General features: G+C 37.8%; 1 protein-coding gene and 1 long non-coding RNA gene across 2 annotated transcripts; both read right to left on the bottom strand.

Annotated features, from left to right (window-relative positions):
* Window positions 1-2,261: 2,261 nt before the first annotated feature.
* Window positions 2,262-6,577, bottom strand: LOC145978303 (uncharacterized). Its single transcript, XR_014440671.1, has 2 exons — window positions 5,813-6,577; window positions 2,262-2,535 (listed from the first exon to the last, which is right to left on the bottom strand). It is a non-coding gene; the product is annotated as an uncharacterized LOC145978303 (long non-coding RNA).
* A 33,214-nt stretch (window positions 6,578-39,791) lies between these two features.
* Window positions 39,792-58,159, bottom strand: LOC145978298 (uncharacterized). Its single transcript, XM_083110837.1, has 3 exons — window positions 58,021-58,159; window positions 41,710-41,854; window positions 39,792-40,087 (listed from the first exon to the last, which is right to left on the bottom strand). Exons 1-3 carry the CDS (start codon window positions 58,021-58,023, stop codon window positions 39,924-39,926), a joined length of 312 nt encoding a protein of 103 aa, XP_082966963.1. The 5' UTR covers window positions 58,024-58,159; the 3' UTR covers window positions 39,792-39,923.
* Window positions 58,160-72,089: the final 13,930 nt, after the last annotated feature.

Genomic DNA, 72,089 nt, shown 5'->3' with positions numbered 1-72,089 from the left:
AAATAGCCTAGTTATCGCTACCGCACCAGACGTCTAGAAAGCCAGGCATGAATATACAATTGTGTTTGTTCCTTCACCCATTCATTCATCCTCATCGTCTTTTTAACCGAATACGTAGGAAAAAGACGTAAATATTTTATAAATATGTAAGTAGACACTAGGCTTATACTGAAGAACTAACAGCAAAGGATTATGAATATGAAAATGGAACTAGTATAATCTTTAATACATATAATCTGTTCCAATATTGAGCCTGATGGTTTCATATTTCCATGTAATTTTTGTATCTTTCATGGAATTCCCTTTTTAGTTTAAATTCGGTCCGAATTTCCCTGCAAAAATGAAATTTTCCTTCATGTGGCAACACTGCTGTAGATGAGACTGTGCCAAGTTTCGTTTCGTCTCGGTGTCATCTCTAGATCTGTACAGGGCGATGGTATAGTCGTCGTCTTGCAATGAGGGAGTCTCGTGTTCGACACCCGGTGGAGACACATGTTGGTTCGACACCCGGTGGAGACACACGTTGGTTCGACACCCGTTGGAGACACATGTTGGTTCGGATCCTCCTCGAACTGTAGTTCCAGTCCCAATTAACCTCTTTGTGCACAAAGTGGACTTAAAAACAAAAAATCAAAACTCTAGATTTGAACCTTAGAAATACCGACACTCAAAATTATATTTCAGTGCACTGGTAGGTAAGAAGAGTTAAAAATTCAGTCGTCAGGTGATGACTATAGTGAATTTTCATCGCCCTACATTCTGAGCTAGTGTCCAGCCCGTTATCTTCTTTCAATCAGCCCCACCACACAGTATAGTGGTTAGCGACACACCGCCAAACAATATGTTCGAATTCTGAGCGTGCCAGTTGGATTCGCTTACGATGGTAGTGTTGTTAGTATTTATTTATCCTTTTCATCAGTTTAATTAACCTAAGAAACATAGAAAAGTCAAGAAAATTAATTAAAATATCGAACATTACACGTTATTGTTTACCTTTATTGATAGATTAGTTCATCTCTTGTAAGACATTACATTTTAATATGATTCTTTTGTGTAGACAAAAATGATTGCCTGTTACATGATACTGGATGATGTCCTGGGAAGTAGCGTACGTTTATAAATAAGCACAATAAACACCTCTTAAACAAGTAAACAAATACATTATCTTGAACTTCGAATAATCGAATTTTTCATTCGAAGTAATTTTTTCCCCTCTATAGATATTTAGCACCATTGTTTTCATTTGTGATGAGATTAGGTCAACACCAATTTAACGAAATACATGTTCGTAATTTATTTCTTATTTATATATATATACCTTTATATATATATAATTTAACAACTCTAACATCAAATAGATATTCGTTAGTAAGCACCACTGGCATACGCCGTGGGGCTGATGGGGCTACACCTTCTCCCGAATTTTTTAGAAAATAGAGTTCAAATGGCAGTTGTGAAGAACTCGTGAAAATCAGAGTGGTAAATGCACCTCCCCTTCTTAATATAACCCCCGATTATCATTTTTGCCTTTGAACCACTTTTAAAACTAAGGTTGGAAATGGTAATTATGAACTGTTTTGTAGTGTATCCCATCCTCCTCCTAGAACGCAGCTACATAATATCCAATTCCAATTCCCTCCTCCCAGTAAAAATCCTGCCTACGCCATTGGTGTGCACTTTAATCTGTTGGAAAAAATTACATCTGGAGTTATGAATTCTGGAACTTACGTACAGTCACCGGCAATAAGAAGAGGACGCCTAGATCCTGAAATAATCTCTTCCCTGCAAGGCGCTATGTGTGTTGCCTAAATCTGCGGTTGTTGTAGAAGTTACCATTGAAAATTTGCTATTGAAATCCACTTATCGCCCTAGAGTTGGGCAACAAAGTTGCAGGGAAGCGAGCATTTGTGGATCTAGGCGTCCCATTTTTATTGATGGTGACTGTACGTGTATCGATGTTGCTTTTTGGTGTATAACAATTATTTTATTACCAAAAAAGTGCTCTTTAAAAGAAATCACTTGGTGTAATTGTGTGAGAAAGAGTCCAGGGGAAATTATATACCTATGTCTCAATTATGATAAAATTAACTATTATGTGAAACTGTGAAACAAAATAGATTGGGCGGTGTTTTGAAACTTTTTGCATGCATTTTTCATTTCTTAGAAAGAAAGTAAATTAAAAATGTCTGGGACAAGGTGCTTCTTCCTGTGAAGCTTGAATTCAGTAGAAATAGCATAATTTCTTCATATTATCACAACCATTAGATTGAAAATTTATTGTCAAGTGTTAAATACATTGATGCATTGTAGACGATATTTGGTAGAAAATTGAGTTGTTTGTAAATGTGTGAGTATGTTGATACGAAGATATTCATAAGCAGGCTCCAACGAGGTCCGCGTGGGAGCATCCGTCGACACAGCATCTGTGGAAGAGTTGGGCAGCGTTTGTAGGGGGATTTGTTTTTTTGACTTGTTTCAATTTCTGCTCCATTTCGAGAAATGGCCGCAAGGGATCCCACACAGGAAATACTTTCACTAGAAAAAAGGAAAAAAAAACTAATTACATTTCCAAATATGGAAACAACAATGTGAACTAAAATCAAATGGAGAGTGGCCAGCAATAACAGCAAAGATGTTACATTAATAACCGAATAATGATTCAAATTCTAGGTCATGGCTGTTTTATTTGTCATACTGACGTGAGCAAAGTAAAGTGATAAATACGAAACAGAAAAATGGTTAATTGTCTCAACGCAAGTGCGAAAGGTGCGGATTTCGATCCTCGGTAGGTAACCCCAAAGTCTTGATATTGAGTCAACATCAATGCATAATATATAGCGTTAAAGTTATATATCACCAGGGATAAGTACACACGCGGGATTTACGAAAAGGTCCTACTTAAACTTATACTGAATATTAATATTAAAAATATGTCTTCCAAGAAATGGTCTAAAGATAATATTGGATAAGCATAGTTTACACCGTAGCTACACCACATGCCATCATTTTCCTAAGTAGATTAAGTCTAATTTAACATGTACTTACTTTTTACTCAAGCTTTCGTCACATTATATGGCTTCATCTTAATTTACCCTCAGCTCCAACTTACCTTACCTTTCCCATGTTTTAACTTGACTATTCTTGTCTTATCTCTTGATGAAGCTACATGATGTGGTGAAAGCTTGTGTGAAAAGTAAGTACATGTTAAATTGGACTTAACATACTTAGGAAACATAATGTATCAAGTGAACTAAGATAAACATATTTAGTTTTAAATCCTATGTATTTGGAGTCCCTCTAAACATTCAAAATTGCACGGATTACGAAAAGATCCCATCAAACCTTCGACTTCACAGGGTTTATATTGAATTTACATTCCTATAATTTTTTAACGGACATTGAGAGAGTGCAACATGTCGCTTTCTACATTTTTGACAACGCCGCATTCGGTGGAACCGATTAAAACTTAAACTGCCCTATTAATATATAATTTTTTCACTATAAATGAACATGGACGAAAGTAATGTATTAGGTGGACCAAGATAAGCATATTTAGTATCAAATCCTATGCATTTGAGCTCCCTCTAAGCAGCCAGAATAGTGGCGGACATATGGTTGTCAACGGCCGTCATGGGCATCCAATGTATCGTGTTGTCTACAGTTGCGCGTTCGTAGAATCAGTTATAATAAAACCCAAGAAATCAGCCGGACCGGACAAGATACCTCCCTATGTAGTTAAAGGTTGTAGTGATGTGTTGAAATACCCATTGTATCTAATTTTCAATTTAATTCTTGCAAAGCACAAATTCCCTGAAAAATGGAAAGCCACGGCAATTTGTCCACTTCCCAAAACCAATAACACTAATGACGTACAAGACTACCGACCAATAAGTATACTATCAGCCCCAGCAAAAATATTCGAAAAAATCATGCACTGTTACATATTTACTCACGTAAAACCTGTAATATCATCGTTTCAGCATGGCTTTGCACCACGTAGATCAGTGTTGACCAATCTCTCCGATATTACCAATTTTATAAGTTCAACCTTGGACGAAGGAGGTCAAGTTGACGCAATATATACAGACTTCTGCAAAGCATTCGACTTGGTTAACCACGATATCTTATTAAGTAAATTAGCATGCTTCAATATTTCTGAACCACTGCGCCAATTGTTCGCTTCCTATTTGCAGAACCGTAAGCAGTACGTGACGTATAAAGGCCACACATCTTCAAAGATAAGAGTCACCTCTGGAGTACCCCAGGGGTCTAACCTTGGGCCACTTCTTTTCACGTTACTTATTAACGATTTGCCTGATTCATTTGAAAATTCACACAAATTGCTTTTCGCAGATGACCTGAAATTCTACAGGAAAATAAGCAAACAAGATGATAGTGTTCAACTTCAAAATGATATTACAAATTTAGAAACGTGGACAATAAACAATGATTTAACACTAAATATCAATAAATGCCATTTTGTATCATATACTCGAAAGAAAAACCCAGTTGAATTTCAGTATCAAATATACAACCATACTCTAGCAAGAAATTTCTTAGTCAAGGATTTAGGGGTTATTTTTTATTCAAATCTTACTTTTAATAAACACGTAGAACAAATAATTAGTGAAGCGTTCAAGAGCCTTGGGTTCATTCTTAGAATGGGGAGGGATTTCAAGAGTATAGACACACTAAAAGTTTTGTATTATTCGTATGTAAGACCAAAACTCGAATATGCATCTGTTATATGGAATACAGACACAGCAAAGTACAGTGAAGCAATTGAAAGAGTCCAATCACGATTTCTAAGATTTTTAAAATACAAATTTCAGAAAGTTTACCCCACATTTGAACACTACGACAACCTAATATATGAAAGTCGGTTTACAAAGCTGTGCCATAGAAGAACGTTACAGGAAATAGTATTCTTGTGGAAGTTGTTAAATAACGAAGTAGATGCTGAACATCTACTCTGCCAGATAAATGTTCGAATCCCGTCGTCGAAAACTAGACTCAAGAACGAAGTTTTTCTTATAAAGAAGGCTAGATCGGAAATTAAAAAGAAATCTCCATTGTGGAGAATGTGCACCAGTTACAATAAATTGCTATTCAAGAATAACACCATTGACATCTTTTCTATGAACCTAAGGGACCTCAGTAAAGCCACTATTAACACAATAACCTAAGCTTAAACACATAATTTCCTAATGAAATAATATGTGATCAAGTGTATGTGTGTATATATATATATATAGGAAATAATTTTAATGTATTTTATGTAGTTGTGTGTGTGTGTGTGTGTGTGTGTGTGTGTATATGTACCTGTTGAGTTCGATAAATAAATAAATAACATTCATATTTAACTTTAAAATGAATACTTTGAAAATATTTCCATCCCCCCAAATATTAATCATGTGGACTGAGATAAGAATAACTAAAATAAAATCCTATGTATTTTGAGAGCTCCGTGATCAAGAAAGCTGACAAAATGGCAAGAACGCAAGACACAGCTAATTTGAGATATTCAATATGGCCGACAAATATGACTGTTAATATTTACACAAGGAATTGCCTTTTCAGTTTACATAGGCAAGTTTATTGCAAACCCTATGCTTCAGGTGGATAATATAAAATAGTGTATCACTATTTTGGAACATAGAGGACATAAAGAGCTGAATGGAGGATAAAATTGCATTTGAAAAGACATTTAGCTTTCTTTTTGTAGGAAGTTTAATTGACCAGGGTGAGGAAAGAAAGGTAATATGCCCTAGATCAAAGTTGTAGTATATATCTAATCTAGATAGGTTTTTACCTATTTCATTTATATCAACTTTAGGCCCTGCGGAACTGCATGCACCCTTGACGGCCTCTCGGAATTCTCTCGCCGTACAGGTCTTCGTTAGAGATATGCTTGGTTTCAGGAGCGCCACACATAACACCAGTAGAACAAGTTTCTTCTGAAACAAGGAAACAGAAGACAAAAATTGAGACAGCAATTTATAAAATTAATATTATATGTACTAACACATTTTTTCAAAATTCTAGAACATATAGACTAGCTATTAGTTCTGAATATTAGTGGCAATGGTTCTACATAAGCAAGCTTAATTAATTGGACATTATGCATTATCGAGCCCTAGTGCTCTAAACTATACTTATTCTAACACTATATTTCGAGAGAGTTCAAAGTTTAAAGCACTAGACAATAGATAATGCCCAATCAACATTGCATGCTATCATATAGCAATGCTGATTAACCGTTAGAAGATCATATGCAGAGGCTTCATGGGTGCGCAGATATTGAAAGATACATTTTTATCTTTTGTTTTACCTCAGTCTTTCTTGGTTAATGTCGGGAGGGTACATTCAACGTAACCTTCGTCTAATTCCTTCTATCCTGCATCCTGCTTTAGTCTGCACCGTCATAGTTAACTCAAGAGTGCGAAAATGTGGATGTCAGTGTAGGAACCGAGCACTTCGATGTTTCTCGAAATTTTGAGGGAGCGGCCTTTCCACCCCTTGCAGGTCATCAACAGGCAGGGTTGGGTATCGCCGTCGCGTCAAAACAATGCTTCCAGCTCGAGTAGTTTGTGACCAGATTGAAGAATGACCGCTTGTGCGGCGGTAAACCGCATATGTGCAAACAGTTACAAGTGGTCCCGAATCAGAGCGCAATACACGCTAAAATAAGTACGTATAATGCTGGCGTGATGCCTATGTAGATTATCATATCTCAGGGCAAGTAGTATTATTCGCAGCAAATAACTATTCTACTATACTATTGAGACAACCTAAAACACGCAACGTGTTAGAAGTAATTATCTTCACAAACTGTACGATTTCGAATCGCCCATTATCTTTCTCGATTTCGTGAAGACCGATTTTGAGAATCCTCCTTAGCAAACGATGCCTCCGCGATGGCGCAGTGGTAGCGTCGTTGCCTTGTAAATAAGGGGTCCTGGGTTCGATACCCGGTGGAGGCACATAGCGGTTCGGATCCCACTTTAATCAGTAGATCTAGTCCCGATTAGCCTTACTGTGCATAAAGTAGATTTAACTGTCTCAACTCCTTAACAAACCTTTCAAAGGATCAAAGCTTTTAAACAAGTAAACATCTAAGGAATAATTATATTCTCCTTGTGGTAAGGAGTCGTTGTCATCTAACAAATTTTATTGGTTTATTATATTGGTATTATTGAAAATATTGTGCCATACTAAACCTAACAACTTAACAAAGGCACATTGATTTCTTAATGAGGCACTTTTCTTGTGTTTCAGAGCAGGTTCAGTTTTGGAAGTATTACAATGCTTTACGGAGTCCGTTCGAAGAATTTTAAGAATATTGATGTTTTATCAGAGGGACCACCCCAGAATAAATATCTGTGGATGTTTTACAGGTTTCATCGCATTTAAGATGGTTATTTTCCGGTGCAACATGTCTGTTGCCACTCAGGCTGAAGAGCCTAATGACGCTGACAAAGTTCCGATTCATACGTGGCAGGAACGAACTCTGATTGGCACCATGTTGAAGCCCCAAGACCGACAGAACTCGAAGTGCTCGGATCCTATTGACATAAACTTTATTTTTAGACAACAACAATGCAGAAAGCATGATTTTGTTTAGTTTACATATTGCCACTTATTTGTGTTATTACGTTAACAGAGACGGGAAGGGTGGAGGATGATGGAAGAAAAGGACAAGAAAGTGATATGAAAAAGTCAGTGTTGTGTGTACTGTACAAGGTGCCTTCCCAGTATTTGCCTACGGTAGAGACACTTGCGAAAAACTCAGTCAGGTCGGCTAAATTTATTTAGTAGGAAATGCTGTTATTTCTTTGTAGTTTTGAGCACACCATCTCTAAAAATGTCCTTGACATACACGTGTATATAACTACTCGTAACTAAGCAATGTTATAGGCTTGAGTGTCCCACCCTCAAAAAATACCCTGACCTTCAGAAATATCACAGTTAAATTTCCATTTTTTATTTTCGAAATAACTTTTGAAGGCATATTTTTGAAACATGTATTTACATTTATATCACAAATGGAACCACTAACAAGTGCGAAGATAATCCCTATTAATGCAAACGTGTTATTGAAATGAGAGTACATACGTGTTAACGGCGTACCTTTGTAATCAACGAGTCCCGGGTACGATACCCGGTACAGGTACATAGTGGTTCATATCGCACTTTAAATTCTAGATCCAGTCCCGATTACCCTTTCTGTGCAAAAATCGGACTTAAGCACAAACTCAACAAATAAAAATATGAGAATACGGCAAACCTCACAATGTTTTAGTTCCAGAAGTGAACTGACCAATCCCACAGGCCACAGTTTTTTCAAACTTTCATTTCTTCATCTGCACGAAGGATTTCCCAGTAATTTTACCACTCTCATATTATAGCTAGGCATCTCAACAATTTCCCAAGGAATTCAGAGGTGGCTAACATCAAATAGCTTAGGCAGCAAACGAGACACCTTTCTCACGAAGGAAAAAAAAAAAAAAAAAAAACTGCAGCCACTCAGATGTGTGAGAGAAGAAATGCTGTCGTTACGTCTTTTACTGTTCCTTCAAATCCAAATCCATTGAAATGAAACATTTATTCATTCAGGATGGATCACCAAATGAGCAAATATTCAATTGATGGCTGCTTGAAATTTTTTTCGTGTCTCTCTACCGAGTAACGTAATGGTGGAGGGTTGATAGTTTAGTTTATCAGTTTCTCTTTGCCAGTATCACCAGAAAGTGGAAACCAAATATTCCTTAGTGCTGTAGGAAAGTGTTGATCTTCATTTTCAGATGGGGCATGGTTTCCAAGAAGACGAACGTCAGAAATTGAACCGTGGTTTTTGTTTCACCCAGTTTTTTCAGCATCAAACCTGTATAATCCCACAAATATTTTATCCATTTTCTCCGTTCTGTTTCGCATTGTAACACGAATTATCCGAATTATTTCACTATTTATAACAAAACAACCAGTAGTACCGACTAGACATGTTGACAAACTATACAATGTGCGTCAGGGGTGCCCACGAGGGGGACTACGGCGCAGACTCCGCCATCGAGATTTTTTGGGGGCGTCTGTTCCCTTTCAAATAACATTCAATTCAACATTTTTATACATTTCTAAAATATATATAAAAATGTTACACCTTAAATGCACCATATTTAATCCATTAGATGAAGAAAAGAAAGTACTTAGGGGCAGGGGTACTCACAGGTGAGTTTGTGGACGCCCGTTGCGTACAGCCAATTGGGAGGGGGGGGGTTATGATGAAAATTTGACGTGAACAATATAGCATTGGACACAAGTTACCATTGCTGCTTTATAATAGCAATTTCTGGACTTCCAAGGGAATTGTAAAGGATAATAAGGGGATATCCAACTCTTACCTATTGACACGTAGATTCTGGGGGGATTGAGACTTAAACGTCTGGGGGGGGGCAATATACATTTCTTGAATATCAGTGTTAAGTCTTAGATTACAGAGGGTATTTTAGTTAGGGGGGATTGAGCGTCAAATTGAGGGGGTATCCAATTTTTGTATATTACTATTGTCTAGACTCTAAACTGTTGCGAAAATTCTGGTGACTGAGAATTATTTGTTTTGGAGAAGGCAACATCCACTCTTCAACATAAACAATAAGTCTAAATTGGCACGGAAATTTTGGTGAGTATTAAATTTAAGGGGGGGAGCTAAAGTGTTAATTAAATCTTAGATTGTCGATGGATTTCTGTAGTGGGGGAAAGTTCGAATATTATAATTACGGGATTATATTTAGCGGTATGGTTTCCACACGTTTTTGGCGCCGAACGTGCGAAAGGAGGAGCTAGGGAAGAGTAAATATCGCAGGGTTATAAGAAAGTATTGACATCCAATTGAATTAATTTTCTTGAAAGACTTCAAAGAAATGGATACAAAAATTTTCTTTCTCGGTTCGCTCGCAATATTGTATTACGATAATGCGGGTTTCGAATTTAGTAAAGTTTTATACTATATATATATATATACTATATATATATACTGCAATACAAGACATGAACTACTTTCTCGGTGTTGATTCATAACATCACTTCATACAATATATTGCTTATAATGTTAGTATTGTGCTCAATTTAAAGCAGGTGCATCATTTGGATGATGCACTTCTATTTGTCGTATTATTGTAGTATTAATTTCCTTTATGCTGTAATAATTGTACTAAGTGTACTACATATTGTACAGTAACACCTTGCACGTTACCCGATAAAACAGAAAAAAAATAATATCAAATTCCTTCGCATTTCTAACACCTTGTCGCAGGACAATTTTACTATAACAAGTGGCATTTGCACTGAAGATAGAATACACGTAATTATTGCTATGAATTACTAAAATAATTATATTTATCCCAAGCAGAGGGAGCGAATTCTTTGAAGGAGGAACCGTATTAAATTCTCGCAATTAGCTTGGGAAGGAATTAATAGCCAAGGTTCTGTAATGTCCCATGAAACAATAATTGAATCGGTCACACGGCTGCAGCATGTTATTTGGTTTGCCCAGGTTGAATTTTCTATCTTAAGTTGTGTAACAATTTCTGCTAAATACTCAAATTGTGAGTTATATAAATCTCATAAATCTATTCTCCATTCGCACTGTTTAAAGGCATATTTATATAATTTTACTTATTACCCATAACCAATCAATGTGCCAGCTTTCCATAATTTCGAATACTGAACTATTAAAAATATATGGACATTTTAACATGGTATTGTATTCAAACAAACAAGAATTAAAACTATCGGGGGGGGGGATATGATGAACGATTTTGGGGAGGTAATGAATCCACGGTCTTGGGGTGATATTCGATTATAGGTTTTTAAAAGTAGGTTGCGTTCCAGTTTGGGGGATTCATGATTGTCAAGTTTGCTTGTTTTGTGTAGTGGGAGTGACATTCTTGCACAAATTCCAAATGATGAAATAATAGATAAATGATAAATTTGCAAGGTCCAGTATTCAGAAACAAAAACTTCCTTCAATATCTTCATACTAAAGTTTGTTTTAGCATATATTTGTCTTGTAAATAAACATTAATTTGAAAACGATACAAGCGTTCTACTTCTGATATTCTTTTTCAATGAGTAATCAAAAAACAGAGCAAAAAGAGTAACATGGCTTACCATTCACGTGATTGTCTGAGAACTTAAGATTTCTTATTTCGTCATAAAAATGTACTGTGTAAGCTGTGGTTCAATAAATAGGCTACTATTAATTATTTTCTTTCTACAAAATATTAAGTTTTCTTAGTGGAAAACAATTGTACATTTTGTTCATATACATGTTACAATAAATGAGAATAAGAAATAAATAGTAAAAGTCAATACGTGTCTTTACTTAAATTCATATAATTATCTATTGTATTTCCAAATATGCAGTGTATTTGCTCTTAACAGAACTCGAACATTGTTATTTCATATAAATTTAAGCAGATTATAAATGATAATTCATCTTATGACGTTAAATATGTTAAGAGTTATCTTTATATCCATACCATGTAGTTTGATGTGGCAATTCATCTCTTATCCCCTGATTAATGGTAAACCTTGCTCATACTAGACGCAAAACAGATCATCGAGTTTCCACTTTGCACTACAGAGTATTTGATGCGATAGTGACATGTTAGATGTAGAAAAGGAATAACTCAAGTGAAGTGTTCATTAAAGCTAAAAATATATATATCCGGAAACACTGTCCTAATTAAATACTTTACGTGGATTATGACATGAACATGGGTGAGGGGTGCTTCATTTTCTTTTGGGTGGATGTTACATTGGCTTTTGGGATCTGGCGGACACAGAACCTAAAAGGACCTTATATTTCATTTTACAGATTTTGATAAATAATTTCCACGGTTGAAATGAAATAAAGTAACTATTATGGCATTTTGCGACGCTCCATAGGGCGGTAGTTTTGGAGGAGCAGGAGGGACTACAATGGAAACTGAACGGTGAAAGCAAATAAAGATAAGAGGTGACAAAAATAGGAGACGACGAAAGATAGGAGGCGGTGAGTGATAACCTTATTTTGCTTTTCAGATGTTTACACAGTTGGGACAAATTTTAAAAATATATTAGGGTATTTTTCATCACGCATGGCAAAGCAGTGACAACAACGGTGAGCTGTGGGGGATGGGAATGATGGGCTAACAACCACCCCAGTCTTGACTCTTTCCCCCCCACCAGTAAATAATAATAGACAAATACATACTATTTGTTCTCAAATGGGCATTTTGTATAGTATTTCGGTCTATATTAAATATGACTCTCATTCCAGATTATTCCCACCATTACTTCAGCCTCCTCACTTTTTCATTTTTTCATATGATTTCACTGTGGAAAGATCGTAGGTGGGAGGGCAGCAGGTGGCATGTGCCCTGGACGCTGAAACTTGGTGGCGAAAATTATTTACGTGAACTACAACTACCAATCTTAGTAGCTTGCAAGGGCGGGTTAAATGGGAGGATCTTGTAGGGGACTCAGGAGACTATCGAATTCTCAAGTGCCTTATTTTATTTTCTTAGTTATTGATAAATTTGCATAAATGCATTTTGGTATTTTATGGCACTTGCTAAGGCCGCAGTAGATTGGAGAGAGGGGCCAGTGAACATTTTCATTTTCTTCTTGAGGATCTTGGGGGTGCGGGGTGTGCGATTGTCTTCCTTCGAAATGCCTTATTTAATATTTTTCAGTTATTAATACATAATTTGCGTAATTCATATACTGTGTGTGTCCTATAAATATCGGTATCGGAATCGAAAAGTATCGGTTGAAATTCATCTAACGATACCAGCCGATACTTTTTCGTCATGTTGGTCTTTCATGGGGTCCACAAAAATGCTGCGGGATAATTTCGCGAAATCTGGAAATTATGCAAGATTCAAACAAACTTTATTTTTCTTCTGTGCCAATTTTCCACGAAAAACTGTATTTTGTGATTACATAACATCTATTTTCATATCCTTAATTTAATTCTTGAATATTCTAAAGTAAATTTCTTGGTAAATTGATGCATGCAATTGGAGAAGAATATTTACACACTAATATTGATTAATATTTTGAACAAACTTTAAATACCGTAAAACCTAGTTAATCCGAATAACGATATGCCGGACATCGCTTAATCCGGACAGGCAAAAGGCAAAAGGCAAAGAAAAAGAAAAAAAAAGAAAATGAAAGCAGAATGCAAGGTTTTAAATGTGGCTATAGATAAGTCAAAAAGAGAACTTCCCAAATAAAAGGCAGTCAACCACTGATGAAATTCTCTTTCCCTAAGAATTTGTAATGTACTGTATAGTGTATTTAGTATTTAGGCCTATGCCCGTTAAATACACAATAATAAACGTGTTTTGTTGCTATAAACGGAGTTTTAATGCACTTTCTACTGTTCTTTTAGGTTATTTCAATTAATGCGGACTTTCGTTAAACCGGTCAACTTATCCCCCCATTAGTCCGGATTAATGAGGTTTTACTGTATTACAACTTTCAAATATCGGTATCGGTTGGAATCGGTAAGAGTAGCGGCATCGGTATCGGTATTGGTTCATAGTGCTATCTGTTGCTTGAGTTTGTGTTTAATCAAATAACAAAGCCCACTTTGTGCACAGACAGGCTAATCGGGACTGAACCTACAGTTTAAAGTGATCCGAACCACTATGTGCCTCCACGGATTGAATTATTATATAGAAATACTGATGATTACAAAACTAACACAGAGCGTTGCAAGAACATATAACTTCAAACTGAAACAGTGTTTTGGAGGGAAATGCTCCAAGCACTAAATAATTTTCAAACAGGGAAGAGAGAAGAAACAGCATCCAGAGGGGACAATTCGCTCCGTTTTCCTACAAATACCATTCGGTTTTAACTTTGGCTCAAGCTTTAGTTCAGTATGATTTTAAACGAACTTCTCTGCATTCGCTCCGAAATTTTCCTATGAAGTAGTGCTTCGAATCTGTTTTGTTTACAGGAGAGTAAGATATCATCATCACTCGGTCACAAAGTTGTGATTCTGTCAATAGATATCATAATATACATACACAGTTTGAAAGCCCTATACGTGTCACTTATAGCGACATTTGAAAAATAGTTTGAATCCTGAGGATTTGAAGTGAAAGCATTTTGTATGGGGGAACTCACTTTTTGTTCGTTGCTTTGTAAACAACGGGTCACGGCTTCGATACAAGGTGGAGAAATATAGGGGTTAGTTTTACGGATCATACTTTCAACTGTAGGTTCAGTCCCGATTAGTCTATCTGTACATAAAATGTACTTAAATGAAAAATTCTAACTCAAGTCACGTCTGTTGAACTTAAATATCAAATTTTTTTTGCTTTATGAGAAATGTATTTCTGGTAATATAATTTGAAGTAACATAGGTACTGTTTTGTGGTTCACGAAATTTAAAATGAGTGGTGTGTGCACAATAAACGTGGCAGCATTTTATGACAGGACCGTTGATAGGTGGGTGTGAGAGGGAGGTGGGTGTTGGACGCCAAAAGTTGGGGAGGGGACGTCATATAGACATCCGCCCCCTCCGAGTGAACGTCTTTTATCCGCCAGTGACCTCGTAACGTGAGTTGATGAAAGTGATGTAGGGACACTTACTTTTTCTTTGCCCATTCAAACAAATGTTTACTTGCCAGAATATAAATATAAACTAATAAATGGTCTCGTTATGGAAATATAGATAAATATGTACTAACGTGTGATTATGTACCAATATCGCAATGTTTTCTTTTAGAAACGCCTATCATTAATATTGCATCAACATCATTTCCACTATATATATATAGTGAGCTGGAACATGAAGATTGTATGCTATGTGTGCACGCGCTTGCGGATGGTGAGTCAACCTGTCCACTCCCCACCCTACCAAATACTAAAAACTAGATAAATAAATGCTCTTTAAACCCATGTGCAGATTTTTGTGTGATGTGTTTTGGGATATATATTAATTGTGACTGCCCCCCTCCAGAAAATACTTCACTCCTTTATCTGATTCCCCACTATTTTATTTCTGGGTCCGTTGCTGGACGCGTTGCTTGAATATATTCGATGCAAAGTTCAACTTCATTGTGGAGTTATGGAAAGAAGCAGAACATTTACATTTTTATCAACACCATTGCAGTGTTCTCTTTCTAACACAACTCGCTGACCCGTTTCCTCATCGTGTCGCCTCGGCCTGTTGGTCGCGCATGCGTAGTGAATACTTTTTTCTTATTTTTTAAACAGACTGAAAGGGACCTTGTCGCTTGTCACTTCGGTGTGAAACTCCCGTGTCGGGCGTCACTCCGGTCTGAAAGCTGCCGCTCGTCACAAATATTCAGCAGTGCTTGGAGCGAGCAGCGCCATCTTGAGGGAAATGTGCCTGCCTTCAACCTTACGGACATCTACTGCTAGCTGAGTCAAGCTAGGAACCAGTGTGCAATCACTACCCAGAACGGTTATTTTGACAAAATCCTGTTTCCCTAATGGCTGCTTTGGGGAGGGGGAATTTTAACGTTGTCGGCTCTTCCCGAAGATTGGCAATTTGACCGCGAGTTCCTTGGCAGGTAAACGCGGCAACAGAGGGTCATTGCCATAAAGGCGGCCTCCACGCCGGTAGATACCGCGATATCACTTCTAATATTACATTCCGATGATGATGATGATGATAATAATAATAAATAATAAAGCCATTGCTGTACCCGAGTGGTTTAGTGGTTCACTCAAGGTCTTCCTACAGAGCTTCGAGACCCTACCTGAACAGAGATATTTCTTTCTTTTGGAGTGTCCCATCACCAGTTCATCTAATCACCATTCCGTCCTCTGTTGCAATTACACAAAAGTAACAAAAATGCAAATTAAAACATTAAAAAAATAAAAATAATAATACAGTACTCACCATTGCATAAATAGAAATCGTATTTGCATATTCCTAGTTCAAACTCCTGGCCATAAAAACCACAAAATACACTCAAACTCCAAACTGCACATTGATTGGTTCCATTCCGTGTCTCTTTTTTATCTTGCAAGATTCACACTTATGCAACACTGGCGAACCAACCCCCTCGGGAAATTTGAAGAGAGGCTTGTATCTGCCACGGAGTGCTGAGGAGCACTGCTTTTTAAACTTCCGTCCTACCACACTCTCCATGTTGCATTGCCATGTGGAAGTTCATTCACTCCTCACCATGACTAGAACTATTACAAGCATTCGTCCTTCCGGAGTTGCATTTCGTTGAGGTAAGCATATTTTGTTATATGTTTTCTGTTTTGTGCTAGATTTGCTCCATTCGGTAGTCTGTTCTTTCAACAGCAGTGGATCAGAAGAATTCATAACACCAGTCAAGTATGTCGGATTCACCTGCCCGGTTTCACAATTGGCATCCAGGACAAGTCGCTTTCCTAACTATAATTGCAACAATGTTTTCTTTTTGCAATTATATTTAAATTGAAATTCATAAACTTTGGAGCCAAATATAGTTCAGGTCACTAATGACGTAAGCACCTACACTAACAGGGACAGTTTTCACTGGCGTATGGAGGATTTTTTTTTCGGGAGGGTCTGGAATTGCTTTACTTGGAGGGAGTGAAATACTCGACAAGATATTTCATAATTTTAAAACATTTCACTGTCAAAAATGGCAATCAGCGTCATTTTACGGGGGGTTTTTACTTGCCACTTTGTTTTTTCCTTGAGTTCTTCACCGCATTTATTCGGAAATGTTGATTTTTCTCAAAATTTCGGAGAGGGCTGTAGCCCCATCAACCTCACTGTGCGTACGCCAGTGACAGTTTTGTATGGAGGGTCACTGCACTAGTTCAGTCACTGTACTACTTCAGTCACTGTGCAAATTAACGAGTGGGATGCCGGAGCCCCCCCCCACACACACACAATTATCACCGACAAAATAAAAAAAAATAGTTTATCCCTGCCAGGCATGTTTTTATCCCCCTCATATAAACGAAATTGAAAGCATATAGTACACTATTTCGTAACTGTGTTACAAACCCAATTCACAAATCATTCGTGTCCATTAACGATCCCAGTCATCAAAGATTTCCCTGCCAAAAAGTATGCAGCCTTGTGGATTAAAGAAGGACATACTTCTGCAACTGACCAACCTTACCGAGCCGAGGCAACAGCAGGCTGTTTTCCACTTACGTTTTCGTGGAATATTCTGATATTTTAAACGTATTAATTAAAGTGTTCACAAGAAAGTTTTACGTGGGTTACATGAACATTGTGTTTTGAACTTGGCAACAGAAATTTGGACAAGTTGGACAGCATGATGAAATTGATGAAGGGACACTTACGAAGAACAGCAAGTATGTAAGAAACTACGTAAGTTACGTCTTAAAGTCACTAGACCAAATTCTTAGACAATGATTTCCTCCATGGAATGGTTTTTGTTTCGTGCCTTTAGAGTCAAGGATTAAGGAGATGTGTAGTTTAATACAGAGTCATGTGATTCTCTGTATTTTACGTGTTCCATTAATTCTTATGATATTGATGAGAACGTAATACTGCGGTGTTCGTTCACTTGCGTTTGTTACATGTTGTTTTTGTTGTTTAAAAATGTATGCACAAAGAAGTGGCGATTACTTATCTAAACTGGTGTGGGGGGACTAACATGAACAGTTTACCTACTGCAATAAGAGAGAATCGTATTGAAAATGGAATTCGAGCAGATGATTCTTGATTAAAATTCTTGAAGATTTAATACTTTGATTGTCTGTCTGCACAAGCATTCAATTGAATTGAATTATTGTTTTTAGCCCGTTTATGCACATATAGGCTACTCGGAACTGGACCTACTCCTTAAGGTAGGATCCAAACCACTGTGCAATGTGCCTCCATCGGGTACCGAACCGGGACCCCTTGATTACAGTGACATTTTGCTTGCACAAGCTTCGATTACTTTCATAAAATTGATCATTTGGCTCTGTGATTTTCAGATGAAAGTAAAGTCATACCACTAAAGCGTTTGTCTCATGGAACTGAGCAAATAGTCGAAGTTGTTAGCACAACGTGCTACGCCTTACGCCAGGGATCCCGGATTCAAATTTTGGTCTGGACATGGGTGTTCTTAGTGAATGTCCCTTCATCAATCCCATCATATCATCACTCATTCTCATCTTCGCTTCGCAATTAGCCAAACGTGGCAGAAAGGTGACTCTAAATAACAAAACTTTTAAATAGGTTTATATAATTTTCAATTCAGAAAACCATCTGTCTGCTTTTGCTAATGTGAAAGCGGCAGAAAGCAGGCACGTATCTACAAATATGTTTCGTGGGGGGTCCGAACCAAGTGTCTCAGGAATAATAATAATAATAATAATAATAGTATAATAGTAGTAATAAGAATAATATTTAATTTAAAATTATTATATTAAATCTAATTAATACTAATTACAATACATAAATTGATATTATATTATTGTTACACGAATAGGTAAAAAGACTGTATAAGAATAGAGATATAACAGCGCATATTCATTACGTAGCTTACCTGTAGTTAAGATCGGAATAATTTGCATAAAAACAAGTGACCTGGCAATGAAATTAATGTCAAATAGATTAATAATTGAATATTTATCGAATTACATGAAGGATGTTACATGTAGTAATATTTTATGTATATTATTTTGAGTAGTAGTGTACATAAATCTTCTTTGCAATGTCATTCAAAGCCGTTTGATCCCAATATAATCCTTGCCTTCTAAAAAGTTCAGAGGAAATTATTAACCATCAAATTTTAGTACTTGGTAAGTCGTTTTTGTTCTTCAAAGCCGTATGATTCTTATATAATCTTTGTCTTCCTATAAGTTCAGAGGAAATTATACAACAAAGACTAAACGAATATATTTTTCATTATTTAATTTTAGTATTTGGTAAGTCTATGGGGAGAGGGGACGGGGGTCCGGACCCCTTGGATTCCCCCACTAAATACATTTTGGTAGCAAGGGACATGAAAGAGGCAGAGTATTCTTCAGTATAACGAAGCAAATGAACTATATCTTTAGTTTGGTTTGAGTTTTGGTTTAAAGTCCATGTTATACATATTAAGGATAACCGCGACTGGACCTACAGTCTAATGGGGGATCCTAACCACTTGTTCCTCCACCGGGTATCGAACACGGGACTCAATGAACTATGTTGTATCATAAGGAGATCAACATGCTTTTCACGTAATTCACGTCCATCATCTTGTACTTGAAAGAACTAGCTGATAATATTTGTGAATGAATTAAGAGTTTGAAATGTTTTTACATTTCTTTCAAGTTCAGTGTCTGTAGAACTTCACAAGAAGAAGGTTGCATCACTTTGTATGTGTCTACAACTGCTTTCATGCGTTTAAAGGAATTGCCCTGTTGTGAGGAAATTTTGTTTACCATCGGATAAAATATTGATACTGTGAACTAGCTCTCTCGGTTATTAAGACTTTGGTCAGAACCAGAGTTCGTCAAAATGGTGCTTCATTTATATATATATATATATATATATTTATCATGACAAGACTTTCAAAATATCTCTAAACTTCTCTTTAAGAGTATGGCATCGTCTGATCTTCCTGTTTAAATTATGAATATCGCAATGTACTTCATAAGTTTGAGTCACTGGCGTATGCAGGGGATGCTGATGAGCTACAGATCCTCTTGAAATTTTAAACCAAAATTTGAAAAGATAGGAGTAAAGAACTGAATTACTAAATTTTAACCCCCTAAAATGATTCCAGATTACCATTTTTGTCTTTGAACAACTTTTAGAACGAAGGTTAAAAGTAGTAATTATGAAATATTTGACAGCTTTTCACCAACGTAGGTATGTAATATGCACTTATACAATACCAGCCCCACCGAAAAAAGATCCTGCGTACGCTTGCGGCTTGAGATGCAAGTTGCTGCGTTCTTTCATGAATGTACACAGATTTACCAGCGAGCGTTTTAATATTAGCTTAATTGTGTTAAACCTTGCATAATTCACCCCACCTGTATTCCTTGCTTAGTATAGTGTGAAATCGTGGCATAATCTCTGAAGACGTACATCTATACGGAACACCAACTTTGGGTCTCTGCCTGCAACGGGCCAGTGGAACAAAAACGTAAGTCAGGAAAATTCATTACAGGCTTCAGTACATTCGGGACTCAAGTTACCCCGGGTGCCCCGGGACACTGCCCCCCTTTCCACAGCCTACTTTCGTATGTGGTATAAATAAGATTGATTGATTTAAGTTTTTTGAGTGCGTCGGTACATCAGGCCATTTTGCACCCTTCAGTGAATGTGATGAAATCCCCTTATATAAAACCCTTACGTCAAGTTTAAACATTTAAACATAGTGGTGTGAATTTGTCCACTTGCTTTTAGGAGAAATAACTGTCGGTTGCCTCACTTTGCAACCACAAACTTCAACTGTGAATGTGATGTTGCAAGTAAATTAATTGGAAAAAGTCTTAACGTTTTTAGTTTCTTACTTACTTATCAATTTGTACACAATGATAAACATTGTGATTTATATGAAGAATATGTTTGAAAATATTTTAGAATTTTTCATCAATCGGAAGAGCCGTGATGGTCTACACCGCAGAACAGCTCGATTCGATTTTCAAGGTCGGCGATTTAATGTGGTAATTTTCCCCGCCTTGTCCCCGCATAAACTTGCTCTGGGGCTCACCCAGCCTCAAATCAAATCAATACCTGGGAGGAAGGTAAATTCGGCTGGAGTGTGGTGCTGATCACATCACCTCCAAAATGACCTCGATCGAGAATGTGTGGGGCGTACCCACAGATCTTCTATATGTGCCTGCGAAACATTGTCCTGTATGCAAGGGAATTTTATCTTATTATCAACCCATACCGGTGAGAGTTTTTCATAAGTAAAACTTTACGTGCTTTATGGGCTTGAGTAATGTCTATACCCTATCTCGGGTATCTCTGGAGCAAAGTTACAGTTAATGTTATAGAAGGGTTGAAAGCGAATGGGCGGAGCGAATCAGTACACGTTGATGTAAAATACTGGTAGCGGTAGTCTATTTTCCCCTCCATGCAATTCCGTTCACTCTCACGTGATTATTGGTCGAGACCTCTTTAGACTCTACCTGCGCAGAGATTTGGTTTCATTTCATTTCACAAACTATTGCCATTTCGTACATTTCTGGATAGAAAGTAAACTTCAAAATATTTTCTCGAGTTTTAAAATATTTCCATGGGATAAAATGCAAACAACCACACCCCTCTCAAAAAAAATCATCTCCCGTAACCCATCATTTTAACAAAGAATATGCTAAACATGTATTATCCGGAATAGAAGTTTAAAATAAACATTCCTTTTGCCAAAATGTAATTTTCTATAATATCTTTCATTGAAATAAGTACCGGTAATTGTGTTATATTATCTGTCTCTAAATCCCATTATAAACATAAAGTTCCAATCTGCTCCATATCATACTTCATATCAACAATCCCCTACGTAACTGAAAATGAAATCCCGCTATAGATACATTAAAAAAAATCCAAATTTTTGCAATTTGCTACAATCGCGAAACGTTAAATCACAAATACAGTTGTCTTCAATTGGGCAACCAGCTTGAGGTATGGATCATTGTATTAAGAAGATAAGATTTGTTATTTGACCGTGAAACGATAACGAATTTTATGTGATTTCTTTTATTTTCTATACTAGAAATGGAACTAACAGCGTTATCTGTCGTTATTTTTACGAAGACACGTGAGCGTCTTCTACTTGAACTGAGCATGATACCCAATTTATTTATCGATAAACATTTCTTTGTCCAATTTACAAGGTCACGAAAACTCCCAGTTCAGCACTTAGGAAAATACTTCCGGCAAAACCATGGTCGTATATATAGTTCACGTAAGGGGGGTTGAACTTTTGGTATTATTGGGCTTGTTATATTTCATAAGTGAAAATTCGGGACACTGCTGACCTGAAGCTGGTTGGGGAGCGCGGGTTGTGGGGGGTGGGGGTGGGGTTGTGCTGGACCCGACAATATTGTGTGTATGTACATATCCATTCTCATATTCTTCACACTGCTTGCAGAGATACAAATCTTTTTTCTAAGTATATCATTGACATAGGTGTGTGCAGACTGTGTGATTAGCGGGGACAAGAGACTTGATGAAAGTTCAGTCAGGAAAGAAGAAACTAATTTTATCTCACTCTTTTAGTTTTATTGCATTGAGGGTATGTGCGTATCTAATAATATACTCGTGTATGTATATATATGTATATATATATATATATATATATATATATATATATATATATATATATATATATATATATGTGTGTGTGTGTGTGTGTGTGTGTGTGTGCGTATATATTTTGCAAATTACTTAAATACATTACATAATCAATTCATCCTCCCCATAACAAATCAAGAGCAAAACTTATATAAATTGTCTCTGAAATATAAGCGTACCTTTTTCTTCGAACCATTGTTCCTGCATTTAAGTAAAACTGTTTAGCAGCAACAGTCTCTCTCTCGTAATTTACAATGCAGTAGAGAAAAGAAGTAAATTGGGAGCGAAGTGCCCAAGAAAGAATTCTGATCCAAAATTTAGGAAACTGAAAACACTATTGATTTAATAGTGCACAAAAAATCATAGACCGCCATAGCATTCTCTTTACTTTTTTTCATTTAGATTGTTTGGCGCCGAGGGCAAATTCTCGATAAAATTTTAAATCGGGGGGGCAATTACCCCTCTGTGCCCCACTGCAGATTCTCTTGGCCGTCTGGAAGAAATCATTCAAGAAAGACGTAAAAACTAACAACTTGTTGAGTATTTTTTGTCCTGTAACTCTTAGATTCTGCTAGCCTTGCCTTCTTTTAATTAAATGTATGCCCTCCTTGCCCCCCCCAATTGATTTCTGCACAATGCACCCTTTACTCCGTAGCTGCATTCAACTTTCGTCAGCTTGAATGTACTTCATTTTCTTTGAGAATATTATAGTGTTTAATAACGGCAATAAGAATCCTCTATAGTAAATTTCTAGATAAAAGTTTAATATAGGAGGATGGACATCTGGAAGGGAGTTACAGCAATTTACATTAATTGAGGACTAAAAGTGGTAAACGTTGTAAATGCCAAAAGCGAAAGTGTTGGGAATTCGCATCGTTCAGCACATCAGTCCGTAAGAACGTTCACACTAGTGACCTCTTTACACGCTATTTGAACTACTTAAAAGGCTACCAGCCACTTTTCACGTTTACAACATTATAAAGCATGACACATTTCACAGTTTAAAGTGGAAATCTGTGTTTGAATAATTTGGCACTTACATCGTTTACCAATTTTAGTCCCCAATTATTATAATGGGGATGCGGAATGCGATAATTTCAAATTCAAGTAGTGTTTTCTTGAGCGAGCAACACTATTATCGTAATAATATGACCCATGGAAAAGTACCTTGCTTGTCCCTGCGTGGAAAATCTCTGGGGACTTGCATGATTTCGGGGGGGAAGGGGCACTTTTTTAATATCTCTTTTATAATACTGTAATGTTCACAGTACCGAACAGTACACCTTTTGAGGTGTTCAACATTATCTTGCACTGCATGAAATCTATTTGGTTAGAACAAGTGAAGATGTTTCAAACTCCCCACAGGATACACAGTGAAGAAACTGAAGAGTTTGCTGAAATATTTCTCTTCTACTAATATATTGTAATCAGTGGCATGCTCAGAATTTTCGAGAGGAGTGGGTTAAGTGTTCATTTTTGGTGGTCATCTTTCATTTTGCCATCTATTCTTGCATCTTCGTTTTAGGAATACTGGGCTAAAGGGGGGGGGTAAAAACCTCCACCAACCCCCCTCGGGCACGCCACTGATTGTAAGGTCCGTAAAGTTTCTACAAATTGTGAATTAAATTCCACAAGTCACACTACTTAGTATTGTCACTTTTCTGTTCATGTTGTGTCAAACAGCTGAGAATGTTACGTCTTTTCCCTGGTTTTCTTGCACTGCCTTTTTTAAAAAAACAAATTCCTTTAAGAAAACTCGGAGGAAAGAAATTATAACTGATTTGACAGTCCCAATGCAGTTTCTTAACGCAGAAATTCCGAAACTATCAGTCCCATCTATAGTGTGTGAAATTACGTAATGTTCTTCCCATAGGTATCCCGTACTGTACATCTCGAATTTAGGAGAATAATATAAGTGCGAAGTAATGTTTATGAGAAGCGGATAGAGCAGGTATTCTGGTAATTTTATTGAACCATAAGGGGGTTTGGACCGTTGAATCCCCCCTTAAATACGCCCATGGGCACAATCATTTACAGTTACCTCAAATTGGAAAGTGAAGAAGCCCTGCGTAATGTCCTTAAGAAAGGAGATCTGCAATGGGTATCTTGGTTTTCTAGTATGTATGCAGTAAACCTACTCGGCAGTTTCATTGGGTTTGAATTGGGCTAATATCGAGACCACACTTCAAGAATCGTGACCAGATCCTTCAAGACTTGTCCGACGATTCCAAGAGGCACGAATTGAGAAGATTTAATTTTCTTATTTTCCTTTTTTAAATATTTGCGTCGCTTTTCTTCCACGTTTGGATAATCGCGACGATGAAGATGAATGATGATAATATTATGAAATCAATGACACACACTGATTAAAAGGACACTCACAGAGAACACCCATGCCCTGGCCGGCATTCGACCCCGGGACCCCTGGCGTTATAACGCGATGTGCTAACCACTCCCTCACTTAAACCGGAACGTATCGAGAAGGGAATGAAATATAATGTCCTATTTCGAGACTTGTGTGAATGAGATTTCAAATTATGAACATTTCGTTTAGAACAAAATTGCAATACTATTCGACTTATAGGAGTACGAATTATACCGAAGAGGCGGCTGACCTAGAAAAGATAGTTTGTTGCTAGTGACTAAAGCTTGTGTTTTTCACTGCGATGCCTACCTAAGTAAGCCATTATTTTGCCACCTATTTTCACTCACTTTATGCTCAGAATTTACAAATTTAACATTATTGACAATGACGATTGTACTGGTGGGGATCGGAGGGCTAGTTCCTCTGCCAGCAATTCCTACTACTCCCCGTTACGAGCAAAGCATACACACCTTGTCAATGATACTTCCATTATTAAAAGAAAACACTAAATTACTTTCGCATTATTAGTAAAACTATAATTATTGCAACTGAGATAAGCTGGTCTATGTGGAAGGGAATGAGGAGGCAAAGATATAAAACATACAATATGCATTCCTTCTCAAATATCAAACCTAGTACTCAGAAAACCTTACTAATAGTATCATTCTGATTTGGTTGTACCTTACTCAAACTGCTCTGACACGGATACCTGATATTATTTTATCAGAAATAGTAGAAAATATCATGTTGATGATTGATTTATATATTTGTCTTATTTTACTCGCTTTTCTGTCACTTTTGGCTAGTCATATATCACTCATTAGAACAATTTTCATATTGTTTTCACTACGAGAGATGACATTTCATTTACATTTACGATAAAATAGTGGTTTGGGTGTAATAACAGTTTTCATTAATTAATTTACAGATGCATTTTTATTTGTTGAGTTAGTGATTAGGTTAATTCGTAATTTTTCGCGGAAAGAGGGAAACACAGCTGAAAAAAATACACAAATTGCATTATTGAGGCCAGGAGTTCGTTTTAACATCGCTTTTTGCACACATAGGCTAATCACGACTCTGGATACATTTAAATTGGAATCTGAAACATTATGCGACCTGAATGGAAGTCGGAAAAGGACACACTGATTACAAGACGTCCATACATTACCACTATGGTCTGACGAACGCCAATAATAATGAGGGGTTGTGGGAGGGGGAATGGGGTGACGGAAAGTAGAAAATAAATTGTATTTTGGGGGTATTTAATGTTATATTTATTTTGATACATGTGTGTGGGGGTGGGGGAGGGGGAAAAGAGAGGAACAGAAAGATATTGGGAGAGAGAGGACGAAGAGGTGATTGTAGAAAAGGTTTTATTTGACGTTCAGTAATAAAAGCAATCATATCAATAATTATTATTTTATAAATACCATATTTCATGTAAATTTGTTTTAGAAATGGAGGCGGGGAGCTGTTTGTTTAAGTTCAGTGCAGGATAACATGTGGAGACACATACTGGTTCGTATCTCACGTTAGAGTGACACCCAGTGCGATAACCACTAGCTCACGAGTTCGATACTTCATACGGCATGATTATAAGTTAAGACCAATGCGTTCAATGTAAATTAGAAATATAATCCCCACCCGTCTCTTTATAAACAACACATCCAAACGCTTCTCTGTAGCTAATGAAATAAAGTTGTATGAATGTCCAAAATATTTAAGCGAAATCTAATGAAAAACTAAATATGCTGACCAAGGCAGTAATTTATTTTATTAAAAACATAAACTAAACGTAACGTTTCAACCTTCTAGCAAGGTCTTCATCAGACTCTGTATCAAGTACAAAAGTAACAACATACACAAAAAGGGCATTATATATACACAAACATTACTCCCTCCAGACTATTAGAAAGTTGTCAGGAACTTTCTAGCAGGTGGCTTTCACTTGCCAACTGTACTTTCACCTAAAAGGCTAAACATAATTACTTTGATATAGAATGTGGTTGGACTTTTTTATCTCACGCTCTCTTTCCTTTATTTTTCTCCCTTCTCCTCTCCTCTTTCTCTCTTGTTCTTTCCACTCTTTCTAACACCTTCTTCCATTCTTTGTTTAACTTCAGTCCCCCAATCCAGTTCATTATGTCTTCTTCACCTTTCTTCTCTATTTCTTTGGCTTCCTTCCATTTCCTCACTAGCATTCTCTTCTCCCTTCCTATCTGCTTAGCCTCATCCCACTGTATGTCATGTCCTGTTTCTCTCGTGTGTTTAAATATAGCATTTCTCTCTCTCTTAAGTCGTACATCATCCATATGTTGTTTCATCCTGTCTTTCAGCCTCTGACACTCTGACATTCTTTACATTTCACTTCGTAGATAATCCCTTCCTTTTCCTCTTCTCTGTTCTCCTTTTTCTTGCTTGCATTCTTCGCTATTCCTAAGATGCTTCTCCCTCCCTTCCTGTAAGTTTTAATTCCCTCTTTCCTAAGCACTTTGCATATTTTTTCTGTGGTCTTCCCCATACTCCTTATTCCAAACCTTCTCTCCTCTTTCTGTTTCTCTTCCAATCGTCCCCTGCCCGTTTTCTTACTTCTTCTGTTTATGTCCAGGCTATCCTGCTTCTCATAGCCATTCTTTTCCAGATGTTTCCATAGGCTATTTATTTTGCCTTCTTTTTCATATTCTTTCATTTGTGTATATATAATGCCCTTTTTGTGTATCTTGTTACTTTTGTACTTGATACAGAGTCTGATGAAGACCTTGCTAGAAGGTTGAAACGTTACATTTAGTTTATGTTTTTAATAAAATAAATTACTTCCTTGGTCAGCATATTTAGTTTTTCATAATCATGGAAACAAGGCTTAATGGTGTTATAATCGAAATCTAATATATTTAAGACGCAATCGCTTTACATGGAGAGGCTACAGCTTCGAAAATTGAGGCTGTGACGTGGTTTCTTTTAGTGGTAGGGTAGATATTGGTATGGCAAGCTTCTAACGTGCACTGCCAGTAATTTCCGAGAAAGAAACTTCATTTTATTTTAATATTGTAAGGTGGTTCGGTGATAGGCTATCAGTATCACACGCCGAAGATTATAGGTATGACTTCTGTTCTATTACCCCTATTATCATTATATAGAGCAACTAAGTATTGTATTTAATTAATAATTTAAAGAAATAAAAATGTTATCTAATTTTTTTTAAAAAAACACTTCTTTCAAATGATTTTTCAATGTTATTTTTGAAAATAATTTTTCAGAATATGTTTTTGAATTTCTCATCATTTTACAAATATAGCAAAACTTTTAAATATGTTTTTATAATTTTCAATTCAGAAAACCATCCCCATGAGCTTGGCGTGCTCGTAGTCTTCGTCGGATAAAACTGTTTCCGTCAAGGTGGAATCGAAAGCCTCTTTCGGCGGCAGTGTTGTTTCGTCGAACTTGGTCTTGCAGTCGACGTACTCGTAGGGATACACGCCTTTCCTACGAATAAGATCCAATGGCACATTTTTAAAGTGTTCTCTGGTGACTACCAACCTGTCCAATTTGGCGACGCACTTTTCCAAGCTTGCCTGGAGGAAGCGGTAGGAGTCCAAGAATCGCATCTCAACTTGGTCTTGTTTGGGAAATTTACCCTCGGCACACATGGAACAGGCATCTCGGCAGGGAATTTTTGTTTTACCATTCACAAAGTGGTAATCGGGTGGTACATTCACCCACTTGCTGACAGTCATATATTTTTCATCGGTCTCAGCAATCACATCGATACGATGTTTATCGTATCCAAGTTCCTTAACAAAATGATGTACGTCGTAATTACTGAGACCATGCATAAATATCGGCACGAACTTCGCTGTTTGCGTTTTTAAGTTGCATTTCCCTCAATACGTCCCAATGTCGTGTCCTGTTATGTGATCATGATGGCATGTTTTCATTACTATTCTATCGGACATATCAGTAAATTTGTCATTGCAATTTTCGCAGTGCGTTGATGATTCATGTTTCTCTCTCTCGATGTTCGTGAGAGGCAACATCTTCTCCGTGAGGAGAACTTTCCTGCATTTTTTTTTTACTTCTCTCACAAGAGATTGGAGAAATTGTTTACCTGCCTCGGGTTCCTGGTAAATAAAGGGGCCTTTACTCTTCGCTTCTGCTCCTTCGTTCCAGTGGACGTAATAAGCATAGCTGCAGGGTTCATGTTCCTGATACGCTGTAGTTGAGGACTTTGCTGGATCGGGATCGCAAATAGCCATCGGTTTCAGGAAAGCTTCGAAGTCGGCAACAATCATCACCGGGGCTTCCAGCAGGACCTTGTGGTTTTTGAACTTGTGGAAACCTTCCGGGAACACGAACCTTGCAGCTTTATGTCGTCTGTAATCCTTCAGGTGCTCTTTCAGCTTGTCTTTGGCCGATCTGAACCATGCCCACCGAAGAATATTAGGCATCTGTGGCATATTTCGATGTGATGTTGATGTTTTGTTATTCCACTTCGGACCAGTCTTGATAGATCACTGATGATGCAATAATGATGATTTTCCTCATTTTTTTATTAGCAGCAAGTCTATCATTTTAACTTCTTTACCTTCTTCGTCAATGTCGCTGATCCGAAGCGGATCTATTTGCAACTCTTTCACCTTTTTGGTATCGTGACGATATCCATAAACGTTGACGGCGATTGGGACTGCAATCTTCTCGTTGTAAGCCTTCTCGAATTTTGCAATTTCGTGAAGCTCGACAGGAAACTCGATGTCCCGAAACTATAGGTTCAATTCTTCTGAATACCGCTTATAGCTCGACACACAGCACGGTTTTTTTTTCGCTGGATGCAAATGGCCAAGAATGCACCATTTGAAACATTGTGTATCGTTGTTCTTGATGTTCAAAACTGCTTTTTTGTTTTCAATCACCTCTGGGAGCTTCACGTACTTTGATCCGGAAAATGGTGTATATTTGCTTACGCAAATATCTAGTGTGTGCGTTGTGTTGCAGACACTCCACCCGGAACCCTTTGCTTGGAACTCTTCTTGTTTCCGAAGAAGCTCCCCCGTAAACCCATCGTAACGATCGCCAATCCCCGGCCTGTCGATTTCCAGTACGTGTTGCTGCTGGGTTCTATGGAAGAACACATGAATGTCCCCCGGTTGTTTGTAAATTTTATAACCTAATATCAGACTGACTTTAAAAGGACCCCTATCGAGAATTGGGTTTAAATTTTTTATCGCTTCCTCCTTCTTATCCTCTAGGAATATACTTGCGCTACAGGGCGAATTCCCGTTGTTCAGGCTGTAGTCGGCCAATCTCTTCCTGAAAGATGTTCTCTTAGGTAAAATGGGTTCGGTATCCCCGTCACATACAGGCTCCGGGAGTTTCATTTTCTTTTGAACAGACGGTGCTTGGCTGGCATCGTCGTCGGGAAGCTTGTGTTTTTGCACACGACAAAGTTTTTGATGTTTGGCCAAATTTGACGATGCTATGATTTTTCCACATTTTTCGCAAAGCTTGCTTTCGTTGGAAGTTTTTCTCAGGTTTCGAAGGCGCTGTTGACATCTTGCTTTGTGCCGGTTGAAATTGGATTTGGTTTGGAGAATGCTACAATATGGACATATGACTCTGGGCTCTTTCGTCTTGTAGACAGAAGATGAAGTGATGGCTCTTGCAATGGGTCCATTTTCTGGAATACAGAAAGCCAAATTTCAGGTATATTTATTTGGGGGGGAAAGTCATTGGTAAACAGTACATTGGTAAAAGTGATAGATTACCTAAATAAACAGTGAGGCGCATCGAGATGCCAAACAATATATTTGGGCACTCCAGAGGCAGCGGCACTGACGTCGAGCCGCCCGACAACACTCAAATTCTAAAACTCGACCAGCGAGTGAAGAAACTTCGTAGCGACTTATTGACTCTCCAGAATACTCTTTCCTCGAGTCTACAAGATGAAATCACGAGTCTACAGACAACGCTAGTGGATTCTATCCTCAAAATCGAAGCGGAACTCGTTTCCCTGATCGCCAAGTATGCCGATTTAGCATCTTTGGAAAGTTTGACGGACATTCAGGAAGCGATTACCTACCTTCGAGACGAACTGTTCAAGCTTCAGAAATCTGGAGACGTCCTTCAGCTGAAAACCAAATTTGAGGAACAGAATGCGAACATTCAAGCTAGATTGAGCGAGCTTGAAAGCATCATCGCAGGTATCAAGATTCAACTAGAAACGAACTCGTCAGCTGAAGGCATTCTCCTGATCAAACAGGCGGTATCAGACTTACGAAACGAAATCGGGAGCTTTAGAGATAGTTTTGTTTCACTGAAATCATCCGCTGAATTGGAGAAGTCGGTGAAAACCATCATGGAAAAACTTCAAATCGTCGAAGAGTCAATCAACAACCTTCCGTCGTATGAGGAAATCAAAGTCATAGGGAAGTCAGTGACCAACATAAAGCTCCAGCTCGAAACATACGAGGATTTCTGGAAGATCTAAGGCACCGTGGCATACATCGAAGACACTTTGGCAACCATGAAAACCGACCTCGCGAATATTCAGGAAGCGTTGGAATCGAAATTGCCTGGTATCACCGATACCCTAAGCATAGTACAGCAGCAGATTGCCAGGCTGGAAAGCCTGAACATCCAAACTGAACTTTCCCACTTCCACCATCTGATCGATGATATACAGAGCAAGTTGGAAATCCTCCAGCAATCCACGTCCACGCAGGATGACATGACGCGACTCCAGGATGCCCTGAGTACCGTGGCCGATGCCACAGAGTTCGAAGCCGTGAAGAATGTCTTGGCCTCACTGCAGGGTTCCGTGGCCACTTTACCAACATCGCAGGAATTGAAGGGTGTCAAGCGAACCGTGAACCGAATACTCAAATCCGAGGACATAAAAAACATCCAAGAGGAAATTGCTCAAATTCGAGGAAACATCGCTGCCCTGCCCACAAATCAACACATCGATCAGCTGCATGCTCTGTTTGCCGAAATCAGAAACCAAGTACACGATCTCGCAACGCAAAATTTAAAGTTGAGACTCGTAGAAAGCCTGCAGCAGATTGTTACCAATGTCAAACTTCAAATCGGGAGCGTGGAAAAAGTCAAGAATCGGCCTTGACGAGTTTCAGTACTCAGCTTCGCGATCTGAACGAGCAGCTCAAGGCGCTCAAGATCATGATCAAGATGTCAAGATCATTCCTTCGTACAACAACATCATCACCTACATCACCGAACATCTGGGACCTGTGCAGAACAAACTAGACGATGTCCAGGATGAACTTCGAAATAATATCAACACATTGAACACCAACCTCGATAATTTGAAATCGAGAACGGTCATCGAGTTGTACAGCATCCCGAATCGAGAGTTCCCTTCCCCTTTCAATCCTCGCAGCAAACTCTCCCTGCTGAATTCCGTCAAAGTCTACCATCAATTTTACAAAATCCTATCGTCATCGTGTTTCTTTTCTTGCATAATATCCAGTAATGGAAGACAGACTAAAGGAATTTTGTTATAAATCATATAATAGTCAAGTTTTTACTTTGCTATGTAAACAAAGAAGCTGGAAATGAATCTCTCTATGTGCATTGAGGATATTATCTTTACATTTCACCTTTTTTCCCACCCTCCTGACTATAGGACTAAAATTAAATATAAACAGCATCAAGAGTGTCAATATTCATCTTAGATAGCAAAAAACTTTGGATTCACTAGTGCGATTAGCTACCGATTCTCCTGCCTGAAGAGCGACGGTTCGCCTCACATATTTAGCTTATTGATAACGCAGTAAAAGCATTTCCTGCAAAGCAAACAACATTAAAATCCTTTACTTCTGTGCACTCAGTTATCATTTTCTTAGTTAATAATGAAAGAAAAGAACCGGATAGCGAAAAGTGCCCCTGGGCCTCGCTAGAGGCCAATCTTGAATTTTATTTTCTCGCGCTTTTTTGTGTTGTGGAAAACATGAAGGTATGCGGCCCCCTTTACTCTAAAGGGGAAACAACCACGAAGGCACTAACAGGAAGGTAGTGCCTGGACCGGCGGGGCGTGGAATTCAGAGGCTCATGAAAGGCTTCGAGGCACACGTACACGCATGCGCAAAAACTAAAGAATAATAATAATAATAAGAGCGTAAAAGTATTCGGCTCGTACGGATAAGCAAGGGTTCTACTCGACTAGCTGGGAATTTTTTTTAAAAAAAGAGTTAGGTTAGTTTAGATCGTAATAGATTATAAAAAAATAAGGGCGTAAAAGGGAAGGACACACCCATTTTTCTCGTTCACTTTCGGTCACGTGACCTGGGGCTACGGGGCTCGATTCGGCGGCTTGAAAGCGTAAAAAAAGCACCTCGTAAAAGGGAACGACTCGCCCGATTTGCTCGTCCATTTCCGGTCACGTGACCTGGGGTTACGGGGCTCGATTCGACGGCTGCCAAGTTGACAACACTGCTAGTGACGTTAACATACACCGTAAAAATCTACGACCTCTTAAAAATATGCAACGTAAAAGGCTACGACGAGTTGGCAACACTGCTAATGAGGTTAACATACATCGTAAAAGAATACAAAAATATACACCTAAAATAATACAAAAATATACACCGTAAAAGGCTACGATGAGTTGGCAATACTGCTAGTGAGGTTAACATACACCGTAAAAGGCAACGGCTCACCCGATTTGCTAGTACGTACACTAACGCGCAAAAAAGCTTGTGAAAGGCTAAAGCTCGTCCAATTTGTTCATACATAGACTAACGCGCAAATATAGCTCGTATAAGGCTACAACTCGTCCAATTTGCTCGTACGTACACTAACGCTCAAAAATAGCTCGTAAAAGGCTACGACTCGTCCGGGCACACGTACACTCACGTACGAAAAATGTAAAAAATATACACCGTAAAAGGCTACGACTCATCCGATTTGCTCGTACGTACACTAACGCGCAAGATTAGTGGGGACAAAAGACTTGATGAAAGTTCAGTCAGGAAAGAAAAAACTAATTTTATCTCACTCTTTTATTTTATTGCATTGAGGGTATGTGCGTATCTTTTATTATACTCGTGTATGTATATATATACATAGAGAAGCTCACCAGGTTAGGCTGCGAGAGCCCGGGGCACATCTGGCGCAGTGAACTACCTCTGCTGTATTCTTCCCGTGTTTTATCTAGCTCGACGGAAGAAGCCGAAAAAAAGCAAGGGGGAAAACTGGACATCGGAGCACGTGCCCTTCCGAAAGAACACTCAACAGATGGCAGCAACTGTTCGGAGAATGCCGATAGCAGTCGAGGTACGAGTATTTAAGGTATTTTTAGTTTCGTTTAGCTTCTGTATTGGGGAAAAGTAAGCAGTTATTAATATATTATAATGCAAGTACGTTTGCATGCATTGTTATAGTAATTCCTAAAATCTTCGATGCTTTTCGCCATCCATTTCGCCAAAAATTAAGGCAGAAAACTTCCTCAAAAACTTTATTGCAAAGAGTTGTCGCGCACACGAAGCCTTGCAGTTGCATGGCAGAAGGTTTTGTTGTCAAACACTATATCACCAAAATGATCAGATTTGCACTTACATCGACACTTTAAATATGTTGCTTAAACCTTTAGATAATGTAGACGAGTCAAAAAGAAAGAAGACGAAGACACTGCTAGTGGAAAATAATATTTATCTTGGTACACATGTATGCGAGTATGGATAAATATCCATTGTATTTTTATTGAAAAGAAATTGCAATTGTTATAAACTCCTACAGGTAACTTAAGACAATAATTTTAAGTGTCGCAAATTGCAATTCACATCATGAAATTACAAATAGCTATTGAAATTGAAATAATAATAATAATAATTCGTTGGTATCATGGTTAGTTGAATTGGTGGCGGGATTAATTCTTAGGAGTAGGTACAATAATTTCCAACACTAAATGAGGACAGAAGAAGGCATTTCAATAGTTCAAACTGTTTACCTTAGTAATTTTTCCTTGTTTTTTTTCCTGGGTAATGACGGGCGAGTGGGGTGTTAAGCGGAAACCATAAATCGAAACAGTGGCGGCGATTAGTGGGGCGAGGGGGCAGTTGCCTTACACTTTTTCCCTCGCACTATGCTAAACCTTTGTATACAGAGGGAAATATACTGTCTTTGCCCCCCCCCCCCCAGTTTTGGCTTCTTGCACCCCCGGTTCCGGAACTTAATCGCCACCACTGAATCGAAATAAATGAAAATTGACTTATGTTTCGTAAATAATGGATTTTCCCTGGGCTCTCTGGCGGAGGAGCTAGCACAATACAAGGTCCCAGGCTCGTATTCTTCATAAAACATACATTATTATATTCACATTTCATGTTTTACTTTATTTTATTATTCCTTCCTTGTACTCTACAATTTTTTAACCTTTTTGTATGTTCAATTAATCAGCGTCACTCACATTTAGCGTTTTCTTCTTTATGATTGTGATCAACGATTGATTTTCTGAAATTCTCTTAATTTAGGCTGGGTGTGAACACCCAGTGTACAAATCCAGTCAGGAAGTTCGGAACTCCATCAGGATGTGTGCTGCCTTAGCATTCTTAAAGGCAACGGAAGTGGAGGAAGGATGGATTCATATCCATAGTCAGCCAGAACAAAATGAAGAATTGACTGAATTTTTCGACTACTTTGTAGACCAGTGGTTGGAAAATCCACATGTTCCAATTGACATGTGGAACTGCCACCAAAGGAGACACACGACAAATAACGCGGTTGAAGGATGGAACCACCGATTGAACTCAGTCGTGGGTAAACCACGCCCCCGAGTGAAATATTTGATTATGTACTTGAAGAAAGAAGCAGAACATTCAGATGCTAAGATTGTAAGTATGGAGCTGAATATTCAGGGTGGCTCAAAAAGTCACTTAACACCCCCGGTACAAGGCCACTGCAGCGCGCAACATGGAAATGGTGATGACCAATCATTATCAGGCCAAGTAGGAACCACATTGACGCCACCCGCGTGGTCGGCAGCCATCTTGATGTCAGCCATCTTGAATTCAACTTCAGAATATTAAATGGGAAGGGGGTGATATGATATATCAAATAAGGCTAGAATTTCACGAGAAATGCAATGGTGAAGAATTTTTTTATGTATCTTTAACCAGTAAAAACTTATGACTGAATTCTTGTACCAATTTTCTCCTTTTCAAGGTGTTAGAAAAATGCCTTAAAATTTGTTTAGCGCATCGGTAACACATCTAGATCAAAGTGACATCTAGGGAGAGAAGTTCAAACGCCATTGCACAAGATTTTAATTGGATACATCCATGAAAAGCTGCGCACTATGAATGGTTGTCGCAAACAATTACCAGTGTGACGCTTCCATTGAATTAAAAGTCCTTCACAGTGAGAAGGCTAATGTTTATGTCAGGCAACCGTAAGCTGCCTGTTCCTGGAATTCGGACGAAACGCTACGCCACGGTACTAACCACTCCGCCACGGATGCCGGCATCGAGATGCGAATGAGACTTAATGTCCTCTTTCGAGACTTCGGTGAATGAGATTCAAATCATGATTATTTCGTTTAGATCAAAATTGTTTTGCTGTTCGTCTTATTGTAGACACTTTTTCAAACGGGACAATCCCGGAAAAATGCCCTCCTCCACTCTCATACATTCGGAGGTATGCTCTATTGTCCCGTTGCCTTAAATTATACCGGAACGTCAGGGATGCGAAATATGAACCGGACCCCCCCTTTTTTTTTTCACATGATGGTATTATTATTATTGGAGACATACCGAAAAGGCGGCTGACTGAGTATAGATAGTTTGTTTTTAGAGACTAAAACTTGTTTTTTCATTGCGATGTCTAGCTAAATAAGCCATTTGATGCCACCTATTTTCACTCACTTCATTCTCAGAGGTTACCAATTCAACATTATTGACAATGTCAATTGCACTGGCGGGGGTAGAAGGGCTAGTGCCCCTGCCAGCAACTCCTACTACACCCCTTTACGAGCAGAGCAGACAAACCTTGTCAAGGCGACTTCCATAAGTAAGAGAAAACACTTCATAACTTTCGCATTTTTCAGTAAAACTAAAATTATTCCAACTGAGAAAATCTGGTCTATGTTATCATGCCATAGGAGTGTGAGAAGGGATGACAAATTGAAGGGATTGATGAGGCAAACATATAAAAATATAAAATATGTATTCCTTCTCAAATATCAAAGCTACTACAGTAGTAGGAGACTGATTTTGTTTTACCTTATGCAAACTGCTCCGACACGGATACCCGGTGTTATTTTATCAGAAATTTTAGAAAATAGATATTGATTAATTTATTTGCTTCATTCTACTTCGCTTTTCTTCCACTTTCTCTTTTGGCTAATTGCAAAGACGGCACTGACTGCGAGTCAAGACGGCAGAGCCTCGTTAGTCTTCAAAATTCAGTCCAGCTGCACAGCGTGGAAGGGGGTTTGACATTTGGGTGTTTTGAGGAAGTAACTGCAAAATGTTTATGTGAAATATATATTAAGCGTCATACTGACTACGATCATTGATGTCATGATGTCATTAAGCAAATATGAAATGTACACGCTCTCAGCTGTCAAGATCAGCCACAAACCCATTGCATACGTTCAGCATTAGTACCCAGAATAATATGTGATATGTGTGTTTTAATAAGTATTTTTTATAATTCTGTGTATCATTCGTGTCTCGGGTGTCGCGACAAGACGACACCGATAAAGACAAACATTTACAACTCTAGATCTGTGTTGTGTTGTGTTGCAGACAAAATTTCCCCTTTGCAAAGGTCAAAATTTCGCCTGTTCGTCCAATTTTTCCCTTCATACAAAGAACTCGCACAATAATGATAATAGTAGTTAGTAGTATCAGTAGTAGTAGTGTCAGCAATATTTTCATTGGCCCATGTTCGTACATATTAGAATCAAAATGTTTTACAAATTCATCACGTACTAGTACTTGCTAATAGCCTAGTTATCGCTAGAGCACCAGACGTCTAGAAAGCCAGGCATGAATATACAATTGTGTTTGTTCCTTCACCCATTCATTCATCCTCATCGTCTTTTTAACCGAATACGTAGGAAAAAGACGTAAATATTTTATAAATATGTAAGTAGACACTAGGCTTATACTGAAGAACTAACAGCAAAGGATTATGAATATGAAAATGGAACTAGTATAATCTTTAATACATATAATCTGTTCCAATATTGAGCCTGATGGTTTCATATTTCCATGTAATTTTTGTATCTTTCATGGAATTCCCTTTTTAGTTTAAATTCGGTCCGAATTTCCCTGCAAAAATGAAATTTTCCTTCATGTGGCAACACTGCTGTAGATGAGACTGTGCCAAGTTTCGTTTCGTCTCGGTGTCATCTCTAGATCTGTACAGGGCGATGGTATAGTCGTCGTCTTGCAATGAGGGAGTCTCGTGTTCGACACCCGGTGGAGACACATGTTGGTTCGGATCCTCTTCGAACTGTAGTTCCAGTCCCAATTAATCTCTTTGTGCACAAAGTGGACTTAAAAACAAAAAATCAAAACTCTAGATTTGAACCTTAGAAATACCGACACTCAAAATTATATTTCAGTGCACTGGTAGGTAAGAAGAGTTAAAAATTCAGTCGTCAGGTGATGACTATAGTGAATTTTCATCGCCCTACATTCTGAGCTAGTGTCCAGCCCGTTATCTTCTTTCAATCAGCCCCACCACACAGTATAGTGGTTAGCGACACACCGCCAAACAATATGTTCGAATTCTGAGCGTGCGAGTTGGATTCGCTTACGATGGTAGTGTTGTTAGTATTTATTTATCCTTTTCATCAGTTTAATTAACCTAAGAAACATAGAAAAGTCAAGAAAATTAATTAAAATATCGAACATTACACGTTATTGTTTACCTTTATTGATAGATTAGTTTATCTCTTGTAAGACATTACATTTTAATATGATTCTTTTGTGTAGACAAAAATGATTGCCTGTTACATGATACTGGATGATGTCCTGGGAAGTAGCGTACGTTTATAAATAAGCACAATAAACACCTCTTAAACAAGTAAACAAATACATTATCTTGAACTTCGAATAATCGAATTTTTCATTCGAAGTAATTTTTTCCCCTCTATAGATATTTAGCACCATTGTTTTCATTTGTGATGAGATTAGGTCAACACCAATTTAACGAAATACATGTTCGTAATTTATTTCTTATTTATATATATACCTTTATATATATATAATTTAACAACTCTAACATCAAATAGATATTCGTTAGTAAGCACCACTGGCATACGCCGTGGGGCTGATGGGGCTACACCTTCTCCCGAATTTTTTAGAAAATAGAGTTCAAATGGCAGTTGTGAAGAACTCGTGAAAATCAGAGTGGTAAATGCACCTCCCCTTCTTAATATAACCCCCGATTATCATTTTTGCCTTTGAACCACTTTTAAAACTAAGGTTGGAAATGGTAATTATGAACTGTTTTGTAGTGTATCCCATCCCCCTCCTAGAACGCAGCTACATAATATCCAATTCCAATTCCCTCCCCCCAGTAAAAATCCTGCCTACGCCATTGGTGTGCACTTTAATCTGTTGGAAAAAATTACATCTGGAGTTATGAATTCTGGAACTTACGTACAGTCACCGGCAATAAGAAGAGGACGCCTAGATCCTGAAATAATCTCTTCCCTGCAAGGCGCTATGTGTGTTGCCTAAATCTGCGGTTGTTGTAGAAGTTACCATTGAAAATTTGCTATTAAAATCCACTTATCGCCCTAGAGTTGGGCAACAAAGTTGCAGGGAAGCGAGCATTTGTGGATCTAGGCGTCCCATTTTTATTGATGGTGACTGTACGTGTATCGATGTTGCTTTTTGGTGTATAACAATTATTTTATTACCAAAAAAGTGCTCTTTAAAAGAAATCACTTGGTGTAATTGTGTGAGAAAGAGTCCAGGGGAAATTATATACCTATGTCTCAATTATGATAAAATTAACTATTATGTGAAACTGTGAAACAAAATAGATTGGACGGTGTTTTGAAACTTTTTGCATGCATTTTTCATTTCTTAGAAAGAAAGTAAGTTAAAAATGTCTGGGACAAGGTGCTTCTTCCTGTGAAGCTTGAATTCAGTAGAAATAGCATAATTTCTTCATATTCTCACAACCATTAGATTGAAAATTTATTGTCAAGTGTTAAATACATTGATGCATTGTAGACGATATTTGGTAGAAAATTGAGTTGTTTGTAAATGTGTGAGTATGTTGATACGAAGATATTCATAAGCAGGCTCCAACGAGGTCCGCGTGGGAGCATCCGTCGACACAGCATCTGTGGAAGAGTTGGGCAGCGTTTGTAGGGGGATTTGTTTTTTTGACTTGTTTCAATTTCTGCTCCATTTCGAGAAATGGCCGCAAGGGATCCCACACAGGAAATACTTTCACTAGAAAAAAGGAAAAAAAAACTAATTACATTTCCAAATATGGAAACAACAATGTGAACTAAAATCAAATGGAGAGTGGCCAGCAATAACAGCAAAGATGTTACATTAATAACCGAATAATGATTCAAATTCTAGGTCATGGCTGTTTTATTTGTCATACTGACGTGAGCAAAGTAAAGTGATAAATACGAAACAGAAAAATGGTTAATTGTCTCAACGCAAGTGCGAAAGGTGCGGATTTCGATCCTCGGTAGGTAACCCCAAAGTCTTGATATTGAGTCAACATCAGTGCATAATATATAGCGTTAAAGTTATATATCACCAGGGATAAGTACACACGCGGGATTTACGAAAAGGTCCTACTTAAACTTATACTGAATATTAATATTAAAAATATGTCTTCCAAGAAATGGTCTAAAGATAATATTGGATAAGCATAGTTTACACCGTAGCTACACCACATGCCATCATTTTCCTAAGTAGATTAAGTCTAATTTAACATGTACTTACTTTTTACTCAAGCTTTCGTCACATTATATGGCTTCATCTTACTTTACCCTCAGCTCCAACTTACCTTACCTTTCCCATGTTTTAACTTGACTATTCTTGTCTTATCTCCTGATGAAGCTACATGATGTGGTGAAAGCTTGTGTGAAAAGTAAGAACATGTTAAATTGGACTTAATATACTTAGGAAACATAATGTATCAAGTGAACTAAGATAAACATATTTAGTTTTAAATCCTATGTATTTGGAGTCCCTCTAAACATTCAAAATTGCACGGATTACGAAAAGATCCCATCAAACCTTCGACTTCACAATGTTTATATTGAATTTACATTCCTATAATTTTTTAACGGACATTGAGAGAGTGCAACATGTCGCTTTCTACATTTTTGACAACGCCGCATTCGATGGAACCGATTAAAACTTAAACTGCCCTATTAATATATAATTTTTTCACTATAAATGAACATGGACGAAAGTAATGTATTAGGTGGACCAAGATAAGCATATTTAGTATCAAATCCTATGCATTTGAGCTCCCTCTAAGCAGCCAGAATAGTGGCGGACATATAGTTGTCAACGGCCGTCATGGGCATCCAATGTATCGTGTTGTCTACAGTTGCGCGTTCGTAGAATCAGTTATAATGCCATAACATTCATATTTAACTTTAAAATGAATACTTTGAAAATATTTCCATCCCCCCAAATATTAATCATGTGGACTGAGATAAGAATAACTAAAATAAAATCCTATGTATTTTGAGAGCTCCGTGATCAAGAAAGCTGACAAAATGGCAAGAACGCAAGACACAGCTAATTTGAGATATTCAATATGGCCGACAAATATGACTGTTAATATTTACACAAGGAATTGCCTTTTCAGTTTACATAGGCAAGTTTATTGCAAACCCTATGCTTCAGGTGGATAATATAAAATAGTGTATCACTATTTTGGAACATAGAGGACATAAAGAGCTGAATGGAGGATAAAATTGCATTTGAAAAGACATTTAGCTTTCTTTTTGTAGGAAGTTTAATTGACCAGGGTGAGGAAAGAAAGGTAATATGCCCTAGATCAAAGTTGTAGTATATATCTAATCTAGATAGGTTTTTACCTATTTCATTTATATCAACTTTAGGCCCTGCGGAACTGCATGCAGCCTTGACGGCCTCTCGGAATTCTCTCGCCGTACAGGTCTTCGTTAGAGATATGCTTGGTTTCAGGAGCGCCACACATAACACCAGTAGAACAAGTTTCTTCTGAAACAAGGAAACAGAAGACAAAAATTGAGACAGCAATTTATAAAATTAATATTATATGTACTAACACATTTTTTCAAAATTCTAGAACATATAGACTAGCTATTAGTTCTGAATATTAGTGGCAATGGTTCTACATAAGCAAGCTTAATTAATTGGACATTATGCATTATCGAGCCCTAGTGCTCTAAACTATACTTATTCTAACACTATATTTCGAGAGAGTTCAAAGTTTAAAGCACTAGACAATAGATAATGCCCAATCAACATTGCATGCTATCATATAGCAATGCTGATTAACCGTTAGAAGATCATATGCAGAGGCTTCATGGGTGCGCAGATATTGAAAGATACATTTTTATCTTTTGTTTTACCTCAGTCTTTCTTGGTTAATGTCGGGAGGGTACATTCAACGTAACCTTCGTCTAATTCCTTCTATCCTGCATCCTGCTTTAGTCTGCACCGTCATAGTTAACTCAAGAGTGCGAAAATGTGGATGTCAGTGTAGGAACCGAGCACTTCGATGTTTCTCGAAATTTTGAGGGAGCGGCCTTTCCACCCCTTGCAGGTCATCAACAGGCAGGGTTGGGTATCGCCGTCGCGTCAAAACAATGCTTCCAGCTCGAGTAGTTTGTGACCAGATTGAAGAATGACCGCTTGTGCGGCGGTAAACCGCATATGTGCAAACAGTTACAAGTGGTCCCGAATCAGAGCGCAATACACGCTAAAATAAGTACGTATAATGCTGGCGTGATGCCTATGTAGATTATCATATCTCGGGGCAAGTAGTATTATTCGCAGCAAATAACTATTCTACTATACTATTGAGACAACCTAAAACACGCAACGTGTTAGAAGTAATTATCTTCACAAACTGTACGATTTCGAATCGCCCATTATCTTTCTCGATTTCGTGAAGACCGATTTTGAGAATCCTCCTTAGCAAACGATGCCTCCGCGATGGCGCAGTGGTAGCGTCGTTGCCTTGTAAATAAGGGGTCCTGGGTTCGATACCCGGTGGAGGCACATAGCGGTTCGGATCCCACTTTAAACAGTAGATCTAGTCCCGATTAGCCTTACTGTGCATAAAGTAGATTTAACTGTCTCAACTCCTTAACAAACCTTTCAAAGGATCAAAGCTTTTAAACAAGTAAACATCTAAGGAATAATTATATTCTCCTTGTGGTAAGGAGTCGTTGTCATCTAACAAATTTTATTGGTTTATTATATTGGTATTATTGAAAATATTGTGCCATACTAAACCTAACAACTTAACAAAGGCACATTGATTTCTTAATGAGGCACTTTTCTTGTGTTTCAGAGCAGGTTCAGTTTTGGAAGTATTACAATGCTTTACGGAGTCCGTTCGAAGAATTTTAAGAATATTGATGTTTTATCAGAGGGACCACCCCAGAATAAATATCTGTGGATGTTTTACAGGTTTCATCGCATTTAAGATGGTTATTTTCCGGTGCAACATGTCTGTTGCCACTCAGGCTGAAGAGCCTAATGACGCTGACAAAGTTCCGATTCATACGTGGCAGGAACGAACTCTGATTGGCACCATGTTGAAGCCCCAAGACCGACAGAACTCGAAGTGCTCGGATCCTATTGACATAAACTTTATTTTTAGACAACAACAATGCAGAAAGCATGATTTTGTTTAGTTTACATATTGCCACTTATTTGTGTTATTACGTTAACAGAGACGGGAAGGGTGGAGGATGATGGAAGAAAAGGACAAGAAAGTGATATGAAAAAGTCAGTGTTGTGTGTACTGTACAAGGTGCCTTCCCAGTATTTGCCTACGGTAGAGACACTTGCGAAAAACTCAGTCAGGTCGGCTAAATTTATTTAGTAGGAAATGCTGTTATTTCTTTGTAGTTTTGAGCACACCATCTCTAAAAATGTCCTTGACATACACGTGTATATAACTACTCGTAACTAAGCAATGTTATAGGCTTGAGTGTCCCACCCTCAAAAAATACCCTGACCTTCAGAAATATCACAGTTAAATTTCCATTTTTTATTTTCGAAATAACTTTTGAAGGCATATTTTTGAAACATGTATTTACATTTATATCACAAATGGAACCACTAACAAGTGCGAAGATAATCCCTATTAATGCAAACGTGTTATTGAAATGAGAGTACATACGTGTTAACGGCGTACCTTTGTAATCAACGAGTCCCGGGTACGATACCCGGTACAGGTACATAGTGGTTCATATCGCACTTTAAATTCTAGATCCAGTCCCGATTACCCTTTCTGTGCAAAAATCGGACTTAAGCAAAAACTCAACAAATAAAAATATGAGAATACGGCAAACCTCACAATGTTTTAGTTCCAGAAGTGAACTGACCAATCCCACAGGCCACAGTTTTTTCAAACTTTCATTTCTTCATCTGCACGAAGGATTTCCCAGTAATTTTACCACTCTCATATTATAGCTAGGCATCTCAACAATTTCCCAAGGAATTCAGAGGTCGCTAACATCAAATAGCTTAGGCAGCAAACGAGACACCTTTCTCACGAAGGAAAAAAAAAAAAAAAAAAACTGCAGCCACTCAGATGTGTGAGAGAAGAAATGCTGTCGTTACGTCTTTTACTGTTCCTTCAAATCCAAATCCATTGAAATGAAACATTTATTCATTCAGGATGGATCACCAAATGAGCAAATATTCAATTGATGGCTGCTTGAAATTTTTTTCGTGTCTCTCTACCGAGTAACGTAATGGTGGAGGGTTGATAGTTTAGTTTATCAGTTTCTCTTTGCCAGTATCACCAGAAAGTGGAAACCAAATATTCCTTAGTGCTGTAGGAAAGTGTTGATCTTCATTTTCAGATGGGGCATGGTTTCCAAGAAGACGAACGTCAGAAATTGAACCGTGGTTTTTGTTTCACCCAGTTTTTTCAGCATCAAACCTGTATAATCCCACAAATATTTTATCCATTTTCTCCGTTCTGTTTCGCATTGTAACACGAATTATCCGAATTATTTCACTATTTATAACAAAACAACCAGTAGTACCGACTAGACATGTTGACAAACTATACAATGTGCGTCAGGGGTGCCCACGAGGGGGACTACGGCGCAGACTCCGCCATCGAGATTTTTTGGGGGCGTCTGTTCCCTTTCAAATAACATTCAATTCAACATTTTTATACATTTCTAAAATATATATAAAAATGTTACACCTTAAATGCACCATATTTAATCCATTAGATGAAGAAAAGAAAGTACTTAGGGGCAGGGGTACTCACAGGTGAGTTTGTGGACGCCCGTTGCGTACAGCCAATTGGGAGGGGGGGGGTTATGATGAAAATTTGACGTGAACAATATAGCATTGGACACAAGTTACCATTGCTGCTTTATAATAGCAATTTCTGGACTTCCAAGGGAATTGTAAAGGATAATAAGGGGATATCCAACACTTACCTATTGACACGTAGATTCTGGGGGGATTGAGACTTAAACGTCTGGGGGGGGGCAATATACATTTCTTGAATATCAGTGTTAAATCTTAGATTACAGAGGGTATTTTAGTTAGGGGGGATTGAGCGTCAAATTGAGGGGGTATCCAATTTTTGTATATTACTATTGTCTAGACTCTAAACTGTTGCGAAAATTCTGGTGACTAAGAATTATTTGTTTTGGAGAAGGCAACATCCACTCTTCAACATAAGCAATAAGTCTAAATTGGCACGGAAATTTTGGTGAGTATTAAATTTAAGGGGGGGAGCTAAAGTGTTAATTAAATCTTAGATTGTCGATGGATTTCTGTAGTGGGGGAAAGTTCGAATATTATAATTACGGGATTATATTTAGCGGTATGGTTTCCACACGTTTTTGGCGCCGAACGTGCGAAAGGAGGAGCTAGGGAAGAGTAAATATCGCAGGGTTATAAGAAAGTATTGACATCCAATTGAATTAATTTTCTTGAAAGACTTCAAAGAAATGGATACAAAAATTTTCTTTCTCGGTTCGCTCGCAATATTGTATTACGATAATGCGTGTTTCGAATTTAGTAAAGTTTTATACTATATATATATATACTATATATATATATACTGCAATACAAGACATGAACTACTTTCTCGGTGTTGATTCATAACATCACTTCATACAATATATTGCTTATAATGTTAGTATTCTGCTCAATTTAAAGCAGGTGCATCATTTGGATGATGCACTTCTATTTGTCGTATTATTGTAGTATTAATTTCCTTTATGCTGTAATAATTGTACTAAGTGTACTACATATTGTACAGTAACACCTTGCACGTTACCCGATAAAACAGAAAAAAAATAATATCAAATTCCTTCGCATTTCTAACACCTTGTCGCAGGACAATTTTACTATAACAAGTGGCATTTGCACTGAAGATAGAATACACGTAATTATTGCTATGAATTACTAAAATAATTATATTTATCCCAAGCAGAGGGAGCGAATTCTTTGAAGGAGGAACCGTATTAAATTCTCGCAATTAGCTTGGGAAGGAATTAATAGCCAAGGTTCTGTAATGTCCCATGAAACAATAATTGAATCGGTCACACGGCTGCAGCATGTTATTTGGTTTGCCCAGGTTGAACTTTCTATCTTAAGTTGTGTAACAATTTCTGCTAAATACTCAAATTGTGTGTTATATAAATCTCATAAATCTATTCTCCATTCGCACTGTTTAAAGGCATATTTATATAATTTTACTTATTACCCATAACCAATCAATGTGCCAGCTTTCCATAATTTCGAATACTGAACTATTAAAAATATATGGACATTTTAACATGGTATTGTATTCAAACAAACAAGAATTAAAACTATCGGGGGGGGGGGATATGATGAACGATTTTGGGGAGGTAATGAATCCACGGTCTTGGGGTGATATTCGATTATAGGTTTTTAAAAGTAGGTTGCGTTCCAGTTTGGGGGATTCATGATTGTCAAGTTTGCTTGTTTTGTGTAGTGGGAGTGACATTCTTGCACAAATTCCAAATGATGAAATAATAGATAAATGATAAATTTGCAAGGTCCAGTATTCAGAAACAAAAACTTCCTTCAATATCTTCATACTAAAGTTTGTTTTAGCATATATTTGTCTTGTAAATAAACATTAATTTGAAAACGATACAAGCGTTCTACTTCTGATATTCTTTTTCAATGAGTAATCAAAAAACAGAGCAAAAAGAGTAACATGGCTTACCATTCACGTGATTGTCTGAGAACTTAAGATTTCTTATTTCGTCATAAAAATGTACTGTGTAAGCTGTGGTTCAATAAATAGGCTACTATTAATTATTTTCTTTCTACAAAATATTAAGTTTTCTTAGTGGATAACAATTGTTCATTTTGTTCATATACATGTTACAATAAATGAGAATAAGAAATAAATAGTAAAAGTCAATACGTGTCTTTACTTAAATTCATATAATTATCTATTGTATTTCCAAATATGCAGTGTATTTGCTCTTAACAGAACTCGAACATTGTTATTTCATATAAATTTAAGCAGATTATAAATGATAATTCATCTTATGACGTTAAATATGTTAAGAGTTATCTTTATATCCATACCATGTAGTTTGATGTGGCAATTCATCTCTTATCCCCTGATTAATGGTAAACCTTGCTCATACTAGACGCAAAACAGATCATCGAGTTTCCACTTTGCACTACAGAGTATTTGATGCGATAGTGACATGTTAGATGTAGAAAAGGAATAACTCAAGTGAAGTGTTCATTAAAGCTAAAAATATATATATCCGGAAACACTGTCCTAATTAAATACTTTACGTGGATTATGACATGAACATGGGTGAGGGGTGCTTCATTTTCTTTTGGGTGGATGTTACATTGGCTTTTGGGATCTGGCGGACACAGAACCTAAAAGGACCTTATATTTCATTTTACAGATTTTGATAAATAATTTCCACGGTTGAAATGAAATAAAGTAACTATTATGGCATTTTGCGACGCTCCATAGGGCGGTAGTTTTGGAGGAGCAGGAGGGACTACAATGGAAACTGAACGGTGAAAGCAAATAAAGATAAGAGGTGACAAAAATAGGAGACGACGAAAGATAGGAGGCGGTGAGTGATAACCTTATTTTGCTTTTCAGATGTTTACACAGTTGGGACAAATTTTAAAAATATATTAGGGTATTTTTCATCACGCATGGCAAAGCAGTGACAACAACGGTGAGCTGTGGGGGATGGGAATGATGGGCTAACAACCATCCCAGTCTTGACTCTTTCCCCCCCACCAGTAAATAATAATAGACAAATACATACTATTTGTTCTCAAATGGGCATTTTGTATAGTATTTCGGTCTATATTAAATATGACTCTCATTCCAGATTATTCCCACCATTACTTCAGCCTCCTCACTTTTTCATTTTTTCATATGATTTCACTGTGGAAAGATCGTAGGTGGGAGGGCAGCAGGTGGCATGTGCCCTGGACGCTGAAACTTGGTGGCGAAAATTATTTACGTGAACTACAACTACCAATCTTAGTAGCTTGCAAGGGCGGGTTAAATGGGAGGATCTTGTAGGGGACTCAGGAGACTATCGAATTCTCAAGTGCCTTATTTTCTTTTCTTAGTTATTGATAAATTTGCATAAATGCATTTTGGTATATTATGGCACTTGCTAAGGCCGCAGTAGATTGGAGAGAGGGGCCAGTGAACATTTTCATTTTCTTCTTGTGGGAATTTTTCATATGTTGCACCCACCAGTCATTTGCGTATCTCCTATGTGGTTGGAGCGAGACATTACTATCGATCTACAGAGGGGGTTAAAGTGTTACGGGGGTGACAACCCTAACTTGAGGATCTTGGGGGTGCGGGGTGTGCGATTGTCTTCCTTCGAAATGCCTTATTTAATATTTTTCAGTTATTAATACATAATTTGCGTAATTCATATACTGTGTGTGTCCTATAAATATCGGTATCGGAATCGAAAAGTATCGGTTGAAATTCATCTAACGATACCAGCCGATACTTTTTCGTCACGTTGGTCTTTCATGGGGTCCACAAATATGCTGCGGGATAATTTCGCGAAATCTGGAAATTATGCAAGATTCAAACAAACTTTATTTTTCTTCTGTGCCAATTTTCCACGAAAAACTGTATTTTGTGATTACATAACATCTATTTTCATATCCTTAATTTAATTCTTGAATATTCTAAAGTAAATTTCTTGGTAAATTGATGCATGCAATTGGAGAAGAATATTTACACACTAATATTGATTAATATTTTGAACAAACTTTAAATACCGTAAAACCTAGTTAATCCGAATAACGATATGCCGGACATCGCTTAATCCGGACAGGCAAAAGGCAAAAGGCAAAGAAAAAGAAAAAAAAGAAAATGAAAGCAGAATTCAAGGTTTTAAATGTGGCTATAGATAAGTCAAAAAGAGAACTTCCCAAATAAAAGGCAGTCAACCACTGATGAAATTCTCTTTCCCGCAGACTTTGTAATGTACTGTATAGTGTATTTAGTATTTAGGCCTATGCCCTTTAAATACACCATAATAAACGTGTTTTGTTGCTATAAACGGAGTTTTAATGCACTTTCTACTGTTCTTTTAGGTTATTTCAATTAATGCGGACTTTCGTTAAACCGGTCAACTTATCCCCCCATTAGTCCGGATTAATGAGGTTTTACTGTATTACAACTTTCAAATATCGGTATCGGTTGGAATCGGTAAGAGTAGCGGCATCGGTATCGGTATTGGTTCATAGTGCTATCTGTTGCTTGAGTTTGTGTTTAATCAAATAACAAAGCTCACTTTGTGCACAGACAGGCTAATCAGGACTGAACCTACAGTTTAAAGTGATCCGAACCACTATGTGCCTTCACGGATTGAATTATTATATAGAAATACTGATGATTACAAAACTAACACAGAGCGTTGCAAGAACATATAACTTCAAACTGAAACAGTGTTTTGGAGGGAAATGCTCCAAGCACTAAATAATTTTCAAACAGGGAAGAGAGAAGAAACAGCATCCAGAGGGGACAATTCGCTCCGTTTTCCTACAAATACCATTCGGTTTTAACTTTGGTTCAAGCTTTAGTTCAGTATGATTTTAAACGAACTTCTCTGCATTCGCTCCGAAATTTTCCTATGATGTAGTGTTTCGAATCTGTTTTCTTTACAGGAGAGTAAGATATCATCATCACTCGGTCACAAAGTTGTGATTCTGTCAATAGATATCATAATATACATACACAGTTTGAAAGCCCTATACGTGTCACTTATAGCGACATTTGAAAAATAGTTTGAATCCTGAGGATTTGAAGTGAAAGCATTTTGTATGGGGGAACTCACTTTTTGTTCGTTGCTTTGTAAACAACGGGTCACGGCTTCGATACAAGGTGGAGAAATATAGGGGTTAGTTTTACGGATCATACTTTCAACTGTAGGTTCAGTCCCGATTAGTCTATCTGTACATAAAGTGTACTTAAATGAAAAATTCTAACTCAAGTCACGTCTGTTGAACTTAAATATCAAATTTATTTTGCTTTATGAGAAATGTATTTCTGGTAATATAATTTGAAGTAACATAGGTACTGTTTTGTGGTTCACGAAATTTAATATGAGTGGTGTGTGCACAATAAACGTGGCAGCATTTTATGACAGGACCGTTGATAGGTGGGTGTGAGAGGGAGGTGGGTGTTGGACGCCAAAAGTTGGGGAGGGGACGTCATATAGACATCCGCCCCCTCCGAGTGAACGTCTTTTATCCGCCACTGACCTCGTAACGTGAGTTGATGGAAGTGATGTAGGGACACTTACTTTTTTTTTTGCCCATTCAAACAAATGTTTACTTGCCAGAATATAAATATAAACTAATAAATGGTCTCGTTATGGAAATATAGATAAATATGTACTAACGTGTGATTATGTACCAATATCGCAATGTTTTCTTTTAGAAACGCCTATCATTAATATTGCATCAACATCATTTCCACTATATATATATAGTGAGCTGGAACATGAAGATTGTATGCTATGTGTGCACGCGCTTGCGGATGGTGAGTCAACCTGTCCACTCCCCACCCTACCAAATACTAAAAACTAGATAAATAAATGCTCTTTAAACCCATGTGCAGATTTTTGTGTGATGTGTTTTGGGATATATATTAATTGTGACTGCCCCCCTCCAGAAAATACTTCACTCCTTTATCTGATTCCCCACTATTTTATTTCTGGGTCCGTTGCTGGACGCGTTGCTTGAATATATTCGATGCAAAGTTCAACTTCATTGTGGAGTTATGGAAAGAAGCAGAACATTTACATTTTTATCAACACCATTGCAGTGTTCTCTTTCTAACACAACTCGCTGACCAGTTTCCTCATCGTGTCGCCTCGGCCTGTTGGTCGCGCATGCGTAGTGAATACTTTTTTCTTATTTTTTAAACAGACTGAAAGGGACCTTGTCGCTTGTCACTTCGGTGTGAAACTCCTGTGTCACTCCGGTCTGAAAGCTGCCGCTCGTCACAAATATTCAGCAGTGCTTGGAGCGAGCAGCGCCATCTTGAGGGAAATGTGCCTGCCTTCAACCTTACGGACATCTACTGCTAGCTGAGTCAAGCTAGGAACCAGTGTGCAATCACAGCCCAGAACGGTTATTTTGACAAAATCCTGTTTCCCTAATGGCTGCTTTGGGGAGGGGGAATTTTAACGTTGTCGGCTCTTCCCGAAGATTGGCAATTTGACCGCGAGTTCCTTGGCAGGTAAACGCGGCAACAGAGGGTCATTGCCATAAAGGCGGCCTCCACGCCGGTAGATACCGCGATTTCACTTCTAATATTACATTCCGATGATGATGATGATGATAATAATAATAAATAATAAAGCCATTGCTGTACCCGAGTGTGTTTAGTGGTACACTCAAGGTCTTCCTACAGAGCTTCGAGACCCTACCTGAACAGAGATATTTCTTTCTTTTGGAGTGTCCCATCACCAGTTCATCTAATCACCATTCCGTCCTCTGTTGCAATTACACAAAAGTAACAAAAATGCAAATTAAAACATTAAAAATACAAAAATAATAATACAGTACTCACCATTGCATAAATAGAAATCGTATTTGCATATTCCTAGTTCAAACTCCTGGCCATAAAAACCACAAAATACACTCAAACTCCAAACTGCACATTGATTGGTTCCATTCCGTGTCTCTTTTTTATCTTGCAAGATTCACACTTATGCAACACTGGCGAACCAACCCCCTCGGGAAATTTGAAGAGAGGCTTGTATCTGCCACGGAGTGCTGAGGAGCACTGCTTTTTAAACTTCCGTCCTACCACACTCTCCATGTTGCATTGCCATGTGGAAGTTCATTCACTCCTCACCATGACTAGAACTATTACAAGCATTCGTCCTTCCGGAGTTGCATTTCGTTGAGGTAAGCATATTTTGTTATATGTTTTCTGTTTTGTGCTAGATTTGCTCCATTCGGTAGTCTGTTCTTTCAACAGCAGTGGATCAGAAGAATTCATAACACCAGTCAAGTAGGTCGGATTCACCTGCCCGGTTTCACAATTGGCATACCAGGACAAGTCGCTTTCCTAACTATAATTGCAACAATATTTTCTTTTTGCAATTATATTTAAATTGAAATTCATAAACTTTGGAGCCAAATATGGTTCAGGTCACTAATGACGTAAGCACCTACACTAACAGGGACAGTTTTCACTGGCGTATGGAGGATTTTTTTTTCGGGAGGGTCTGGAATTGCTTTACTTGGAGGGAGTGAAATACTCGACAAGATATTTCATAATTTTAAAACATTTCACTGTCAAAAATGGCAATCAGCGTCATTTGACGGGGGGTTTTCACTTGCCACTTTGTTTTTTCCTTGAGTTCTTCACCGCATTTATTCGGAAATGTTGATTTTTCTCAAAATTTCGGAGAGGGCTGTAGCCCCATCAACCTCACTGTGCGTACGCCAGTGACGGTTTTGTATGGAGGGTCACTGCACTAGTTCAGTCACTGTACTACTTCAGTCACTGTGCAAATTAACGAGTGGGATGCCGGAGCCCCCCCCCACACACACACACAATTATCACCGACAAAATAAAAGAAAATAGTTTATCCCTGCCAGGCATGTTTTTATCCCCCTCATATAAACGAAATTGAAAGCATATAGTACACTATTTCGTAACTGTGTTACAAACCCAATTCACAAATCATTCGTGTCCATTAACGATCCCAGTCATCAAAGATTTCCCTGCCAAAAAGTATGCAGCCTTGTGGATTAAAGAAGGACATACTTCTGCAACTGACCAACCTTACCGAGCCGAGGCAACAGCAGGCTGTTTTCCACTTACGTTTTCGTGGCATATTCTGATATTTTAAACGTATTAATTAAAGTGTTCACAAGAAAGTTTTACGTGGGTTAGATGAACATTGTGTTTTGAACTTGGCAACAGAAATTTGGACAAGTTGGACAGCATGATGAAATTGATGAAGGGACACTTACGAAGAACAGCAAATATGTAAGAAACTACGTAAGTTACGTCTTAAAGTCACTAGACCAAATTCTTAGACAATGATTTCCTCCATGGAATGGTTTTTGTTTCGTGCCTTTAGAGTCAATAATTAAGATGATGTGTAGTTTAATACAGAGTCATGTGATTCTCTGTATTTTACGTGTTCCATTATTTCTTATGATATTGATGAGAACGTAATACTGCGGTGTTCGTTCACTTGCGTTTGTTACATGTTGTTTTTGTTGTTTAAAAATGTATGCACAAAGAAGTGGCGATTACTTATCTAAACTGGTGTGGGGGGACTAACATGAACAGTTTACCTACTGCAATAAGAGAGAATCGTATTGAAAATGGAATTCGAGCAGATGATTCTTGATTAAAATTCTTGAAGATTTAATACTTTGATTGTCTGTCTGCACAAGCATTCAATTGAATTGAATTATTGTTTTTAGCCCGTTTATGCACATATAGGCTACTCGGAACTGGACCTACTCCTTAAGATAGGATCCAAACCACTGTGCAATGTGCCTCCATCGGGTACCGAACCGGGACCCCTTGATTACAGTGACATTTTGCTTGCACAAGCTTCGATTACTTTCATAAAATTGATCATTTGGCTCTGTGATTTTCAGATGAAAGTAAAGTCATACCACTAAAGCGTTTGTCTCATGGAACTGAGCAAATAGTCGAAGTTGTTAGCACAACGTGCTACGCCTTACGCCAGGGATCCCGGATTCAAATTTTGGTCTGGACATGGGTGTTCTTAGTGAATGTCCCTTCATCAATCCCATCATATCATCACTCATTCTCATCTTCGCTTCGCAATTAGCCAAACGTGGCAGAAAGGTGACTCTAAATAACAAAACTTTTAAATAGGTTTATATAATTTTCAATTCAGAAAACCATCTGTCTGCTTTTGCTAATGTGAAAGCGGCAGAAAGCAGGCACGTATCTACAAATATGTTTCGTGGGGGGTCCGAACCAAGTGTCTCAGGAAGAATAATAATAATAATAATAATAGTATAATAGTAGTAATAAGAATAATATTTAATTTAAAATTATTATATTAAATCTAATTAATACTAATTACAATACATAAATTGATATTATATTATTGTTACACGAATAGGTAAAAAGACTGTATAAGAATAGAGATATAACAGCGCATATTCATTACGTAGCTTACCTGTAGTTAAGATCGGAATAATTTACATAAAAACAAGTGACCTGGCAATGAAATTAATGTCAAATAGATTAATAATTGAATATTTATCGAATTACAAGAAGGATGTTACATGTAGTAATATTTTATGTATATTATTTTGAGTAGTAGTGTACATAAATCTTCTTTGCAATGTCATTCAAAGCCGTTTGATCCCAATATAATCCTTGCCTTCTAAAAAGTTCAGAGGAAATTATTAACCATCGAATTTTAGTACTTGGTAAGTCGTTTTTGTTCTTCAAAGCCGTATGATTCTTATATAATCCTTGTCTTCCTATAAGTTCAGAGGAAATTATACAACAAAGACTAAACGAATATATTTTTCATTATTTAATTTTAGTATTTGGTAAGTCTATGGGGAGGGGGGACGGGGGTCCGGACCCCTTGGACTCCCCCAATAAATACATTTTGGCAGCAAAGGACATGAAAGAGGCAGAGTATTCTTCAGTATAACGAAGCAAATGAACTATATCTTTAGTTTGGTCTGAGTTTTGGTTTAAAGTCCATGTTATACATATTAAGGATAACCGAGACTGGACCTACAGTTTAATGAGGGATCCTAACCACTTGTTCCTCCACCGGGTATCGAACACGGGACTCAATGAACTATGTTGTATCATAAGGAGATCAACATGCTTTTCACGTAATTCACGTCCATCATCTTGTACTTGAAAGAACTAGCTGATAATATTTGTGAATGAATTAAGAGTTTGAAATGTTTTTACATTTCTTTCAAGTTCAGTGTCTGTAGAACTTCACAAGAAGAAGGTTGCATCACTTTGTATGTGTCTACAACTGCTTTCATGCGTTTAAAGGAATTGCCCTGTTGTGAGGAAATTTTGTTTACCATCGGATAAAATATTGATACTGTGAACTAGCTCTCTCGGTTATTAAGACTTTGGTCAGAACCAGAGTTCGTCAAAATGGTGCTTCATTTTATATATATATATATATATATTTATCATGACAAGACTTTCAAAATATCTCTAAACTTCTCTTTAAGAGTATGGCATCGTCTGATCTTCCTGTTTAAATTATGAATAGCGCAATGTACTTCATAAGTTTGAATCACTGGCGTATGCAGGGGATGCTGATGGGCTACAGATCCTCTTGAAATTTTAAACCAAAATTTGAAAAGATAGGAGTAAAGAACTGAATTACTAAATTTTAACCCCCTAAAATGACTCCAGATTACCATTTTTGTCTTTGAACAACTTTTAGAACAAAGGTTAAAAGTAGTAATTATGAAATATTTGACAGCTTTTCACCAACGTAGGTATGTAATATGCACTTATACAATACCAGCCCCACCGAAAAAAGATCCTGCGTACGCTTGCGGCTTGAGATGCAAGTTGCTGCGTTCTTTCATGAATGTACACAGATTTACCAGCGAGCGTTTTAATATTAGCTTAATTGTGTTAAACCTTGCATAATTCACCCCACCTGTATTCCTTGCTTAGGATAGTGGGAAATCGTGGCATAATCTCTGAAGACGTACATCTATACGGAACACCAACTTTGGGTCTCTGCCTGCAACGGCCCAGTGGAACAAAAACGTAAGTCAGGAAAATTCATTACATGCTTCAGCACATTCGGGACTCAAGTTACCCCGGGTGCCCCGGGACACTGCCCCCCTTTCCACAGCCTACTTTCGTATGTGGTATAAATAAGATTGATTGATTTAAATTTTTTGAGTCCGTCGGTACATCAGGCCATTTTGCACCCTTCAGTGAATGTGATGAAATCCCCTTACATAAAACCCTTACGTCAAGTTTAAACATTTAAACATAGTGGTGTGAATTTGTCCACTTGCTTTTAGGAGAAATAACTGTCGGTTGCCTCACTTTGCAACCACAAACTTCAACTGTGAATGTGATGTTGCAAGTAAATTAATTGGAAAAAGTCTTAACGTTTTTAGTTTCTTACTTACTTATCAATTTGTACACAATGATAAACATTGTGATTTATATGAAGAATATGTTTGAAAATATTTTAGAATTTTTCATCAATCGGAAGAGCCGTGATGGTCTACACCGCAATGCGTCTAACTGCCACGCAGAACAGCTCGGTTCGATTTTCAAGGTCGGCGATGTAATGTGGTAATTTTCCCCGCCTTGTCCCCGCATAAACTTGCTCTGGGGCTCACCCAGCCTCAAATCAAATCAATACCTGGGAGGAAGGTAAATTCGGCTGGAGTGTGGTGCTGATCACATCACCTCCAAAATGACCTCGATCGAGAATGTGTGGGTGTACCCACAGATCTCCTAAATGTGCCTACGAAACATTGTCCTGTATGCAAGGGAATTTTATCTTATTATCAACCCATACCGGTGAGAGTTTTTCATAAGTAAAACTTTACGTGCTTTATGGGCTTGAGTAATGTCTATACCCTATCTCGGGTATCTCTGGAGCAAAGTTACAGTTAATGTTAGAGAAGGGTTGAAAGCGAATGGGCGGAGCGAATCAGTACACGTTGATTTAAAATACTGGTAGCGGTAGTCTATTTTCCCCTCCATGCAATTCCGTTCACTCTCACGTGATTATTGGTCGAGACCTCTCGAGACTCTACTTGCGCAGAGATTTGGTTTCATTTCATTTCACAAACTATTGCCATGTCGTACATTTCTGGGTAGAAAGTAAACTTCAAAATATTTTCTCGAGTTTTGAAATATTTCCATGGGACCACACCCCTCTAAAAAAAAATCATCTCCCGTAACCCATCATTTTAACAAAGAATATGCTAAACAAGTATTATCCGGAATAGAAGTTTAAAATAAACATTCCTTTTGCCAAAATATAATTTTTTTAATATCTTTTATTGAAATAAGTACCGGTAATTGTGTTATATTATCTGTCTCTAATTCCCATTATAAACATAACGTTCCAATCTGCTCCATATCATACTCCATATCAACATTCCCCTACGTAACTGAAAATGAAATCCCGCTATAGATACATTAACAAAACAAACAAACAAAATCCAAATTTTTGCAATTTGCTACAATCGCGAAACGTTAAATCACAAATACAATTGTCTTCAATTGGGCAACCAGCATACCTATCAAAGTATTTTTATTGTAGAATATTGAACGAACACAGAAATCGTGAAAAATTTACAACTATCTGTTGCATATACCGACCATGGTGATCTTCAACATCTGCAATCTATGACAATCTCATATTAAGAAAGCAACTCATTTTATTCATTGTGGCTTTCGAAGCCTATGTCAGTCAGCAATGATCGTCTATCTTTAACGTAATCCACATATCCGTCACACAGGAATTAAATAAACACGTTCTAAATCTATTCCTCGAAACGTCGGGTACAGAGTACAGAAGTGATCTAGAACATTTCTGCACCTCGGACAAACCTACAAGCAATTCAATATTTCTAATATTTTCACTGACAGTAGAAGAATTTCTACTTACCATTTCTGTAGACTTGATTACTACCTGTGGACAAGTAACTGCAGACTCCTATTTTCCCTTAGCTTTTATATTTAAAAAAATGCCCAATTCAAATTATAATTATTCAGTGCAAGAATATTCAGGCCTCTAATTTTTTCAACGTCTTAAAATTTCTTTAATAATTATAATGCATCGTAATAAATCTAGCGATACAGAAAATTTTGTCCATGCGTTATTATGAAGCTATAATATTCCGTAAAGCCAGATAGATATGCACCTTGTTTGGCATAGTTCGTATTACTATTTGTTCACTTATAAAATAATATTATATATTCGTTCTGTGACTAAAATATCACGGTCTAGAGTGAAGAACTTCATCTGTTTCTTATTATTATCATTTAAAACACAATAGTTTTATGATACTTTTTATTTGGACTTGGTCTTTTGAAATTATGGAACATAGAAGTGTTCTGCTGAAGAGAGTTACATCAAAAATAATAAAATTCCTCGAGCGAGAAAAATAATATCAAATTTTTCATATTTGAATTTTTAAGCTTGTATTAAGAAGATAAGATTTGTTATTTGACCGTGAAACGTAAACGAATTTTATGTGATTTATTTTATTTTCTATACTAGAAATGGAACTAACAGCGTTATCTGTCGTTATTTTTACGAAGACACGTGAGCGTCTTCTACTTGAGCTGAGCATGATACCCAATTTATTTATCGATAAACATTTCTTTGTCCGATTTACAAGGTCACGAAAACTCCCAGTTCAGCACTTAGGAAAATACTTCCGGCAAAACCATGGTCGTATATATAGTTCACGTAAGGGGGGTTAAACTTTTGGTATTATTGGGCTTGTTATATTTCATAAGTGAAAATTCGGGACACTGCTGACCTGAAGCTGGTTGGGGAGCGCGGGTTGTGGGGGGTGGGGGTGGGGAGGTGCTGGACCCGACAATGTTGTGTGTATGTACATATCCATTCTCATATTCTTCACACTGCTTGCAGAGATACAAATCTTTTTTCTAAGTATATCATTGACATAGGTGTGTGCAGACTGCGTGATTAGCGGGGACAAGAGACTAGATGAAAGTTCAGTCAGGAAAGAAGAAACTAATTTTATCTCACTCTTTTAGTTTTATTGCATTGAGGGTGTGTGCGTATCTAATAATATACTCGTGTATGCATATATATATATATATATAAATATAAATATATATATATATATATATATATATATAATATACTCGTGTATGCATATATATATATATATATATATAAATATAAATATATATATATATATATATATATATATATATATATATATATCTGTGTGTGTGTGTGTGTGTGTGTGTGTGTGTATTTTGCAAATTATTTAAATACATTACATAATCAATTCATCCTCCCCATAACAAATCAAGAGCAAAAATTATATAAATTGTCTCTGAAATATAAGCGTACCTTTCCCTTCGAACCATTGTTCCTGCATTTAAATAAAACTGTTTAGCAGCAACAGTCTGAAGTTCTTATTTATTATTTTTTCTCTCTCTCTCTCTCTCTGCCTCTCTCTCTCGTAATTTACAATGCAGTAGAGAAAATAAGTAAGTTGCTAGCGAAGTGCCCAAGAAAAAATTCTGATCCAAATTTTAGCGAACTGAAAACACTATTGATTTAATAGGGCACAAAAAATCATAGACCGCCATAGCATTCTCTTTAGTTTTTTTCATTTAGGTTGTTTGGCGCTGATAGCAAATCGGGGGGCAATTACCCCTCTGTGCCCACTGCAGATTCTCTTGGCCGTCTGGAAGAAATAATGCAAGAAGGACGTACAAACTAACAACTTCTTGAGTATTTTTTGTCGTGTAACTCTTAGATTCTGCTAGCCTTGCCTTCTTTTACTTAAATGTATGCCCTCCTTGCCCCCCCCCCCCTCCAATTGATTTCTGCACAATGCACCCTTTACTCCCTAGCTGCATTCAACTTTCGTCAGCTTGAATATACTTCATTTTCTTTGAGAATATTATAGAGTTTAATAACGGCAATAAGAATCCACAACAGGAAATTTCTAGATAAAATTTTAATATAGGAGGATGGACATCTGGATGGGAGTCAAGGATGGCTACACTTCTTTTCCACTTAGAAAACAAATGTCAATCTAAAAGTATATGTTTCACACGTATAATTTGATTTCAGTTACAGCAATTTACATAATTGAGGACTAAAAAGTGGTAAACGTTGTAAGTGCCAAAAGGGAAAGTGTTGGGAATTCGCATCGTTCAGCACATCAGCCCGGAAGAACGTTCACACTAGTGACCTCTTTACACGCTATTTGAACTACTTAAAAGGCTACCAGCCACTTTTCACGTTTACAACATTATAAAGCATGACACATTTCACAGTTTAAAGTGGAAATCTGTGTTTGAATAATTTGGCACTTACATCGTTTACCAATTTTAGTCCCCAATTATTATAATGAGGATTCGGGAATGCGATAATTTCAAATTCAAGTAGTGTTTTCTTGAGCGAGCAACACTATTATCGTAATGGAAAAGTACCTTGCTTGTCCCTGCGTGGAAAATATCTGGGGACGTGCATGATTTCGGGGGGAGGTGCACTTTTTTAATATCTCTTTTATAATACTGACATGTTCACAGTACCGAACAGTACACCTTTTGAGGTGTTCAACATTATCTTGCACTGCATGAATTCTATTTGGTTAGAACATGTGAAGATGTTTCAAACTCCCCACAGGATACACAGTGAAGAAACTGAAGAGTTTGCTGAAATATTTCTCTTCTACTAATATATTGTAATCAGTGGCATGCTCAGAATTTTCGAGAGGAGGGGGTTAAGTGTGCATTTTTATTTGTCATCTTTCATTTTGCCATCTATTCTTGCATCTTCGTTTTAGGAATACTGGGCTAAAGGGGGGGGGGTAATAACCTCCACCAACCCCACTTGGGCACGCCACTGATTGTATGGTCTGTAAAGTTTCTACAAATTGTGAATAAAATTCCACAAATCACACTACTTAGTATTGTCACTTTTCTGTTCATGTTGTGTCAAACAACTGAGAATGTTACGGTGTTTCCCTGGTTTTCTTGCACTGCCTTTTTTAAAAAAACAAATTCCTTTAAGAAAACTCGAAGGAAAGAAATTATAACTGATTTGACAGTCCCAATGCAGTTTCTTAACGCAGAAATTCCGAAACTATCAGTCCCATCTATAGTGTGTGAAATTAAGTAATGTTCTTCCCATAGGTTTCCCGTACTGTACATCTCGAATTTAGGAGAATAATATAAGTGCGAAGAAATGTTTATGACAAGCGGATAGAGCAGGTAATCTGGTAATTTTATTGAACCATAAGGGGGTTTGGACCGTTGAATCCCCCCTTAAATACTCCCATGGGCACAATCATTTACAGTTACCTCAAATTGGAAAGTAAAGCCCTGCGTAATGTCCTTAAGAAAGGAGATCTGTAATGGGTATTTTCTTTTTCTAGTATGTATGCAGTAAACCTACTCGGCAGTTTCATTGGGTTTGAATTGGGCTAATATCGAGACCACACTTCGAGAATCGTGACCAGATCCTTCAAGACTTGTCCGACGATTCCAAGAGGCACGTATTGAGAAGATTTAATTTTCTTATTTTCCTTTTTTAAATTTTTTGCGTCGATTTTCTTCCACGTTTGGATAATCGCGACGATGAAGATGAATGATGATAAAATTATGAAATCATGGACACACACTGATTAAAAGGACACTCACAGAGAACACCCATGCCCTGGCCGGCATTCTACACCGGGACCCCTGGCGTTATAACGCGATGTGCTAACCACTCCCTCACTTAAATCGGAACGTGTCGAGAATGGAATGAAACATAATGTCTTATTTCGAGACTTGTGTGATTGAGATTTCAAATTATGAACATTTCGTTTAGAACAAAATTGCAATACTATTCGACTTATAGGAGTACGAATTATAGCGAAGAGGCGGCTGACTGAGAAGAGATAGTTTGTTGCTAGTGACTAAAGCTTGTGCTTTTCACTGCGATGCCTACCTAAGTAAGCCAATATTTTGCCACCTATTTTCACTCACTTTATGCTCAGAATTTACAAATTTAACATTATTGACAATGACGATTGTACTGGTGGGGATCGGAGGGCTAGTTCCCCTGCCAGCAATTCCTACTACTCCCCGTTACGAGCAAAGAATACACACCTTGTCAATGATACTTCCATTATTAAAAGAAAACACTAAATTACTTTCGCATTATTAGTAAAACTATAATTATTGCAAATGAGATAAGCTGGTCTATGTGGAAGGGAATGAGGAGGCAAAGATATAAAACATACAATATGCATTCCTTCTCAAATATCAAACCTAGTACTCAGAAAACCCTACTAATAGTATCATTATGATTTGGTTGTACCTTACTCAAACTGCTCTGACACTGATACCTGGTGCTATTTTATCAGAAATAGTAGAAAATATCATGTTGATGATTGATTTATATATTTGTCTTATTTTACTCGCTTTTCTGCCACTTTTGGCTAATCATATATCACTCATTAGAAAAATTTTCATATTGTTTTCACTACGTGAGATGACATTTCATTTACATTTACGATAAAATAGTGTTTTGGATGTAATAACAGTTTTCATTAATTAATTTAGAGATGCATTTTTATTTGTTGAGTTAGTGATTAGGTTAATTCGTAATTTTTCGCGGAAAGAGGGAACCACAGCTGAAAGAAAATACACAAATTGCATTTTTGAGGTCAAGAGTTCGTTTTAACATCACTTTTTGCACACATAGGCTAATCACGACTCTGGATACATTTAAATTGGAATCTGAAACATTATGCGACCTGAATGGAAGTCGGAAAAGGACACACTGATTACAAGACGTCCATACATTACCACTATGGTCTGACGAACGCCAATAATAATGAGGGGTTGTGGGAGGGGGAATGGGGTGACGGAAAGTAGAAAATAAATTGTATTTTGGGGGTATTTAATGTTATATTTATTTTGATACATGTGTGTGGGGGTGGGGAAGGGGGAAAAGAGAGGAACAGAAAGATATTGGGAGAGAGAGGACGAAGAGGTGATTGTAGAAAAGGTTTTATTTGACGTTCAGTAATAAAAGCAATCAAATCAATAATGATTATTTTATAAATACCATATTTCATGTAAATTTGTTTTAGAAATGGGGGCGGGGAGCTGTTTGTTTAAGTTCAGTGCAGAATAACATGTGGAGACACATACTGGTTCGTATCTCACGTTAGAGTGACACCCAGTGCGATAACCACTAGCTCACGAGTTCGATACTTCATACGGCATGATTATAAGTTAAGACCAATTCGTTCAATGTAAATTAGAAATATAATCCCCACCCGCCTCTTTATAAACAACATATCCAAACGCTCCTCTGTAGCTAATGAAATAAAGGTGTATGAATGTCCAAAATATTTAAGCGAAATCTAATGAAAAACTATATATGCTGACCAAGGCAGTAATTTATTTTATTAAAAACATAAACTAAACGTAACGTTTCAACCTTCTAGCAAGGTCTTCATCAGACTCTGTATCAAGTACAAAAGTAACAACATACACAAAAAGGGCATTATATATACACAAACATTACTCCCTCCAGACTATTAGAAAGTTGTCAGGAACTTTCTAGCAGGTGGTTTCACTTGCCAACTGTACTTTCACCTAAAAGGCTAAACATAACTACTTTGATATAGAATGTGGTTGGACTTTTTTATCTCACGCTCTTTTTCCTTTATTTTTCTCCCTTCTCCTCTCCTCTTTCTCTCTTGTCCTTTCCACTCTTTCTAACATCTTCTTCCATTCTTTGCTTAACTTCAGTCCCCCATTCCAGTTCATTATGTCTTCTTCACCTTTCTTCTCTATTTCTTTGGCTTCCTTCCATTTCCTCACTAGTATTCTCTTCTCCCTTCCTATCTGCTTAGCCTCATCCCACTGTACGTCATGTCCTGTTTCTCTCGTGTGATTAAATATAGCATTTATCTCTCTCTTAAGTCGTACATCATCCATATGTTGTTTCAACCTGTCTTTCAGCCTCTGACACTCTGACATTCTTTACATTTCACTTCGTAGATAATCCCTTCCTCTTCCTCTTCTCTGTTCTCATTTTTCTTGCTTGCATTCTTCGTTATTCCTAAGATGCTTCTCCCTCCCTTCCTGTAAGTTTTAATTCCCTCTTTCCTAAGCACTTTGCATATTTTTTCTGTGGTCTTCCCCATACTCCTTATTCCAAACCTTCTCTCCTCTTTCTGTTTCTCTTCCAATTCTCCCCTGCCCGTTTTCTTACTTCTTCTGTTTATGTCCAGTCTATCCTGCTTCTCATAGCCATTCTTTTCCAGCTGTTTCCATAGGCTATTTATTTTGCCTTCTTTTTCATATTCTTTCATTTGTGTATATATAATGCCCTTTTTGTGTATGTTGTTACTTTTGTACTTGATACAGAGTCTGATGAAGACCTTGCTAGAAGGTTGAAACGTTACGTTTAGTTTATGTTTTTAATAAAATAAATTACTTCCTTGGTCAGCATATTTAGTTTTTCATAATCATGGAAACAAGGCTTAATGGTGTTATAATCGAAATCTAATATATTTACGACGCAATCGCTTTACATGGAGAGGCTACAGCTTCGAAAATTGAGGCTGTGACGTGGTTTCTTTTAGTGGTAGGGTAGATATTGGTATGGCAAGCTTCTAACGTGCACTGCCAGTAATTTCCGAGAACGAAACTTCATTTTTTTTAATATTGTAAAGTGGTTCGGTGATAGGCTATCAGTATCACACGCCGAAGATTATAGGTATGACTTCTGTTCGATTACCCCTATTATCATTATATAGAGCAACTAAGTATTGTATTTAATTAATAATTTAAAGAAATAAAAATGTTATCTAATTTTTTTTAAAAAAACACTTCTTTCAAATGATTTTTCAATGTTATTTTTGAAAATAATTTTTCAGAATATGTTTTTGAATTTCTCATCATTTTACAAATATAGCAAAACTTTTAAATAGGGTTTTATAATTTTCAATTCAGAAAACCATCCCCATGAGCTTGGCGTGCTCGTAGTCTTCGTCGGATAAAACTGTTTCCGTCAAGGTGGAATCGAAAGCCTCTTTCGGAGGCAGTGTTGTTTCGTCGAACTTGGTCTTGCAGTCGACATACTCTTAGGGATGCACGCCTTTCCTACGAATAAGATCCAATGGCACATTTTTAAAGTGTTCTCTGGTGACTTCCAACCTGTCCAATTTGACGACGCACTTTTCCAAGCTTGCCTGGAGGAAGCGGTAGGAGTCCAAGAATCGCATCTCAACTTGGTCTTGTTTGGGAAATTTACCCTCGGCACACATGGAACAGGCATCTCGGCAGGGAATTTTTGTTTTACCATTCACAAGGTGGTAATCGGGTGGTACATTCACCCACTTGCTGACAGTCATATATTTTTCATCGGTCTCAGCAATCACTTTGATGATGTTTATCGTATCCAAGTTCCTTAACAAAATGATGTACGTCGTAATTACTGAGACCATGCACAAATATCGGCACGAACTTCGCTGTTTGCGTTTTTAAGTTGGATTTCCCTCAATACGCCCCAATGTCGTGTCCTGTTATGTGATCATGATGACATGTTTTCATTACTATTCTATCGGACATATCAGTAAATTAGTCATTGCAATTTTCGCAGTGTGTTGATGATTCATGTTTCTCTCTCTCGATGTTCGTGAGAGGCAACTTCTTCTCCGTGAGGAGAACTTTCCTGCATTTTTTTTTTACTTCTCTCACAAGGGTTCATGTTCCTGATACGCTGTAGTTGAGGACTTTGCTGGATCGGGATCGCAAATAGCCATCGGTTTCAGGAAAGCTTCGAAGTCGGCAACAATCATCACCGGGGCTTCCAGCAGGACCTTGTGGTTTTTGAACTTGTGGAAACCTTCCGGGAACACGAACCTTGCAGCTTTATGTCGTCTGTAATCCTTCAGGTGCTCTTTCAGCTTGTCTTTGGCCGATCTGAACCATGCCCACCGAAGAATATTAGGCATCTGTGGCATATTTCGATGTGATGTTGATGTTTTGTTATTCCACTTCGGACCAGTCTTGATAGATCACTGATGATGCAATAATAATAATGATTTTCCTCATTTTTTTATTAGCAGCAAGTCTATCATTTTAACTTCTTTACCTTCTTTGTTAATGTCGCTGATCCGAAGCGGATCTATTTGCAACTCTTTCACCTTTTTGCTATCGTGACGATATCCATAAACGTTGACGGCGATTGGGACTGCAATCTTCTCGTTGTAAGCCTTCTCGAATTTTGCAATTTCGTGAAGCTCGACAGGAAACTCGATGTCCCGAAACTATAGGTTCAATTCTTCTGAATACCGCTTATAGCTCGACACACTGCACGGTTTTTTTTCGCTGGATGCAAATGGCCAAGAATGCACCATTTGAAACATTGTGTATCGTTGTTCTTGATGTTCAAAACTGCTTTTTTGTTTTCAATCACCTCTGAGAGCTTCACGTACTTTGAGCCGGAAAATGGTGTATATTTGCTTACGCAAATATCTAGTGTGTGCGTTGTGTTGCAGACACTCCACCCGGAACCCTTCCCTTGGAACTCTTCTTGTTTCCAAAGAAGCTCCCCCGTAAACCCATCGTAACGATCGCCAATCCCCGGCCTGTCGATTTCCAGTACGTGTTGCTGCTGGGTTCTATGGAAGAACACATGAATGTCCCCCGGTTGTTTGGAAATTTCAGAACCTAATATCAGACTGACTTTAAAAGGACCCCTATCGAGAATTGGGTTTAAAATTTTTATCGCTTCCTCCTTCTTATCCTCCAGGAATATACTTGCGCTACAGGGCGAATCCCCGTTGTTCAGTCTGTAGTCGGCCAATCTCTTCCTGAAAGATGTTCTCTTAGGTAAAATGGGTTCGGTATCCCCGTCATATACAGGCTCCGGGAGTTTCTTTTTCTTTTGAACAGACGGTGCTTGGCTGGCATCGTCGTCGGGAAGCTTGTGTTTTTGCACACGACAAAGTTTTTGATGTTTGGCCAAATTTGACGATGCTATGATTTTTCCACATTTTTCGCAAAGCTTGCTTTCGTTGGTAGTTTTTCTCAGGTTTCGAAGGCGCTGTTGACATCTTGCTTTGTGCCGGTTGAAATTGGATTTGGTTTTGAGAATGCTACAATATGGACATATGACTCTGGGCTCTTTCGTCTTGGAGACGGAAGATGAAGTGGATGGCTCCTGCAATGGGTCCATTTTCTGGAAGACAGAAAGCCAAATTTCAGGTATATTTATTTTGGGGGAAAGTCATTGGTAAACAGTACATTGGTAAAAGTGATAGATTACCTAAATAAACAGTGAGGCGCATCGAGATGCCAAACAATATATTTGGGCACTCCAGAGGCAGCGGCACTGACGTCGAGCCGCCCGACAACACTCAAATTCTAAAACTCGACCAGCGAGTGAAGAAACTTCGTAGCGACTTATTGGCTCTCCAGAATACTCTTTCCTCGAGTCTACAAGATGAAATCACGAGTGTACAGACAACACTAGTGGATTCTATCCTCAAAAACGAAGCGGAACTCGTTTCCCTGGTCGCCAAGTATGCCGATTTAGCATCTTTGTAAAGTTTGACGGACATTCAGGAAGCGATTACCTACCTTCGAGACGAACTGTTCAAGCTTCAGAAATCTGGAGACGTCCTTCAGCTGAAAACCAAATTTGAGGAACAGAATGCGAACATTCAAGCTAGCTTGAGCGAGCTTGAAAGCATCATCGCAGGTATCAAGATTCAACTAGAAACGAACTCGTCAGCTGAAGACATTCTCCTGATCAAACAGGCGGTATCAGACTTACGAAACGAAATCGGGAGCTTTAGAGATATATTTTGTTTCACTGAAATCATCCGCTGAATTGGAGAAGTCGGTGCAAACCATCAGGGAAAACTTCAAATCGTCGAAGAGTCAATCAACAACCTTCCGTCGTATGAGGAAATCAAAGTCATAGGGAAGTCAGTGACCAACATAAAGCTCCAGCTCGAAACATACGAGGATTTCGGGAAGATCCAAGGCACCGTGGCATACATCGAGGACACTTTGGCAACCATGAAAACCGACCTCGCGAATATTCAGGAAGCGTTGGAATCGAAATTGCCTAGTATCACCGAAACCCTAAGCATAGCAGCAGATTGCCAGGCTGGAAAGCCTGAACATCCAAAGAAGGCTGTCAAGCGAACCGTGAACCGAATACTCAAATCCGAGGACATAAGAAACATCCAAGAGGAAATTGCTCAAATTCGAGGAAACATCGCTGCCCTGCCCACCAACCAACACATCGATCAGCTGCATGCTCTGTTTGCCGAAATCAGAAACCAAGTACACGATCTCGCAACGCAAAATTTAAAGTTGAGACTCGTAGAAAGCCTGCAGCAGAATGTTACCAATGTCAAACTTCCAATCGGGAGCGTGGAACAAGTCAAGAATCGGTTTTGACGAGTTTCAGTACTCAGCTTCGCGACCTGAACGAGCAGCTCAAGGCGCTCAAGATCATGATCAAGATGTCAAGATCATACCTTCGTACGACAACATCATCACCTACATCACCGAGCATCTGGGACCCGTGCAGAACAAACTAGACGATGTCCAGGATGAACTTCGAAATAATATCAACACATTGAACACCAACCTCGATAATTTGAAATCGAGAACGGTCATCGAGTTGTACAGCATCCCGAATCGAGAGTTCCCTTCCCCTTTCAATCCTCGCAGCAAACTCTCCCTGCTGAATTCCGTCAAAGTCTACCATCAATTTTACAAAATCCTATCGTCATCGTGTTTCTTTTCTTGCATAATATCCAGTAATGGAAGACAGACTAAAGGAATTTTGTTATAAATCATATAATAGTCAAGTTTTTACTTTGCTATGTAAACAAAGAAGCTGGAAATGAATCTCTCTATGGGCATTGAGGATATTATCTTTACATTTCACCTTTTTTCCCACCCTCCTGACTATAGGACTAAAATTAAATATAAACAGCATCAAGAGTGTCAATATTCATCTTAGATAGCAAAAAACTTTGGATTCACTAGTGCGATTAGCTACCGATTCTCCTGCCTGAAGAGCGACGGTTCGCCTCACATATTTAGCTTATTGATAACGCAGTAAAAGCATTTCCTGCAAAGCAAACAACATTAAAATCCTTTACTTCTGTGCACTCAGTTATCATTTTCTTGGTTAATAATGAAAGAAAAGAACCGGATAGCGAAAAGTGCCCCTGGGCCTCGCTAGAGGCCAATCTTGAATTTTATTTTCTCGCGCTTTTTTGTGTTGTGGAAAACATGAAGGTATGCGGCCCCCTTTACTCTAAAGGGGAAACAACCACGAAGGCACTAACAGGAAGGTAGTGCCTGGACCGGCGGGGCGTGGAATTCAGAGGCCCATGAAAGGCTTCGAGGCACACGTACACGCATGCGCAAAAACTAAAGAAGAATAATAATGATAAGAGCGTATAAGTCTTCGGCTCGTACGGATAAGCAAGGGTTCTACTCGACTAGCTGGGATTTTTTTTTAAAAAAAGAGTTAGGTTAGTTTAGATCGTAATAGATTATAAAAAAATAAGGGCGTAAAAGGGAAGGACACACCCATTTTTCTCGTTCACTTTCGGTCACGTGACCTGGGGCTACGGGGCTCGATTCGGCGGCTTGAAAGCGTAAAAAAAGCACCTCGTAAAAGGGAACGACTCGCCCGATTTGCTCGTCCACTTCCGGTCACGTGACCTGGGGTTACGGGGCTCGATTCGACGGCTGCCAAGTTGACAACACTGCTAGTGACGTTAACATACACCGTAAAAATCTACGACCTCTTAAAAATATGCAACGTAAAAGGCTACGACGAGTTGGCAACACTGCTAATGAGGTTAACATACATCGTAAAAGAATACAAAAATATACACCTAAAATAATACAAAAATATACACCGTAAAAGGCTACGATGAGTTGGCAATACTGCTAGTGAGGTTAACATACACCGTAAAAGGCTACGGCTCACCCGATTTGCTAGTACGTACACTAACGCGCGAAAAAGCTTGTGAAAGGCTACAGCTCGTCCGATTTGCTCATACATAGACTAACGCGCAAATATAGCTCGTATAAGGCTACAACTCGTCCAATTTGCTAGTACGTACACTAACGCGCAAAAATAGCTCGTAAAAGGCTACGACTCGTTCGGACACACGTACACTCACGTGCAAAAACATGTAAAAATATACACCGTAAAAGGCTACAACTCGTCCGATTTGTTCGTACGTACACTAACGCGCAAGATTAGCGGGGACAAAAGACTTGATGAAAGTTCAGTCAGAAAAGAAAAAACTAATTTTATCTCACTCTTTTATTTTATTGCATTGAGGGTATGTGCGTATCTTTTATTATACTCGTGTATGTATATATATACATATATTATGCAAACTTTTGAAATACATTACATAATCAATTCCTCCTCCCCATAACAAATCAACTGCAAAAATTATATAAATTGTCTCTGAAAGGTGAGAGTACCTTCTCCTTCGAACCCTTGTTCCTGCATTTAAGTCAAAACTGTTTAGCAGCCACAGTCTGAAGTTCTTATTTATTATTTTTTTTTCTCTCTCTCTCTCCCTCTCTTTCTCGTAATTTACAATACAGTAGAGAAAAGAAGTAAATTGCGAGCGATGCGACCAAGAAAAATTTCTGATCAAAATCTTAGCAAACTGAAAACGCTATTGATTTAATAGGGCACAAAAAAATCATGGACCGCCATAGCATTCTCTTTACATTTTTTTTTCATTTAGATTGTTTGGCGCCGAGTTTTAAATCGAGGTGGCAATTACCCCTCTGTGCCCCACTGCAGATTCTCTTGGCCGTCTGGAAAAAATAATGCAAGAAAGACGTAAAAATTAACACCTTTTTGAGTATCCTTTTGTCCTGTAACTCTTAGATTCTGCTAGCCTTGCCTTCTTTCACATAAATGTATGCCCTCCTTGCCCCCCCCCCCCCAATTGATTTCTGCACAATGCACCCTTTATTCCGTAGCTGCATTCAACTTTCGTCAGTTTGAATATACTTCATTTTCTTTGAGAATATTATAGAGTTTAATAACGGCAATAAGAATCCTCTATAGTAAATTTCTAGATAAAAGTTTAATATAGGAGGATGGACATCTGGAAGGGAGGCAAGGATGGCTACACTTCTTTTCCACTTAGAAAACAAATGTCAATCTAAAAGTATATATTTCACGTATAATTTGATTTCAGTTACAGCAATTTACATTAATTGAGGACTAAAAGTGGTAAACGTTGTAAGTGCCAAGAGGGAAAGTGTTGGGAAATCGCATCGTTCAGCACATCAGCCCGTAAGAAAGTTCACACTAGTGACATCTTTACACGCTATTTGAACTACTTAGAAGGTTACCAGCCACTTTTCACGTTTACAACATTATAAATATGGCACATTTTACAGTTTAACATGGAAAACTGTGTTTGAATAATTTGGCACTTACATCGTCCTCAATTATAATAATGGGGATGTGGGAATGCGGGAATGTGATCATTTCAAATTCAAGTGTTGTTTCTTGAGCGAGCAACACTATTTTCGTAATAATATGCCCCATAGAAAAATACCTTGCTTGTTCCTCCGTGAAAATATCTGCGGACGTCCATGATTACGGGGGGGAGGGGATTTTTTTTTTTAATATCTCTTTTATAATACTGCCATGTTCACAGTACCGAACAGTACACCTTTTGAGGTGTCCATTATCTTGCACTGCATGAAATCGATTTTGTTAGAACAAGTGAAGATGTTTCAAACTCCCCACAGGTTACACAGTGAAGAAACTGAATAGTTTGCTGAAATATTTCTCTTCTACTAATAAATTGTAATCAGTGGCATGCTCAGGATTTTCGAAAGGAGGCGGTTAAGTGTGCATTTTTAGTGGTCATCTTTCATTTTGCCATCTATTCTTGCATTGGACGATCTTCGTTTTAGGAATAC

This window comes from Lepisma saccharinum, chromosome 1 (genome assembly GCF_977018435.1).
Source record: "Lepisma saccharinum chromosome 1, izLepSacc3.1, whole genome shotgun sequence".
Lineage (NCBI taxonomy): Eukaryota > Metazoa > Arthropoda > Insecta > Zygentoma > Lepismatidae > Lepisma > Lepisma saccharinum.
The sequence above is the reverse complement of the archived record's forward strand: the minus strand, read 5'-3'. Positions and strand labels throughout refer to the sequence as shown.

What these genes read in the sequence shown, in the direction of transcription:
- LOC145978298 (XM_083110837.1), bottom strand. An exon ending in AGTTGATATAAATGAAATAG is followed by an intron (nt 40,088 to 41,709) that starts GTAAAAACCTAT and finishes CCTTTTTTCTAG; the next exon opens with TGAAAGTATTTCCTGTGTGG.